Source organism: Papio anubis, chromosome 3, assembly GCF_008728515.1.
Source record: "Papio anubis isolate 15944 chromosome 3, Panubis1.0, whole genome shotgun sequence".
NCBI lineage: Eukaryota > Metazoa > Chordata > Mammalia > Primates > Cercopithecidae > Papio > Papio anubis.
Genome location: NC_044978.1, coordinates 94,533,637 through 94,605,725, shown reverse-complemented (window position 1 = coordinate 94,605,725; position 72,089 = coordinate 94,533,637). Strand labels below are relative to the sequence as shown.

Genomic DNA, 72,089 nt, shown 5'->3' with positions numbered 1-72,089 from the left:
TCTTCTGACACTCAGGACTCCTGCTAGAGATTAAACTAGACTGGGAATGGAGGCAGAAAGTGTGTCAGGAACTTCCATTCAGGAAGAAATCTCTCCAGAACTTAGTTTTTCTTTGTTGAAATGCCAAGCTTAGAAGTAAAGCCAGAGGGGCTTCTGTTCCACCTCTGGACACCGACTCAACACACCCCTGCCCTTCTCAGTGAACTTCCCCGTGATTTTGAGAGCTTTACTCTCTTTCCAGCTGACAGTTTCAGCCTAGAAAATTACAGCTTGATGAGAAGTTTCCTCCTGGCTGAAAAAATAAAGCACTTGATTATCAATTTATAACCACAAACACTAGCATATTGAGTATTTTCAGAGTGATGTGGTTGTTCATATTCCAAGAAGCATTACATTTATAGAAAGCCCCAATGTATGAAAATATTTTACATATATTAACTACTTTACAAAGAATCTTGAAAGACATAGAAAAATGTTCAGTAAGTAGTAACAAACAACTATTTTAGGAGCATCTTTGCAATAATAATGTAAGTAGCTCAGAAGTATACGTTGTGTATGAAATAATACTCATGTACGTGTGTGTGTAATATAATACTTATTGAGATGTTATATATAAGTGGATCTGAGACAGAGAAGGAGGAAGGGAAGTGATCAGTAGGATGCTGTCAGAAGGACCATGTAAACAACATTAGTCTCAAATTGCAGTCAGAACATTGATTAATACAATGGTGTAGTTATGTTGATTTATTTGTTTGAAAAAGTTGATTTGACCAGGTGTGGTGGCTCACGCCTGTAATCCCAGCACTTTGGGAGGCCGAGGTAGGAAAATCATGAGATCAGGAGTTCAAGACCAGCCTAGCTAACATGGTGAAACTCCGTCTCTACTAAAAATACAAAAAAATTAGCTGGGCATGGTGGCAGGCACCTGTAATCCCAGCCACTTGGGAGGCTGGGGCAGGAGAATTGTTTGAACCTGGGAGACGGAGGTTGCAGTGAGCCAAAATCACACCATTGCACTCCAGCCTGGGAGACAGGGTGGGACTGTCTCAAAAAAAAAAAAAAAAAGAAAAGAAAAAGTTGATTCATTTTTGAAACAGAGTCTTGCTCTATTGCCCAGACTGGAGTGCAGTGGCATAATTACAGCTCACTGCAGCCTTGACCTCCTGGGCTTAAGCAATCCGCCGAGCTCAGCCTCCTGAATAGCTGGGACTACAGTGATGTGCCACCATGACCAGCTAATTTTTAAAAATTTTTTCTAGAGATGGGGTCTCACTTTGTTGCCCTAGCCTCAAGCAGTCCTCCTGCCTTGGCCTCCCAAGGTGCTGGGATTACAGATGTGAGCCACTGTGTCAGGTGCGAAAGTTGATTTTGCCTACAACTTTACCCCATGTGCTTAGGGCATTAGAGTCAAAAGTGATTATGTTATATTTGAGAGACAAATTTCAGGATTCATGCACAGAAGCAGGTTCCTCAGAGAGCTCCACAATTTATTCCCAGAGTCTCAATGAGGACCCTCACTTGCACTTGTGCTGTCTTCTACTCTGTTTATTTTATTGAGGCTCTCTGTTTATAAGCCATGAAGAGGGGTATCTTTCCGCTGATCCTGCTGTTGGTGACACCTGTGAGAATGTGGCTACTATGAGTAGCTCTGTTTCCCACAGTTTTCAAAGATGCTGACAGTGCCATCTCTTCTTCCTCATGGACTCAGAGCCAAACCACACCCTTAAATGAAGTAGGAAAAAATGCTCCAATCCTTGGCTCCATGACCAGGGATATGGGGTCACTTATGGTGAATATCTTCCTTTAGAGTTGCTGACTCTTGAAAACTGTGCAAAGATCACAGGCTTTTAAAACTTTTTAAAATGTAAGAATATTCAGCAATCATTTTGCTATGAGTGAGAGGAACTTCCATACTCTTATTTTTCTGTTGACTGTGACTGAAAGCACAGCCTATACCCCAGGATCTTCAAAGTCCCTCATGAAAACATGCCTTTTGCTTTCTGACTGAAATCCTCCTTTCTATAACGGCTCAGATGTCATAGATACCCTGAACTGAGCTTGGGAGCCTGGTACTCTAGATGCCCCTTCTGCCAGCCCTTTCTTGACCTCACACATGTCAGGTCATCCAAATATGTCTCTAGGGTGGTCATGTCCTAGAGTACTTTCTGAGATGCTGAAAACGTTCTGTATCTGTGCTGCCCAATATAGCAGCCACTTCTGGCTATTGGGTACTTGAAAAGTGGCCAGCATGACTGAATAACTGAATTTAAACATTTATATCATCTTAAGGAATTTAAATTTAAATAGCCACATGTGGCCAGTGTTTGCAGGTCTAGCCATTTTATTTTTGCAGCATTCTCTAACATTTTCATACTCACGCCTCGCTCAACTGCCAATTATGCTGTGGTATGTCAGTGGAGATACCTTTCTCTTCCTTTTTGTGGAGAGCCAGCCTAGATTCAGGTCCCTGCCAGCAAGTTCCAGAGCTGGTCTCTGAGTGATCCTTAGCCCATTTATGCCACAGGTGGCAATTTTTTGAATTTTTGCATGAGTGAAAAATCAGACCTTGGCGATGATCTTGAGCAGTGGGATATAAATAACTCCCACGTGCTTAGCGTTCCAAAAATGAAACACTTGGCATAAGTGGGTTAAGCTAAGCTAACCACCCCCACTTCCCTTTTCCAGAAACCCAAAGGCCGCCCTACGTTTGCAGAGCTGCTGCGGGCTCTCACAGAGATTGCGGAAACCTGGTAACCCGAAACAGAATGCCAACTCAAAGAGTCATCTTGCAAAACTGTCACCTATTGTGAACATCTTCACCATATGGGGTCACTTATGTTGAATATCTTTCTTCATGGTTGCTGACTCTTGTAAACAGTGCAAAGATCACAGTTTTTAAAACTTTTAAAAATTTAAGAGTATGCAGACAATCGTTTTGCTATGTGTGAGAGGACTTGCACACTCTTATTTTTCTGTAAAATATTTCACATCCCGAATGTGAAGAAGTGAAAAAGGCTTCTCAGCAGTCTTCATAGTGGCTGCTCTTCATGATCATAGCCCCAGGAACCCTTGAGGTTACATGAAAACCTGACCCTTCACAAGGCTGAAAGTGTTTCCTTCTTGAAGAGGAGTGACATTCATCACTTCGGTGATCCATGCATAGAAGATGAAAATGAATTCTGCCAATTCATGGGATATAGGGCCTCCCTTGAATAATTTCATGTTTTGGGGCTGTGTAGATCTTTATAGTAAATGCACCTTTATAAACCGCATGAATGTTAGTGTTCTGGAAATGTCTTTTGTTAATATGATCTTCCTATGTTATTTAACAAATTGTTTTTCCACATATCTGATTATATTGAAAGCAGTTTTTTTGCATTTGAGTTTTAAACACTGTTATAAGATGTAGCCAAAGCTCACCTTTGAACAGATCCTGGTGACATCCTATTTCCAGGAAAATCCAGAACCTGATTTTAGTTCTGTGATTTTACACTTTTTACATGTGAGATTAGACAGTTTCAGAGGCCTTATTTTGTCATAGTAAGTGTCTCCTGTAATTTTCAGGAAGATGACTTGTTCTTTCTAGAAGAGGAGACAAAAGTAAGATAGCCAAATGGGACATCAAGCTCCATTGTTTCGGAAATTCAGGATTTTGAATTCAAGATGAAACAACCAGCAATCACAGTTAAATCTTAACTTTGCCTGCACTCTTTGTAGGAATGATCAGAAATTTATCTTTATCATTCTGAGTGCTTCAGGAGTACAATAGGAAGAAAGATACTGGAGAACGCACAAGTGTAATTACCATGAAGTCTAACAACAGGAGCCCATTATTTGTGTACTTTCCCACCCTGTATCATGGTTCTCTGGGAACAAGCTTTATTATTCTCATTAGTGTTTAAATTGTTGATTTTCAGTAGTTGTGACTTTTAAATTATATTTCCCCACTCAAAGAATGGTATCTTTATATATCAATGACACTCAATAAATGTGTATTATTTCTAATGAGAATCAGGTACAAGAAGATACTTGATAGTTCAAGTGGTGGTCTCAGAAATGTTTTGGCTGAATGTGGTGGCTCATGCTTATAATCCCAGCACCTTGGGAGGCTGAGGTGGGAAGATAGCTTGAGTCCAGTTTGAGACCAGCCTGGGCAACAAAGTGAGATCCCGTCTCTACCAAACAAAACAAAACAAAAACTAGGTGTAGTGATGTAGTCCCAGCTACTTGAGAGGCTGAGACAGAAGCCCAGGAGGTCCAGGGTGCAGTGAGCCATGACTGTGCCAGTGCACTCCAGCCTGGGTGATAGAGTGAGACCCTGCCTCAAAAACAGAAACAAGTTTGTATGAGATGCTAGTCTGTTTCTGAGACTATCACACCCCCTTTCCTATGACTCCTGTTATGGTGAGGAGAGATAGAAGGCTCCTATTAATGAGATCTCAATTCACATAATATGTGAATTTATATAAGATAGTCTAGCTCAAGAAGACATGAGACTACAAAACAGCAAAAGTGGACAGAAGGGAGGTTAATGTTATGACATAGGAAATAATGTAGCATCAATATACGGATGCAGTAAGTTACCCTTTCCATGTTTTACTCAGCTTGGAAGTGCCAATTTCTCTCAAAAAGAAAGAAAGAAAGAAAAAACCCAGCAAAGCCAAACTCTGAAAAGCCAGGACTGAGTATGGAGCATCTGCCATCACTATAGATGTACCAGGTACAGAGCAAAGAGTGACACCCAGAAGTAAATCATTCTAAGAAGGCAACAACTATGACAGCGCCTGGCACTTCTAAGAGGGTGCAGCACTTCTAAGGTACTGGGCAAGCTCTATTCCTTTTGTTTTAACACCTCAGGAAAATTTGAGATACTAAATTAGGAACAAGAATAACTGGGGGTATGTCTTAGGTAACTAAGAGTCCAGATAATGTGTGAATTTTGAATGTGCATGAAAAAAGATTTACCATTCTTTGTTTAACTAAACAAAAAAGTTTCTTTAAGAGGTTGTCAGCCAGGCACAATGGCTCACGCCTGTAATTCAGCACTTTGGGAGGCCAATGCAGGTGGATCATCTGAGGTCAGGAGTTAGAGATCAGCCTGGCCAACATGGTGAAACCCTGTCTCTACTAAAAATACGAAAAGTTAGCCAGGCGTGGTGGCATGTGCCTGTAATCCCAGCTACTCGGGAGGCTGAGGCAGAATTGCTTGAACCCAGGAGGTGGAGGTTGCAGTGAGCGGAGACTGTGCTACTGCCCTGTATCCTGGGCGACAGAGTGAGACTCTGTCAAAAAATAAAAAAGAAAAAAAAAAAAAGAAAAGAAAAGATACAACTTCTCCTGGAAGGGAACTATGTTTTGCAACCAATCTTAATATTAGTTACTGATATGAGGATTCTCTGGGTCATTTGAGGTGAAGATAGTGCAATATTTAAACAGCTCTGCATAATAATTGAATAGGAGGTTTAGGGGTTGATTGTAGAGTCCTAAAAAGGAGAATATAGGAGGTCAACAGACAGAGAGGAGGCTCAGAAAAATGGAATTAATTTGGAGGCCAAGAAGAATATACAATCAGTGAAAATAACCTTTTGGCAAGAATAGATAAAGGTATTTAGTAAACTTTTTATTGAAGTACAACACATGGTACCACCATGGTATTGGTAACATGGTTGAACTGGCAAGCAAACTGATGAGATCCAACAGCATTTAGCCTGGCACTAAATTTGCTTAACTTTATAGTAGGATACAGGACAGGAAATTAAGCATGCATGATGCCTGGGTCCCTCCTCACCTGCCTAAAGAGCGTGCATGATTGCTGGGGATGAGGTTGTGGTATGTGGGGTTCACCTTGATGCAAAGAAACTTCTACTTGAGTTTCCCACCAGTCATATAGGCCTACGATTCACAGGTCTCCCAGCCCCATGTACTGTCCCATAGATTGTAGGTTTCACAGTGCACAAAGTGGATTTCTGTCCCTGGTACCCAACATTCCAAATTTGTCTTAATTTGGGTCATTTACAAGAAACTTGTGCTGGGAGAAGACAAACCTACAATTTCCCAGGCAGGCTTAGTGCTGGGAGAAAAATGGTACAGACCCACTATTAACTCTTTGCTCACACATACATAAAGAAAAGTACACAAATCGTGAGTATATTCATATTGGCAAAGTGAATACATCTCTGTAATCAGGCTCAGATCAAGAAATGATGCAATCTGGCCAGGTGTGGTGGCTCACACCTGTAATCCCAGCACTTTAGCAGGCCAAGGTGGGCGGATTACTTGAGGCCAGGAGTTCGAGACCAGCGTGGCCAACATGGTGAAAACCCCACCTCTACTAAAGCACATGCACGCCTAGAGTGTGGTGCGGTGGTGTGGTAATGTAATCCCAACTACTTGGGAGACTAGGGGCGCTAGAAGCAAAGAATCAGCAACCTAGGGGCAGAGGTTTGCAGTGAGCCAGATGATGCCTGTACTCAGCTTGGGCAACAGAGTGAAGCTCTGTCAAAAAAAAAAAAAAAAAGAAAAAAAAAAAAGAAAGAAAGAAAGCATTCACAAATTTCAAAACCATTCTAACCTATTTGTCCACCTAACCGAGAGGTAATTAATAGCCTGAGTTCTAGCACCTTGGATTTGTATGGGCTATTTTTAAACGTTCTATAAATGGAATTTTATGGTATGTACTCTCTTGTACCTAGCTTCTTGCACTCAATAATATGTTTGTTTCATCCATCTTTGTTGTATGTAGTTGTACTTCATTTATTCTCATTTTTGCATTGTCTTGAATTGTACAATTATTTTACATATTTATCTATTCTAATTTCAATGAATATTTGAGTTATTTCCAATTTTTAACTTTTAAAAAAAATTATACATTAAGTTCAATAAACATACATATGCATGTATCTTTATAGTAAAATAATTTATAATCCTTTGGGTATATACCCAGTAATGGGATTGCTGGGTCAAATGGTATTTCTGATTCTAGATCTTTGAGGAATTGCCACACTGTCTTCCACAATGGTTGAACTAATTTACACTCCCACAACTGTGTAAAAGCGTTTCTATTTCTCCACATCCTTTCCAGCATCTGTTGTTTCCCTTGTAAGTTGTATTCCTAGGTATTTTGTTCTCTTTGTAGTAATTGTGAATGGGAGTTCACTCATGATTTGACTCTCTATTATTGTTGTGTAGGAATGCTTGTGATTTTTCCACGTTGATTTTGTATTTTGAGACTTTGCTAAAGTTGCTTATCAGCTTAAGGAGTTTTTGGGCTGGGATGATGGGGTTTTCTAAATATACAATCATGTCATCTGCAAACAGAGATAATTTGACTTCCTCTCTTCCTATTCGAATACCTTTATTTCCTTCTCAGTTTCCCTTGGCTAGGAAAAGGGATTCGCTTCCCCCTTGCGCTTCCCAGGTGAGGCAATGCCTCGCCCTGCTTCAGCTCTCGCTGGTCAGGCTGCACCAGCTGACCAGCACCAATTGTCCGGCACTCCCCAGTGAGATGAATCTGGTACCTCAGTTGAAAATGCAGAAATCACCTGTCTTCTGTGTCACTCACGCTGGGAGCTGGAGGTTGGAGCTGTTCCTATTCGGCCATCTTGGGCATGCCCTCTCTTTCTCTTTCCTGATTGCCCTGGCCAGAACTTCCAATACTGTATTGAATAGGAGTGGTGAGAGAGGGCATCCTTGTCTTGTGCCAGTTTTCAAAGGGAATGCTTCCAGCTTTTACCCATTCAGTTATACTGGCTGTGGGTTTGTCATAAATAGCTCTTAATGTTTTGAGATATGTTCCATCAATACCTAGTTTATTGAGTGTTTTTATCATGAACGGTGTTGAATTTTATTGAAGGCCTTTTCTGCATCTATTGAGATAATCATGTGGTTTTCGTCATTGGTTCTGTTTATATGATGGATTAAGTTTATTGGTTTGTGTGTGTTAAACCAGTCTTGCATCCCAGGGATGAAGCTGACTTGGTCATGGTGGATAAGCTTTTTAATGCGCTGCTGGATTCAGTTTGCCAGTATTTTTTGAGGACTTCCGCATGGATGTTCATCAGGCATACTGGCCTGAAATTTTCTTTTTTTGTTGTGTCTCTGCCAGGTTTTGGTATCAGGATGATGCTGGCCTCATAAAATGAGTTAGTGGGGAGTCCCTCTTTTTTTATTTTTTGGAATGGTTTTGGAAGGAATGGTACCAGCTCCTCTTTGTACCTGTGGTAGAATTCGGCTGTGAATCTGTCTGGTCCTGGGCTTTTTTTTTGGATGGTAGGCTATTAATTACTGCCTCAATTTCAGAACTTGTTATTGGTCTATTCAGGGATTCAACTTCTTCCTGGTTTAGTCTTGGGAGCATGTATGTGTCCAGGAATTTATCCATTTCTTCTAGATTTTCTAGTTTATTTGCGTAGAGGTGTTTATAGTATTTATTCTCTGATGGTAGTTTGTATTTCTGTGGGATTAGTGGTGATATCCGCCTTATCATTTTTTATTGTGTCTGTTTGATTCTTCTGTCTTTTCTTCTTTAGTAGTGGTCCATCTATTTTGTTAATCTTTTCAAAACACCAGCTCCTGGATTCATTGATTTTTTGAAGGGTTTTTCGTGTCTCTATCTCCTTCAGTTCTGCTCTGATCTTAGTTATTTCTTGTTTTCTGCTATCTTTTGAATTTGTTTGCTGTTGCTTCTCTAGTTTTTTAAATTATGATGTTAGGGTGTCAATTTTAGAACTTTCCCACTTTCTCCTGTGGGCATTTAGTTGTATAAATTTCCCTCTAAACACTGCTTTAGCTGTGTCCTGGAGATTCTGGTACATTGTGTCTTTGTTCTCATTGGTTCCAAAGGACTTATTTATTTCTGCCTTAATTTTGCTGTTTACCCAGTGGTCTTTCAGGAGCAGGTTGTTCAGTTTCCATGTAGTTGTCTGGTTTTGAGTGAGTTTCTTAATCCTGAGTTATAATTTGGTTGCACTGTGATCTGAGAGATAGTTTGTTGTGATTTCTGTTCTTTTGCATTTGCTGAGGAGTGTTTTACTTCCAATTATGTAGTGAATTTTGGAATAGGTGTGATGTGGTGCTGAGAAGAATGTGTACTCTGTTGATTTGGGGTGGAGAGTTCTGTAGATGTCTATTAGGTTCGCTTGGTCCAGAGCTGAGTTCAAGTCCTAGATATCCTTGTTAATTTTCTGTCTCATTGATATGTCTAATATTGGCAGTGGGATGTTAAATTTTCCTACTATTACTGTGTGGGAGTCTAGGTCTCTTTGTAGGTCTCTAAGACTTGCTTTATGAATCTGGGTGCTCCTGTATTGGGTGCATATATATTTAGGATAGTTAGCTCTTCTTATTGCATTGATCCCTTTACTATTATGTAATGCCCTTCTTTGTCTTTTTTGATCTTTGTTGGTTTAAAGTCTGTTTTTTCAGAGACTAGGATTGCAACTCCTGCTTTTTTTGCTTTCTGTTTGCTTGGTAAATCTTCCTCCATCCCTTTATTTTGAGCCTATGTGTGTCTTTGCACATGAGGTGCGTCTCCTGAATACAGCACACCATGAGTCTTGACTCTTTATCCAGTTTGCCACTCTGTGCCTTTTAGTTGCGGCATTTAGCTTGTTTACATTTAAGGTTAATATTGCTTTGTGTGAATTTGATCCTGTCATGATGCTAGCTGGTTGTTTTGCCCATTAGTTGATGCAGTTTCTTCATAGTGCCCTGTGAGTTCTATTGTTTTTTCCCTTTCAGGATGAGCTGCCCCTAGTCCTCTGCTTCTGTCGGGCATAGAGATCCCCCTCACAGAAGTCCTCCCTGCTCATTATGGGCTCAGTCCCCAGGGCCTAGCCACTGCTCTCTAGAAAGCCATATCCCTTAGTGCTCAGCCTCTCACACATTCTGGGACCACTTTGCCATTCTCAGTGCTGTAGAGCTTGGGCCTTGACCCTTAAAACAAAATTATTTTGACATTTGTTAAAATGATATGGGAGACTTTATTTGAGAATATTTCAAATAGTAGAGACACACTGAACTCAGCTCTGACTATAGCAAAGACAGCTGGGGTCAGTAGGGGATTTTTGCTAAACTGGCTTAACAAGATCCTAACTAAAGGCAGGTCAAGGACTAAGATATTAAGATACCAAGGATGAGGAATTTGATCAGATATCAAGGGTTGGGGACTTCTGGCTCAACTGAATTAGCAGGATTCTTGCTAAAGCCAGGCCAAGGATGGACCTAAGATAAGGCCTAGATAAGAAGAGGGCTTGTAGAAACGTTAATTAAAATTTGATCAAGAAGGGAATCTCTTACCACCCCTCATATTAACTGCCAGTCTGAGGAAAGCCAGCCTCTCACCTCCAGATCAGCACATTTCTGTTTCATCTTTAAGCACCACCCTCAACCCACTCTGGATGTCACAAAATGATATCCAGATTGTCTTCACTGGATCTAAGTCTGAAACACTATTTTCATTCTGGGAAACTTAGGTGTTGTAAGAAGCACAAACCTTGTGAATCACAATCCTGCCCTTTTCTCCTGGGATGAGAGCGGGGAAGGAGATGCTTTATTACTTCTTCCAAACTTTCAAAACCAAACAAAATGTCTTTTTATCAGTGAGTTGCTTTTCTCTTAAAAACATATGCAGTTCCTTTACCCACATTGTACTTGTGCCCTTTCCTGTGTCTTCCCTGAATTGTGTTACCATGGGAACATCTTCTAGACACTAGCAGCACTGAGGGTGCAAGTAGGAGCAATATGCTTTTCAGGCTTCCAAAGGACAAGGTGTGTGGTTTGTGCAAGGGGCAGTTTCTCAACTCTTTGGAGAATCTTCTTCGTTCAGACTCTAGTTTCTCCAGATCCAAGGGTTCTTGGACCTCAGCACAGTTCACATTTTGGGCTGGATAATTCTTTGTTGTGGGAGGATGTGCTGTGTATTGGAGGATATTTAGCAGCCTGTTTTGCCTTTACCCACTAGATGCCAATACCCTTCCCCCAGGAGAAACAACCAAAAATGTCCCTAGAACATTGCCAAATGTCTCCTGGGGGGTGAGAACCACTGATTTCATTACCAAAGGATCTTGACCTGGGTTTAAGGAGGTTCATGGACTTGAATAGAGAAAAAACTACATCTTTATTTTTATCAATCTCTAAGCTTTAGCATTTCTAAATGTGAATTCACATTTAGAATTATGGGATAAAACAAAACTCCAGTACTTTCTATGTGAAGTTTCTGGGACTTTGTCAAAATATGAAAAACTATTATTTTCATATCATGTGGGTGTTGTTTCAACTTTCTCAATTTACATTCATCACTACTTGAAAGTTGTGATAGTTTTTAGAACTGTCACTAGATCTTGTCATTTAACACATAAAAAGACATATTATGAAAGCACACATTTGTTTTATAAATATTTTGATAATTTCATGTCAATATAATTGATTTCCTTTTTAGTTCTATGTACTTCTATTTTATGTGTTTAAAAACATTATTCCAGTTAGGCATAGTGGTACACGTCTGTAGTCCCAGCTATTCAGGAGGCTGAGATAGGAGGATCACTTAAGCCCAGGAGGTCACGGCTGCAGTGAACTGTTTGTGCCATAGCACTCCAGCTGGGGCAACAGAGCAAGAACCTGTCTCAAAAAAAGGAAAGAAAAAACACAAAAATTATTCCAAGAAGGAGTATGAAGGCTTCTCCAGACTTCTAAAGAGATCTGTAGCATAAAAAATGTTCAAAACCCTTCTGTATCCAATACGATTTCTGAATCTGGAGGGAGGTTGGGCCACACACAACCAATCAGCCACTTACTGTTGACTACAAAGCAGGCCCATGAAGATTTAATTTTGGCCAGTCCTGCAAGCTGTTTCCCTGATGTGCGTATCCAGCGAAGCCTTTTTCACCCCAGATATTGTTGTGACTGGTCCTTGGTTCTGGTTTGCATGTCCCCTTTTCTCCTGGCCTTGAACCCTCTATGGTGGGATCCAAGATGTGATGAGCGAAGAGCCTCAACTGCCCCCATGTTTGACAGCAGAGAGAGAGAAGCTGGCTCCAACCACCCCCTCCAATTGGCCTTGGGTTCATCTTCAGATGAGCACTTGAGCCTCTCTTTTCCTCTGGAGCCACACCCAGCTAGTTGAAGGGAGATAAAGTGGGTGAATCATAACTCTCTGGAGGCGGGGTGGCTCCATGCCACTTTCAAAACAAAACAAAACAAAATCCAATTTGAACTGGCATGTTTGGTTGTTACCACCAGGCAGGGTGTGCTACTGGAATCTAGTGAGTAGAGACCAGTGATGTTGCGAAACATTCTACAAAGACCACACCCCCCCACAACAAATAATTATCCAGCTCAAAATGTTAACAGTGCTAAGGTTAAAAGGGGTATCATTAGACCCTGTGACTGTGAAGTCCAGGGGTGCAGACACTCACCCTGTTATCATCCTTCCAGCTCCATTTCTCATGTCTCAGGCTGCCTCCACTTCCACCCCTCCCAGATCAAAAGTGGATGTTGTGGTCACATACCTTACCTTGACATACTATACCATCCAGAGGGAGAGAACATCTCTGTCCCAGCATTTCCACCAGAGTCCTGAGGTTCTCTCTGACTGGATCAGATCCACACACCCTCCAGGAACAAATCTCTGTAGCTAGGGACATGGAATGCTTTGACTGGTTTGGACTTGGGCACATGTTTCCGCAAGACCCATGATCTTAACGATGATCTGAGGATCGATGATCCTGACGAGCGCCCGGATTTGATCCGATCGTGGCGGGTGCCTGGCGGGTTTCGCCCGCCCGCCCTACCGCCCGCCCGCCTGCCTGCCCTGCCGCGGCGGTAAGGCATCTTTCTTCTTCTTTCTCTTTCTTTTCTTTCTTTCTTTCTTTTCTTTCTTCTTTCTTTCTTTCTTTCTTTCTTTCTGGATTGCTGTCTCACCTATTCAGGGCTACAGTGCAGTGGTGTGATCTTGGCAACCTCTGCCTCCTGGGTTCAAGTGATTCTCCTGCCTCAGCCTCCAGAGTAGCTGGGATTACAGGCGTGCACCAGCACATCCAGCTAACTTTTGTGTTTTTTGGTAGAGATGGGGGTTTCACTGTGTTGGCCAGGCTGGTCTCAAACTCCTGGCCTCAAGTGATCTGCCTGCTTTGGCCTCCCAATGTGTGGGAATTGCAGGTGTGAGCCACTGCACCTGCCCCCACCATCTTCTCTAGTAACAAATTGGAAGGCTTCAGTTATGACCTTTGTTTTTCTAATGGAAATTAGCTCAAACATGATGAGTAAGTTGGGAGAATGTTGTCAATATTTAGTGCCGGTTGGCCAGGTTCAGTTTTCTCTAGTACTTTCACATTTTGAAGTGATCTGGGGGCAAATTTTCTCACAATTAGACAGCCTTAACAATATAAGAAGATCTTAAGAAAAAGCTGACAATCCTGTGCAGGTACCTTCCTTGAGTGCAAGTAGTGGTGGATTTGGTGGCTTCCACTGCATGGAGCTGTCTGGGAAAGCTGAAGATGCAGTTGAAGAATCTGCTTGGATTGGAGCAATGTGCTCGGCTTCCTTTCTGTACCTGGACCTACAACCTCACTGAGCTCACCTCCTGCTACTCTCCCATTCACCCGTGCAGCCCCTGGCCTCCCTGCTGCCCGCTGCCCATGCCAGGCCCTTCTCATCTCAGGGCCTTTGCACCTGCTACTGTTCCCTGCGCTGGCAATGTTTCTGGATCTCTACATGGCTCGCTTCCCCATCTCCTCCAGGTCGTTGCTCAACTGTCGTCCTCTCCTTGAAGCTTTCTTTGACCACCTCTGATTAAAATCGCAACCCCACCTGGACATTCCCTGTCTCCCTTCTCTATATCATTTTTCTCTATAGCTCTTAACATTATATCACAAATCATATACATTTTTAAAACCTATTTCTTTGGTCTACTGTCTGTCTTTTATCCCCACCATCTTTCAACTGTAACATTTGTGAGGGCAGGTATTTTTGTCTGTTGCATTCACTGTGGCATCTCTAGGTCCTAGAACAGGGCCTGGCATAGAGCTGAGCTAAGTGAGTATTCACGGCATGACCCAGTGAAATAAAAGTAGCGGGATCACCCAGAAGCTTCATTTCCCGGAGATGTGAGATCCAATCTGGTTGGTAGCCTCCTTTCAGGATTCTGGGCCAATCCATTGCATTTCTGTAGAGCAATGGGCTGTTTTTTCATCTGGTTCCACGTGACAACCTCAGGTGGTCATTGGCCCTTCTTCTTTTTGGTATAGATCTTACTTTTTCCAGAACAATTTGGGTTTACACACAACTTTCTGTATCTCCCTTTCTCTGTTTAAATAGACAAAGAAAAATACACTACGTTAGGGACTAACATCAGATTAATAGAAAAAAAAGACACCTGAATACATCTATGGAGAAATACAAATCCATATTTTATAAACAGATAAATACTTTGGGCCGGGCGCAGTGGCTCACACATGTAATCCTAGCACTTTGGGAGGCCAAGGGGGTGGATCACCTGAGGTTAGGAGTTTGAGACCATCCTGGTCAACATGGCAAAATGCCATCTCTACTAAAAATACAAAAATTAGTTGGGCGTGGTGGCAGGCACCTGTAATCCCAGCTACTTGAGAGGCTGAGGCAGAAGAATCACTTGAACCTGGGGGAAGGGGCTGCAGTGAACTGAGATCGTGCCACTTCACTCCAGCCTGGGCAAAAAAGCGAAACTCCATCGCTAAGAATAATAATAATAATACTTCATAGAAGAAGCTGATTATTCTTATGTCTGCAGCAGGAATGGAAATTTCCTCACACTGCTGTTAGATAGAGCTGTAGCTCTTTTATTTTGCCTGTAACTTCTGTAGATTTCCTCATGTGTCCCTACTGGCTGGGTAGGGCTGGGGAAACTTGATTGAGCTTAACCCTACAACTTTAGCTCAGTGCAATAATGAAAATATTCTCATTCAGTAAAATGGGTAGGCTCTCAGGTCTTGCTTTTCCTTTTCTGTTTCTGCCCAACATAGCATCTGGGTAGGGAAGGGAAAGGGGTAGCTTTATCTACGAGTGACATTCAACATAATTAACTGATTTGACACAATCCATTGGAGTGGATTCTAACAGCTAGCAATTAGCAGCCCTTCCAATGCAGACTGTGACTCTCAGCCCTGGCAAGGTGACCTCAGAGTGGTAAAGTGAAGTGGAAGGGCTGTTTGTGTTGGAGCCGTGTCCCTTGGCACCACTGGTCTCCTCAAAGTTTCTTATCATCCTAGTTGCTGCTTACCCTGCTAGCCTTCGTAGGTGGAGTTGGTGACTGGTGTGGACTGGTCTTTCCTGACTTGGCCAGGGCACAGAAGTTCTCCCTGGCTGACTTAACCTCATCCCAGCTCTTGCGGGCACGGCAGGCTTATGGCGTAAGTTTAGTCTCTGCCACAGCCTTCATTGGCCCCTCATCCTGGGCTGCAGGTCACCTTGCTCTTGAAGGGTGAGTGCCATGTCATTTCTCTGGGAAATGACCCAACTCAGCTGCTTCCAGAGGCCCATCTTGAGCACATGGGGGAACTTCTGGGTCCTGTCCATACCACACAGGGACTGAGAATAGCTCAAAAAGCTAAAACTTGACAATTTTGCACTCCTGTCTCTACCCTCACTCCCCTGCTGAATCAGGCTGTGCTGCAGAGTTTATCCATGGCTGCTTTCCAGACAGTTTGTGGGGCAATTCCCTCCAGGAATCCGAATATGAGGCACAATGCAAGCCTCCCTGCCCTTGCCAGTACCCTCTACCTGGCCCTCCTGCCCCTGCAGTATCTTTAATCCCTCTAACACCACTCTCCCTGTTCTGCCCGCAAACCACTGGGCTGGAGAATGTGGGTGTTTCACTTCCTCTTCCTGGTGCGGTTTTCACACACTAGAATGATCTGAAAGCTTTTCAAAAACATCATTGCCCATGTCTCACCTTCTCATCCCCCTCCATCCCCCCAGTTCTGATTTAAATGCTCTTAGGGGGACCCAGGCATTGGTAGTTTTAAAACCAAGCACCCTAAGTGATTCCAATGGGCAGCCAGGGTTGAGCGTCGCTGTTCTGGGGCAGTTGTTCTTAAACATCCCTGCTTATTAAAATCTTCTGGGAGCTTTAAAAAATCCTGATGCCCAGGCTGCACCCCAGGCCAATTAAATCAAAATATCTAGGGAAGTCATTGGTATTTTTAAAGACTCCCTGGGCTATTCCAATGGCAAATGTGCAAACTAGGGTTCTTCTAAGCCAGTTCTTCTCAAACTTCAATGCATTAATACATGCAGTCACCTGGGTACCTGGTTAAAACATAGATTCTGATTCAGGAGATCTGTGGTGGAGTTTCAGATTTTGAATTTCTAACAAGCTTTTGGGTAATGACACAGGTGCTGGTCCTTGGACCATATCATTCCTCCCAGGGCAGCATTTGTCCCCAACTCCCTTAACTGACGGGATTTCAGGAAGAGGAAAACTAGCTTGTGGGTAAATAGAAGTCTTCTAAAAGGATTATACTCATAATATATGGCAACAGACAGCTTCCCAGTGGACGCTGGGTTTATATTCCAAAAGTCACCCACAACTCTTTATTCTTCATGTTTTGGAAGGCTAAAATACTCAATTTTTTGGGCCCTCTCATAGCAAGCATACCACATGAGAAAGTTCTGTGTAGTGAGATATAGCCAGAAGTGCCTGGGTAGGGTTTCCTTTCCCAAATACAAAGCCCATATCTTAATAGAAGGAAAACAATGTTTGTGTCTTCCTGCTTGGAATATGGCTTTGGGACCTGGAAGTAGAGCACCCATCTGTGACTCTGAGGAAACAGGCATGAAGATGAAGCCCTGGAGACAGGATTGCCAAATAAAATATGAGACAACTGGTAAATACGAATTTCAGATAAAACATGAATCATTTTTTAGTGTAAGAGTTGTGGTCACCCTCCATATTGTCGTCAACCCCAGAAATGGATGAACCTCTTACCCCAAATTTGGTTCAAAGATTGGGATTATTGATGCCATACCCCAAGAGGATATGAAAAGGTTTATGACTCAAATAATGGGGCTATCTGAGGAGCACAGGGCAGGCTCCAAAGCAGGTCTGAAAATAGGTTGAGCGAGTGGGGAGGGCAGGCTGCCTTGCGGTTTTATGAAAGGGCTGAGGCCAGTGTGGTTTGAACTTCCAGTTGTCACGGAAGAAGGGAATGCTTTCACTTTCTTATCATCTTGACCAGGTGTAGGGCAGAAGGGGCAGGGGCATGTCGGGGCTTGCAAGTTGTCAGCAAATACAGAAAACAAAGTCAGACTCTTTATTGCCATAACTATGTTACAAATATTTTATGGGACATGCTTATACTAATTTTTTTTTCATTTTTTATCTGAAATTCAGGTTAAACTGGATGTCCTGACCTGTGTTTTTATTTGCTAAATCTGGCAGCTCCACCTATGAAGTAGAAAAATAAAAGAAACCTGGTCCCTCCTAGTGTTCTTGAGATGTTGCACTGATTCTGAGTTGCCCACTTCCAGACTTGTTATATGAGACAAGGCATTGGTGGTTTTAAAACCAAACACCCCAGAAATCAGAGTGCTTTATTTAAGTCTTAAGAAACAGGACTTAAGTCTTATTCCTAAGTGTTACATTTCTTTTGACTCTTCTGATGGCAGCTAGTGGGCTATCCACTTAGAAATCTTTATCAAGCCCTTAATTATATTGATGACTCTAATAGGAATGGCTATTGTGGATGCCAAGGACGGCCAGCATTCAAATGCAGCTTTGCTACTTCCTAGCTTCCTAAGTTCTTCACCAACTTGTCCCTCCTCTTCTGTAAAATGGGCATGATAACCCCTATTTCACAGAGTTGTTAGAATTAAATAAGATTGTGCATGAAATACTTAGAACAGTCTCAATACTTGATAAGTCTTAGCTAATATGTACTTATTTATTTGAATTAGTTGAATTGCTTGTAGTGAAAATATTATGGACTGAATATGTCCCCTGTCTCACCCAACCAAATTCATTATGTTGAGATCCTAAGCCCTAATGCAATGGTATTTAAGATGGGGTCTTTGGGAGGTGATTAGGCTCAGATGAGGTTCTGAGGGTAAAACCTTCATGATGGGATCAGTGCCCTGATAAGAAGAGATGTCAGAGGCCGGGTGTGGTGTCTAATACCTGTAACCCCAGTACTTTGGGAGGCTGAGGAGGGTGGATCAAGAGGTCAAGAGATTGAGACCAACCCTGCCAACATCTGGTGAAACCCCATCTCTACTAAATATACAAAAATTAGCTGGGTGTGATGGCACATACCTGTAGTTCCAGCTACTCAGGAGGCTGAGGCACGATAATTGCTTGAACCCAGGAGGCGGAGGTTGCAGTGAGCAGAGATCATGCTGTTGCACTCTGGCATGGCGACAGAGTGAGACTCTGTCTCAAAAAAACAAACAACAAAAGAAAAAAAAAAAAAAAAGAAGGTGCCAGAGAGCTTGCTCTAGTCTCCTTCCCAGCTCTCCCTCCCAGCTGGATGCACAGCAATAAGGAGGCTATCTGCAAGCCAGGAAGAGAGCCGCACCAGAATGGAACCTTGCTGGTGCCTAATCTTGGACTTCCAGCCTCCAGTGTTGTGGGAAATTTCTGTTGTTTAAGCTACCTAGTTTATGGTATTGTGTTAATGGCAGCTCAAGCTGACTAATGCAAAGATATGCTATGTCAATTTTCGTGTAAATACCTTAGATATGTTATTAATAGCATTGTTGAATTCCTTATGTTTTTCAAGAAAGTATAACTCTCATTGTTAGGGGAGGGTGGGAGCAAATTATGTACCTTATTTCAAAGATGGTCCAAATCTAAGAAACTGAGAACAACCACAACCACAGAATGTGTATATCATTATTTCAGCACTTTTCTAAAAGCAACTCTGAAATTGGGATGTGACTTCTAATAGGCAAGGTCTTGGATTAGATCTGTGGTTTTCAACCCTAGTTGCATATTCAAATCACCTGGGGAGATTTTAGCAAATATTGTTATCTTGATCCTATCCACCTTCAGATGTTCTATTTAATTGGTCTGAGGTGGGGCCCAGGCATGAATCAGACAGACCTAAGGAACAGGTAATTTAATTAATTAATTAATTAATTTGTTTGTTTGTTTGCTTGTTTGAGACAGAGTCTCACTCTGTCACCCAGGTTGGAGTGCAGTGGTGCAATCTTGGCTCACTGCAACCTCTCCTCCCAGGTTCAAGTGATTCTCCTGCCTCAGCCCCCCGAGTAGCTGGGATTAAGGGCGCCTGCCACTATGCCCAGCTAGTTTTTGTATTTTTAGTAGGGATGGGGTTTTGCCCTGTTGGCCAGGCTGGTCTCGAACTCCTGACCTCAGGTCATCTTCCTGTGTAGGCCTCCTAAAGTGCTGGGATTATAGGCATGAGCCACCGCCCCAACAGGAATAGGTAATTTTAAAGTAGATTTTAAAACCCTCGCAGGTGAAGGTAAATGTATAGCCAGGGCCAAAAACATTAGATTAAATACTTTATAAACAAATGTTTATTCTGGGTTGAGGCTTCTTGTGAGGTTTTTAAAAAAGTGGATCAGGATATCCACTTCTTGTGAGGTTTTTTAAAAAGGGAGAAGGATATCCCCTCAATGCTGATGACTAACAGCTTTTCAATAGGCTATCCCTGGTTAACTTCGCATGTTTTATCTAGTTTCCCTGCTAGTTCACTAATGGACAAGGGTTAAAAGCAGTTGTGTCAGCCACCAGAATAGCTACGAATCAAAACTAAGTAGAGCAGAGGGAATACAACGCTATGTAACAGAGAGCCAGAAACCCTATCAGGGAGTTTGTGGCTTCTCCTCACTTGATTTCAATAGTATCAGGACTCTGGAACAAAATACTAGAGATGCTGAGAAACTGGTGGAATTCTATACCATGTATCTCATCAGGAGGCTGTGCTATATGCAGAATTCCATGAAACCTTAGCAAAGAGCCAGAGATTCAAGTATTTTAAAAGGAGATTTTTTATTTTGTGGAGTCTGCTGGTTGATTCGAGAAATGACAATCAGGTGAGTATACTTCTGACTAAAGTCAGTGTTATCTGGTCTATTTGTTAATGAAATTGAGCATGTTTCTGCTTAGCTATGTATTTTGCATCTCACCCTTTATGTTCTCATTCATGATGGTGAAGTCACCTTTTAGAGACATCAGACACATACATGTATTTGATGGCAGTGTTTACTCTTCACTCTGTTGGACTGTGAATTGTTCAGATATTGTGAAAGTAGATCATGTATTTACATTGCAGGTATTTCCTTTCTCCAGCCCCTGCTATCCCACACTGAACAGCGAAACAAAGAGTGTAACACTTTATCTAGTTTGACCAGTTCCTCCACGCTTTTTACTTTTCCTTTTTGCTGCAGGTTAATCTTCAATCAGCAGGTCTCCCTGTAAGAAGTGGAACTGTTTTGTGTAACCTGAATTGCATTGAATCCCTTAGGTCTGTCTGATTCTCAACCAGTTTGGTTCTTACAGTGAGAAATCAACATGGCACTGATGCTGGTCCTTTTTGCCCAGGTAAACTTGATACAGTCTGTTTCAGTATTGGCTGAAAAGACCAAATCACCATTATTTAAATTCATTCCCTGAGATCCGGAAAGCAGAGACTCAAAACTGATAGAAAGCCTTGCCTTTTAAAAATGTGCATGCAAGACTACTCAGAAGGAATTAAGTTCGAGCAAGCTAACAATGGTAAACAAAGCCTCATTTCATTCTTCCCGTGAGAATTTGCTTTCTTTTTCTTCCAAGTCTTGCCCATTCTAACCCAGCTTTACAGTTCCATGGGTTAAGGAGAGGAGAGATTTCTTTTATTGAAATACATTTTTATTGAAAACTCTTGTTAATACAGTGAAACATTAGCAGTGAACACAAAGGCAAAAGTGAATTGAGCGACAAAGAGGCCTTTTGAGCTGAAGGGCTGAAACCGCCTTTGCAGAATATAACTAAGAGGACTGTTGCGGTGAAAGATGTCTGACCTAACTGACTCCATCTTGCTTCCAACCTCCAAGCTGTCCTTGTTCATTCCTGGGCATAGGCCGAACTAACTTTGGGAGGAACTTAGTTTACATTTTAACTTTGAAGCAAAAATGCTAACAGCCCTTTCCCAAAACAAACCCTTTCTTGCCTGTGGAATAGACTGCCTTTGTAGGACTAAAGAATTCACCACAAAATTATAAATTATGGTTTACGAGTCATGCAGCTGGATGCTACAAAATTCTGACCCTCCCCAAATTGCTCCTGGGGCTAACATCACTACTGTAAAACCTAAGATCAGTGCTTGAGAGATTTTGTAGACCCTGCACCTGGTGGATCAGCTGGCACCACCCAGATGGATACACTGGCTCATCGGGACTTGTGGCCCCAACCCAGGAACTGACTCGCCATGAGACAGCTTCTACTCCCTATGATTTCATCCCCAACCCAGCCAACCAACACTCCTGACTCACTGGCCCCCCACCCACCAAATTTTCCTTAAAAACTCTGATCCCCAAATACTCGGGGAGACTGATTTGAGTAATAAAAAAACTCCTGTCTCCGCACTAGCCAGCTCTGCTTGAATAACTTTCTCCATTGCAATTTCCCTGTCTTGATAAATTGGCTCTGTCTAGTCAGTGGGGCAAGGTTGAAACCACTGGGCAGTTACAAAGGTATTTTGCCCAGTCCTGAAACAATCTGTGTTATTGGCCTTGAGCTATGGGACATGTTTGAGTTTATTTTTTGGATGTTTGCGAGGCACAAATAACTCAGGGAGGAGCCATATGTCATTACCCAGGATCCATTCTAGAGGTAATGTAGAGATTTTCTTGTTGTTGTTGTTGTTGTTGTTGTTGTTTTTTGGAGAATGGAGCTTCACTCTTGTTGCCCAGGCTGGAGTACAATGGCATGATTTCGGCTCACCGCAACCTCCACTTCCCAGGTTCAAGCAATTCTCTTTCCTCAGCATCTCGAGGAATTACAGGCACATGCCACCAAGCCTGGCTAATTTTTGTATTTTTAGTAGAGATGAGGTTTTGTCATGTTGGCCATGATGAAACCTCCAGGCTGGATGAAACTCACCTGAGCTCCTGATCTCAGGTGATCTGCCAGCCTCATCCTCCCAAAGTGCTGGGATTACAGGTGTGAGCCACTGGACCCAGCCTCTTTTGGGGTCTTTAGACAGGGTTTTGCCCTGTCATCCAGGCTGGAGTGCAGTGGCGTGATTATAGCTCACGGTAGCCTACAATTCCTGGCCTCAAGGGAATCTCTTACTTCTGTCTCCTACCTAAGTAGTTGGAACTACAGGAACATGCCACCACAATTGGCTAATGTTTTTAAAAATTTTTGTAGAGACAGGGTCTAGTTTTATGGCCCAGGCTGGTCTCAAACTCCTGGCCTCTAGCAATCCTCCCACCTTGGCCTCCCAGTGCTGGGATTATAGGCTTGAGCCACTGTACCCAGCCCCTAGATAATTTAAGCAAAGCTGTAGTTCCACAGAGCTAGAAGAAAACTCACTGAGGGTTTATAAAGCATGGTGCTAAATACATTTATACTAGTTATTGTTCTGAGGGGAGATTTTATTATTAACAGCTTTGAGCTTTTGTTCAATTTGAAGGATTAGAGTTTCTTTTAAGGTGCTTTTGTTTAAGCTGTTACATGGGAGATGGTCTTGCAGAGAGGCTTTTAAAAACAAATTTCAATTTCAAGGGAAGTGAAATAGCAACATTAACATCAGTGCAGTTTTTTTGTTTGTTTGTTTTTTGAAACCCTGAAACGTTTTTTATTTTTTGAAATGAGTCAGAGTCTTGCTGTGTTGCTCAGGCTGGACTGCAGTGGCACAATCTCAGCTCACTGCAACCTCTGCCTCCCAGGTTCAAGCAATTATCCTGCCTCAGCATCCCAAGTAGCTGGGATTACAGGCGCGTGCCACCATACCTGGTTAGTTTTTTATATTTTTAGTAGAGACAGGGTTTCACCATGTTGGCCAGGCTGGTCTCGAACTCCTGACCTCAAGTGATCTGCCCTCGGCCTCCCAAAGTGCTGGGATTACAGGCATGAGCCACGGGCCCAGCCTGAAACTTTCCTTTTAATCTCAAAACAAAATGGCAATACTTTTCCCATTATATATGCTTAACATTTATAAACTAAAAACTGAACTCAAAAGCATAATTAAATCACATTTTATTGCAAATGAAAAATATACAAACATTTAAGATTTATAAACTTTCTAAAATGAACAGTATAAACACTTGCAAAATATAAGACTTCATGAACAGTTTATTCAAAATATTTGAGAATATTTCATATATTCATGTTTTTCTGCAAAGCTTTGTTGGAAGGGGAAAATAGCATTTAGTTCAGTTTTTCTGGTTTTATTAAGAAAAATATTTTTGTTGGAATACTTTTGTATTGGCGTTGAGATAGTACGATGAATTCACTTTCACTCGCATTATTTAAAATGAGATAATGTGGCAAATTGAGAAATGATGAATGTATAAAAATCAGCACTCAATGGTCCTTAAGTCTCTAGTGACAAGACTGTAAGAATTCAAATGCTGATTCAAAGAAAAGTAAATTTTACTAAGTGCCTATTATCAAGCATTATGCCAGATCCTTTCCATATATTTAATACTTTAAAATATGTGTTAATTTCATGTGCTAAATCTAAAGGGTCTTATGAAAATTGTGGAATCTGAACTTACAATAAATAACCATTGACCTAAGAATAAAATTGTAAAACAAAAGTATAATGAAACTTATATTTACAGAAGTAGGAAAATCTTTCCATTTGTCCTGTGTGAGCACAACTTTGTAATCCTTAACGACACACATGCAGATATTTGCATAAGAAATTTTAAGATATGTACATGATGACAAAGTATTAAATATATACATAAACTACCAGTTAAGACTAATAGTCTGAACATAGGGATCCAACATTTTATTCTTCCTTAGACAGTATCTTCCCATTTGGGATTTCCTTTTTTTTTTGAGATGGAGTCTTGCTGTCACCCAGGCTGGAGTGCGGTGGTGAAATATTGGCTCACTGCAACCTGCCCCTCCTGGGTTCAAGCAATTCTCTGTCTCAGCCTCCAGAGTAGCTGGGATTATAGGTACCTGGCACCATGCCTGGCTGACTTTTGTATTTTTGGTAGAAACAGGGTTTCACCATGTTGGCCAGGCTGGTCTTGAACTCCTGACCTGATGATCTACCCGCCTCAGCCTCGCAAAGTGCTGGGATTACAGGTGTGAGCCACTGCACCTAGCCAAAAATTTTTTAGTGTTAGATTTGCAATAATAGTTTGGTTTTTTTAATGCATTTTTTAAAATGCATCAGTAACTTTTATGTAGACAGTTTTCAAATATTTCATTGTTTCTCAGCATACTTCAACTCATTAAATATTTCCCAGTCTTCCTCCTGGGCATGCATACATGTCAACACCAGTTCAATTTCCTGTCCAGGGTACACAATGAACCTTGTGTTTGGGAACCTTTGACCTGCTCATAACGTACCAAGGGCAAACAGTTTGTAAAAGGTGACACAAAGAAATGTCTGAAACTTAAATTCACCAGAAGAGAGAATCACCAGAGTCCCAGGTTGGATGTCAAGAAAAATGCCATTGATTTCCTCACCAAGAAGGTGTCCTAGAGAGATCAATAACGTTCTTAATATTAAAAGAATATTAAAATTTCTGCAATTTTCAAATGCCACTTTATCAGAAGATACTATTCTGGGGCAGGGTCTCACTCTGTCACCTAGGCTAGAATGCAGCGGTGCAATCATAACTTACTGCAGCCTTGAACTCCTAAGCTCAAATGATCCTCCTGATTCAGCCTCCTGATATTTTTTACATTTTTTAGAGAGGTGGGGTCTAGCTTTGTTGCCCAGACTGGTCTCAAACTCCTGGCGATTAGAAATCCTCCCACCTGAGCCCCGCACAGTGTTGGAATTACAGGTGTGAGCCACTGCCTAGCCAGAAGATACTTTTCCTACAAACTTGTGTTCATAGCTTATATATCTGATATACAAGTAAAGTGAAACAGCAATCAACAGAGTAAACACGTATATGACCTGAGGTATCAACCCATGGACCTTCCATGGATTATTGATTTTCAAAAACGTAGAATGCATTAGAATTGCACTCAACACTAAACTATGCTGAAAAGACTATAATGGATAATGGAACATTAGGGCCTTGCAGCCATCTCAGGTAGGTTGTCATTGTGAACATCAGTCATTGTTTAACAGAACTGCGGAAATGCCGAAGTCAGTTTAATTGAATTCCGAATAATAAAGTTTACCATTATTACCTTGGGTAGTCTTGAACTAGCTTAGAAACAAAAACCAAACCTAATAACATTTAAGGTTAGAGCAGAAAAACATTCAGTCAACCTGCTTTTTTTTTTTTTTTTTTTTAACGACAACTTTTTGGTTAGGATTTTTGTTTTGAGAAAAATAAGATTAGTATAAAAATAAGATAGCCAATTTATTTTCCATAAAATCAATGTGACAGAAAATCTGTCCATTACATTAAAGACCACCAAAAATGTTATTCCTGCCATGCATTTGAAATGAGAGAGGAAAATTTTATAAACGTTTTAATGTGCAAAAAAGGTATTTTCCTGCAGTAACCCCTGAGATCTTAGTATTTTGTTTGCCAGGAAGTTAACTTTCTATCCTATTAGAATATACCTATTTTTAAAGGTTAGTAACTAATTATAATTTCCTTAATAAGGGTGAAAGTGCAAAATTTCAAGAGAGCCCTTGTGATAATTTGTTCAGATTTTTCACAAAGATTTTTCTAGTTGCTTCCAGTCTGTGGAAAACCCACTCTTTAGGGTTAAAACATTTGCGAGCAATTGAAGTGTAGGATACAATCCTGAATAATGTAGCAATCTTTTACAAAAATCTCTATATCAACAAGAAAAATAACCTTTAGGATAATACTAAAAGAAAGGAAAAAAAAAAAAAAGAACATAAGTGACTCCAAAGCTGAATTCACCCAGACTTCTTCAGAAACTCCATTTTGTCCTGTGTCTTCCAGACCTGAGTTAATTAATGGAACCTGTGAAAACAATCACGCGTCTGTGTTTTTGTGAGAAGAAAACGTTTTCCTTTATGTGAAGTACTTTTCTCTTCCTACGTTCTCCCTCTTTAACTGGTAGTAAATTCCTATGGTATGTTGGTGAGTCACAATTCATAAACTCTTTATGGGTGGCTGTGTCTTGTGTATTCTAGCCCACTAACAAATAAAGCAGGCTTTTTTTTTTTAATTTCTTTTTTCTTAAAATAACTAATTAATTATCTAGTTTAAGAAGGAAGGTGCAGAAGGAAGAACAAAGCACCTGTGATCTCACTTCTCAATTTAAAAAAAAGTTTTTTAAAGCAAAAGCCCCTTGCCCTTTTTCTTCTTTTTTGAGACAGGGTCTTACTTTGTCACCCAGGCTGGAGCGCAGTAGCGCAACCTGGGCTCATGGCAGCCCCAACCTTGCAGACTCAAGCGATCCTCCCACTTCAGCCTCAAGTGGTTGGGACTATAGGCATGTGCCACCATGCCTGACTAATTTTTGTATTTTTTGTAGAGACAGGGTCTCGCCTTGTGGCCCAGGGTGGTCTCAAACTCCTGAGCTCAAGTGATCTGCCCGCCTTGGCCTCCCAAAGTGCTAGGATTACAGGTGTGAACCACCATACCTGGCCTCTCTTCTCAGTTTTAATAATTTGAAATTATGACTCAACGGAGAATATGACTGATACTGTGTCTGTCAGAACACTGCTAACTTTATATTGGTGAATGACTGTGAGTCTAAAAATAGCCACCAAAGAAATGAAGAGCCACCTGGCAGAGACAAAGATATTGTGACCAGAAGAAGGAGATTATTCTGAGACACACATAGCACTTTGACTTCTTTGATCCTTAGAGAGTATTTCAAAGTTCGTAGAAATGAAAAGCAGCAGAAGTCTTCTGGAGGATAATCAATTTGATTTGCAAATTCGACTGCCAAAAAAAGGGCATTTTTACTTGGCCTCACATCTAAATTAGTTAGAGCTGTAAAAATGCTAACTTTCCTAGCATTTCTTCCAGGAAGCAGCCATTCATTTTCCTCTTCGTGTGTCTCATATTGGTTAAAACTCAGTGTTTCTAGAGACTTCAGTCATCAGTTCTACTAAACAAGGTAACGTCATCATTGTATCCCGGGGCTGAACACTCCAAGTTCTCTAGTAAAACATAATTGTTTTCATTGACATTCAGAGAGATGGCTTCTTTCTTAGCAGTGGATGTAAGCTCACTCCAAGTAATGTCAGTATTTTTAAAAGCATGTAGAAGGAAGATGCCAATGATAATAGTGAAGAATCCACTCAGGGTCCCAATGATGTCTCCAGCTGTCATGCCATACCACTCTTGGAATAAGACGGCAGAGCAAGCGACTACCATGGATGTGAAGAATACATAATAAATGGGTGTCACAAGAGAGGTATTAAAGGTGTCCAGTGCCTTGTTGAGATAGTTAATCTGTGTAGTTACTGAAAGCACAAGTACAGCCAGCAAAACAAAGACCAGAGGATGTTTGTAAACTGGCTTCCATTCTATCAGCTCCTTAATGGCAATTCCCAGGCCTTTGACAGAAGAAACTGAAAACGCTCCAATCAAGGAACAGATTGAAATATAAACCAATATATTGGTCTGTCCTTTCTTTGGAGCCACAATCAAAATCAGCACCAAGGAGATCACAGTTATGATCACAGCAAAAGAAATAAACCCTGTTAGGAGGAGAAAAGAATTTGACGTTAGAAAATGCTCACAGGATTATACCTTTCTGAAATCTTGTTAGTCATGAGTTTAAGAGCATAAGTATTTTAGAAATAGAAGTGAGATCAAATTAAAAACAACATTATATTGCATAGCTCTCAATATTTTATGAAGAATTTTCACAAACGTATCATTTAAATGTCACCAATACCACTATGAGCTAGGGCAAATATTATCAGAGTAATTTTTTATTTTCAGAGGAAGAAAGTGGCAAAGATTTGATTTTGAATATGTCTCTTGCCTCTACCATCCCCATCTCTCCCTTTCATTGTGTAAGACGGGAAGCATGAACACAAAAATAAGTTCTGCCATCTTTTCAGGAGAAATAATAATCAAACCTCACTGTGTCTCACAACCCACAATGCAGCCCACAATGTAGAAAGTTTATTACAATATTATTACAGATACTATTTGGTGAGGAGAGAAAGTGGAGCAGAATTTGAGTGGTTCTTTAGGGTGAATCACAGACCTGGGTCTCTCAATTTCATTTCCATTTCATGCAAAGATGTGACTTCCTCTTCTTGTGGGGCATGGATAACCATCACAGTTGACCCCAATATACTTAATATGCAGCCTATTTTCCCATGAATGTTCAAGTGTTCGTTTAAAAAGTAGGAAGATAATATTGCACTGTTGGGAGAGAAAAAATAAAAAATCACTATAGTTCAATTACCTTTTGATCCCATGGCAGCTCAGAAGTCACACTGTGGTACATGCCACCATATATCCCAATGAGCTGACTGGAATACGCTATATGACACTGAGAACCTGAGATTGGTTTGAAACTCAGAACTGATGGGCAAATATGCTTCATTGTTTTTATATCTAAAAAGCTATAATATTCTATATCTTATAATCTTCCAGTGATCTTACAAGAGGTTCTACTCAAGTCATTTTCAATTTACCCATCTTTTCCTGTAAAGCCAAGCAAAATAGAAAATCTTTTATTTCTTACTGGCATGATACATTTAGAATATGTATGCCCATGGATGTTTCAAAGAAAGATACATTCCTAAAGAAAAATTACTCTGCTCAGGGCTAATAATCAGCTAGTTCATACCACTACAATCAAACGGACCGGGGGTATTCAATCTTTTGGCTTCCCTAGGCCACACTGGAAGAATTGTCTTGGGCAACACATAATACATACTAACAGTAATGATAGCTAATGAGCAAAAGAAAAAAAATCACAAAAAAACTCATAATGTTTTAAGACAGTTTACAAATTTATGTTGGGCCGCGTTCAAAGCTGTCCTGGGCCACATGCAGCCCATGGGCCATGGGTTAGAGAAGCTTGACGCAGATTTTCAAAATATCAAAATACTTTACCACCTGCTACTGCTCTGATACTTAGACTTATCCGGTACTCCTAATGTTTCAGTTGCTGTGGTTTCTGCAAACCAGCCTCCTTCCTCTAATGCCCTGTATCCCCATGAAGGCAATTAAGTGCCCATCTGTCCTCAAGATTATGATTAATTACCAGGTACTTTCCTAAAGTTGCCCTCATGTGGCCACTTGTAGGACTGCAGCCTTAGTGAAGACTACTGTTACTACTACAACTAGCTATTCATTGCATAGACAAGTGTTCGAAGTGCTTTATGTGTATTAACTCACTTAATTCTCACAACAATCCCATAAAGAAGCTAAAAAGAATTTAGTAGGCTCAATCATAAGTTTTCTACTAGAGGTTGATAATGAATAGAAAAGAAAAAGACAAGAACAGATAAAAATGTATATGCTTATTAAACACATTCATTTGGGATCATAATAAACTCAGAAAAATTAGATCCACATTCCATGAAATAGGAAAATTATTCCTGTTTCCAGTACTAAAGATACCGGGTCTCCAAACAGAAGTATCCAGCAAACAATGCAAGAATTTTAGTGAGAGTTAAAATTTAACCAAAACACCATGCTTTTAAAAGTCCTCTGATAACTACAGTCATTAACCACTATGATGAGAAAAAGAATTGACAGGACTCTGGCAATTTGTTCTGATGAGAGATTTAAAAAATCTTCTATGCTTCATTGCATTGTTACAAATGTAAAACACATTTATGTTAGTAGGAAATCAAACTCACTGTGTCTTAGGTTTTTAAAATAATAATGTGACAGTCTATTTCCTATTTCTACGGTTATTGTCTTCTCAAGTTATTTTTGTGATTTCAGGCAAGAAAAAGTATTATTCTCACTTTATGAATGAGTAAACTGAGGCTGAGTGACTTGTCCAAAGCTTCCCAGGAGTCTCAGAAATAATTTGGGTTCATCTAGACTTTTAGAGCCCAGGTTGGTCTAGATTTGTGTGTTTGCTTTTAGATATCCATAGCCGTATGTTTCTTATGGTTTAAGTTTATCTTGGTCTTAAAATACCTACAGAAGCCAAGTTCCTTGTTGCTCACATACCTTATAAGAACACTCAGAGCACCCAGAGGGGTGACCAAGGTGGCAGGTGCAAAAGCATAAGCAGCAAAATTTGCAGCTTCTCCTGCTCCCACTAGAAAGCAAGCAGAGATATTGACATAAAAAATGGGCTTGCTTGTCAGAAGAGAAAAACAAACGAGTCATGCAAAGCAGTGGACTTTTAACCCAAAGACATGGGAAGATGTAGCTAAAAATAATGATGTAACGTGTTTTATAGCGGGTAGGAGATAATTAATATTAAGAGATGCAGACAAACTGTAATACCAGATGATACAAACTCAAAAGATGCAAAAAATGGTGACAGATGAGTACCCATTTTAAATGGCTTTCAATAGAAATTTTTAGCTACTGAAGACACATTTGGTGACTCTGATCAACTCTAGTAGAGGTAGCTTTGTAGTAAGCAGATAATTCTTTCACTTGCTCAAGAATACCTACAGTTTTGTAGGTTACCCACAACCACCAAAACCAGTTTGGAAAATTAGAATGGTTAAACCTGGTGTGTAGGTAGGGAATAGCCAGCAATACCCGCCACAGTCCCATGAAGTTAGATATGCCTCTATTGTAAGTGATCTACAAGCAAGTAAATGTATCTCAGTAGCTTAACAAGATCCAGGGAGCTGTTTTAAAGTCATGATATGCTCCTGAATGTAATCTTTTTCTTATCCGAGGAGCTCTAGACTTGCATGATATAGTGTGCTACAAATAACTTCTAGAGTGAGAGAAATCCCTTCAAGAGCTGGGCTCTTGTACTGGGGCCAAGTTATTCTCACAGAACACAGCTGGAAACTTGCCCACAGAATGTAGTATTTCATGCTGGCAACTACACCAAGCAAATGCTTATTGTAGAGAGAGAAAGGAACACTAGCATAATTTTTTTCTTTTTCCATTTGTCTGGCTGCTCTGCTACATCCCCCCAAATCTATAGGAGTACTCACCATTAGGAAAACATCATTAAACAAATCTAAACTTACAGAACAGAGTATTAAGACATTGCTCTCATCGAAGGAACCACGGCGAGGCCAGTGACTCATACCTGTAATCCTAGCACTTTGGGAGCTAGACGGGAGCAGATCACTTGAGGTCAGGAGTTCGAAATCAGGCTGGCCAACATGGTAAAACCCCATCTCTACTAAAAATACAAAAATTAGCCAGCTGTGGTGGCAAGCGCCTTTAATCCCAGCTACTCTAGAGGCTGAGGCAGGAGAATCACTTGAATCTGGGAGGTGGAGGTTGCAGTGAGCCACTGCACTCCAGCCTGGACAACAAGAGCGAGACTCTGTCTCAAAAAATAAAACAACTAAACAAATAAAAAGAAAAAAAAAAAAAAAAAGAACCGTGGCAGTTTTCTTGGAATATTAAGGTTTCCTTGGATATTTTATATTATTTATATTTTATCTTTATAAATAGCTTTCCAGGAAAACATTGACTTCATGATTAAAGTACTGTATGTATGTCACTTACTTAATCTCTAAGGTGTGCTTTTCTCTCTTCAATACTGACATAAACATTTTTACATGGTGAAAGCAAAATTGCAAATGTAGTCACATAATATTCTCCTTATAATTTCATTATAAAGTATGGGTAGAGGGTGGGGAGATGCAAGTAAAAGAGAAAAAGAGAATGATCCAAATACCTATCTGGAATCTTCCCAGACAGCCCTGGTCAATTTTTATTCAAATAGATAAAGTGGATGTAAAAGCACCCTAAAAACTGAAGGGGGTGGCCGGGCACGGTGGCTCATGCCTGTAATCACAGCACTTTGGAAGGCCGAGGTGGGTGTCCTGAGATCAGAAGTTCCAAGACCAGCCTGGCTAACATGGTGATACCTCGTCTCTACTAAAAATACAAAAATTAGCTGGGTGTGGTGATGTGCACCTGTAATCCTAGGTACTCGGGAGGCTGAGGCAGGAGAATCGCTTGAACCTGGGAGGTGGAGGCTGCAATGAGCCAAGATCGTGCCATTGCACTCCAGCCTGGGCCACAGAGCAAGACTCCACCTCAAAACAACAACAACAACAACAAAAAACTATAATAAACAAACACTAAAGGGGCTATACATATTTAAATTATTTTCATTAATCACACTTTTAGACTCCACCATTTATTAAAGAAAAGGTACCCAGTTCCTTCCCATAACAGGATCTTACAAATACTGAAATGTGTTGCTTGGTTTGGGGAAATTCAGGGAAGCTTTAAGACTCCTGGCTACAGAGGGAATTTATGATGCCCTTTTTGAGGGGAGCTTCCGTTTTGGGATTTAAGAAATTTCACTTAGTGGGGAGACTGAAGTCAGCAAAAGTGGCTAAGGGAGATGAACGCTGCCTTCTATTTGGATATCACATTAGCATTTAGAAAGTGCTTTCAGATCCTACAAAGTCTCGTTTAATCCTCACAGCAGGTCTGGGAGGAAAGAGAGTGCTGACACCCCTCATTTCTTCTCCATTTGTTCAGTACCAAGCAGCCACAGAAGCCTTTCACTTATCCATGTTGTTGTCCTGGCAAGGAAACTGTACTCGTTCTTGAGAAAATATGTAGTATATATAGTCACAGGTTCAAATTAGGAGGTGGGAAAACATGAAAGAAAAGTACTTTTCTCTATTGTTATGGTGAAGAAAATAGCAGAAGTCTGTGGTTCAAATACAATATTTGAAAGGTCAACGTTTTCCCTTGCATTCCAAGACAGTACTGAGGGCACAGGTGGTGGGAAATAAGAGTAAAAATTAATTTATTCATATATAATAGTATATATAGGACAATATATTATACCAACACAAAAATTTTTAGGCTTAAATTCCATCCTTGTTCCCTTCTTGACAGGAAGATTAACCAATTTTGAAAAATTTCATATAATCTATTTACTGTCTTACAAATGAACAGTATTCTCAGTATTAAAAACTTACTTGACAGCAATCCTACCCACCAGAGCCATTCCTTCAGGTAAGAATGTCCACCTTGTCCTAAAATACAAAAAATAAAAATTAACAAAAAATGGGTTCTACACTGGAGGAAGGTTTGAAGAATTGACTTCTAGGAGCGTACTGGATTATGGTTAGAAAAGTTAAGTCAGTAAACTAAAGTCTCTTGGCTTATTTACTTGGTCATTTCCAAAGCTCTTTTAAAGCTTTTCCCCCCTCAATTTACAATGATTTAACAAATCCCCTAATGGATTAATTGCATTTAGATTTTTTCCCACGTTTCTCTTATAATGCTCTCATGAACCTCCTTACACATACATCTTTGTAACACTGGAATGATTATTTCTCCAGGATAAATTCCTAGAAGTGTAATTGTTGAGTAGGAGGAAATGCATTTTTTAAAGAAATTGCCTGCCAGAAAAGTTATGTCAATTTTTTAAAAAACTTTGCAAATTTGATAGTCTTAAAATGGTATGTCATTTCAATCTGCATTTTTCTGTTTGCCACCCATTTTATTCTTTTATGAATCAGGAGTTCATTTTTGTTTTATTTTTCCTGATTTTTAAAAGAGATTCGGGGTACAAGTGTAGTTGTGTTACATCAATCTATTGTAAAGTCTGACCTTTAGTGTATCTATTACCTGAATAGTGAACATTGAACCCAATAGGTAGTATTTCATCCCTCACCTGCTTCTACCCTTTTACCCTCCCACCTTTTGGAATCTCTAGTGTCCATTATTCCACTTTAAATGTGCATGTGTACCCACGGTTTAACTCCCACTTACAAGTGAGAACACGCAGCTTTTGATTTTCTGTTTCTGAGTCACTGCACTTAGGATAATGGCCTCCAGTTCTGTCCATGTTGCTGCAAAAGATATGGTTTCATTTCTCTAACAGCTAAGTAGTATTCTATGGTGTCTGCATATAAATAAACCAGTCCTCTGTTGATGGGCACTTAGGTTGATTTCATGACTTTGCTGTTGTGAATAGCGGTGTGATAAACATTCGAGTGCAAGTGTCTTTTGATAAAATGATTTCTTTTCCTCAAGTAGCGGGACTGCTGGATTGAAGGGCAGTTCTATTTTTAGTTCTCTGAGAGATCGCCATATTGTTTTCCACAGTGGTTGTACTAATTTACATCCCCACCAACAGAGTAAAAGCATTCCCTTTTCTCTGCATTCTTGCCAACATCTGTTGTTTTTTGACTTATTAATAATAGCCATTCTGACTGGTGTAAGATGGTATCTCATTAGGTTTTAATTTTCCTTTCTCTGGTGATTAGTGACACTGAACATTTTTTCATATATTTGCTGGTTGCTTGCATGTCTTTTGAAAAACGTTTGTTCATATCCTTTACCCACTTTTTTATGAGTTTGTTTTTTTCTTGTTGAGTTGACTGAGTTCCTTGTAGATTCTGGGTATTAGACCTTTGTCAGATGCTTAGTTTGCAAGTATTTTCTCCTATTCTGCAGGCTTTTTACCCTGTTGATTATTTTTCTTGCTCTGTAGAAGCTTTTTACTTTAAGTCACATTTGTCTATTTTTGTTTTTGTTGCATTTCCTTTTGAGGACTTAGTCACAAATTCTTTGCCTAGGCCAATGTCCAGAAAAGTTTTTCCTAGGTTTTCTTCTAGGGCTTTTATAGTTTCAGGTTTTACATTTAAGTTTTTAATCCATCTTGAGTAGATTTTTGTATATGGTCAGATATAAGGTCCAGTTTTGTTCTTCTATATGGTTCTACAATTTTTCTTGCACCATTTATTGACTAGGGCAGCCTTTCCCTAGCATATATTATTTTCAACTTTGTCAAAGATCAGTTGGTTGTAGGTATGTGGCTTTATTTCTGGGTTCTCTATTCTGTTCCACTGATCTATGTGTGTATTTTTATACCAGTACCATGCTGTTTTGGTTATGATATCCTTACAGTATAATTTGAAGGTACTGTGATACCTCCAGCTTTGTTCTTTTTGCTTATGATTGCTTAAAACTTTCTGTATTATGTTTCTGTGTCACCTTTGCTTTTCCACAAATGATAAGTTTTTCTTAATTTGTAGGAAATTTTATTTAATCATCAGGTTCACCATATTTACGTCAGTCAGATGTGTGGACACAAATACTTCATTTCAGCTATGGTTAAAATTAAAAACAGAAAACATAAATAGTAAATTACATTGGTACTAATGAGGACTGTAAAGGGAAGAAGATGGTTGACATAAGAGCTTTTGAGAGTTTGGATTAGTCAATGAGAGAATAACAAGCATCAGGTAGATGCACTCTGCTTATTTTCTACCTTGTCATACTGAAATCAAGTTTCTGTTTCATCTACTGAAAAGGACAAAATGCTTTTAAGGTATTCAAAGGGTTATCTTCCTACTACTCTAATCTATAACTTTATGTCATTATATTTACTATAGAAAATGGAATTTTCTTATGAATTTTAATATACTTAGCCCTCTGCATTTGACCTAATTGATTTTGTTATAATTAAACAGGATATATATGCTATGAAGACTATTTTGCAAAGTAGTTAACTGTGCTTATTTAGGACTTTCTCCTTAAGAAATTGGCAAATAACTAACTTGGAATCATATTACAACCCTGGACCTGACTATTGTCTAGTTGGTATCTCTTTGGGTACTAGTGAAACAATATTTATTTATGTATGTTTATTGGTCATTACATTTGCAAATAACTAAGTTGGAATTATGTTACCACACTGAACCTATTGTCTAGTTGGTATCTCTTTGAGTACTAGTGAAACAATATTTATTTACATATGTTTATTGGTCATTTGCATTTCTTATTTTGTTTCTTGTTTATATGCTATGTCTATTTTCTGTTAGGGTACTAACCTTTTTACTTATTGACTGCAGTTACTTTTTATATATTATGAAACTATACTTTGTCACATATTTCATCATATTTTCCCCAATACATCATTTACTTTTTAGTTTCAGTTTTTAAATTTTTTCCATATAGGATTTTTTTCTCAATCTAGATAATCTCTTCCTTTATGTAAAATGAATTCTTTATCTTTATGCTTAGAAAAGGTTTTTTTTTTTTCCCGATTATTTCATTTTTTTGGCCAGGCGCAGTGGCTCACGCCTGCAATCCCAGCACTTTGGGAAGCCGAGGCGGATAGATCATCTGTCAGGAGCTCGAGACCAGCCTGGCCAACATGGTGAAACCCTGTCTCTACTAAAAATACAAAATTAGCTGGGCGTGGTGGCACATGCCTGTAATCCCGGCTACTTGGGAAGCTGAGGCAGGAAAATCACTTGAACCTGGGAGGTGGAGGTTGCAGCAAGCCACAGATCATGCCATTGCACTCCAGACTGGCCGATAGAGCAAACCTCTGTCTCAAAAAAAAAAAAATTTATTTTATAAATGCTCTATCTGGAATATATTTTGCTGGTCGTTCAGTGAAACTTCCTGTTTTCTCAAATTTTTAATTCATATAATACTTTGGAATGATTTGTGCTTTTCTCTAGTTTGAAGTACTTACTTTTTCAAACTAACAGGTTCAGAATTTGTTATATATACTTGGAATCTCTTATAGTTTTCAAGTACTCTTTACCAGGTGCATGCTTAGCTGTGCCAAAATTATCAATTGTTTTAACCATAGCATATCTTTCTGATAGTACAGAATCTCTCACCAAATAAATACTTTGTGAGCATAGTTTATAAATTATTTGGTTTTTCCATATAGGATGCTAGAACATCCTAGATCTTCAGAAATGCTCAACATGGGTAATCAGACAGAAAACTGTTAATGGAAAGGAATAGTCAAACGAACCATAAATGCTATGACCGCGTATTCTTATTGTATTTTATTGATTTTGTAAATATCTGGGTATAAACACTGCCGGGAAAGTTCCCGTTCCTTGAATCCTATCGAAGAGTAAACCTATCAACACTCGAAATAAAGACGTAATACAACTAAAGGTATCTTTTCGGTGAAATTTGGTAGAATCAACTCTCGAGGGGTGGGGTGGGGATACTATTAGAGATGGTCAGGGCCTTTATGGTGATGCTACTCACCGGTCAGAATCTCGTCGGCTAAGAGAGCGGATTGTGGGGCAGGGAGAAGAGTTCCAGGCAATGGGAAAGACCTGGGTGGGGGACTGAACAACCAGGAACCCCCTATTCCAGGAACAAGAAAAATGGTGGGAGAAAAAGCAGAAGTTGGAGAGGTGGCGGGAATCAGGAACACTGGAGACAGCAACTGGGCTCCCATCCCGAGAGACAGAGACTAGTCATCAAGCCGTGGTTGTTATTGCTGGTCTGGGATAATTTTTAGTTGTACGTGTATTCTTATTGCTGTGAGGTTGCTTACGCCCTGATAGTAGATTCTCAGGGGGCAAGGGCCTTTAAATTGTTTGGCCCCTAATAGATGTTGTTAGTCAATAAATGGATGCTTTCTTCAGAATTCAAAACACTGCTATTTACTTGAGTGACACTTAGGAATTGCTGGTGAGATGCAGAGATACATCACTGGTAAATGTGAGTTTTCTATTCATTTTAATCAAAGACCTAAGTATTTTTCTAACATCCATATGGAAAAAATCAATAACTATAAATTACACAAGCACGTTTATAAGAGTAGTGTTGAGATGTGGCCTTATAACAGGATCATTTCTGCAGTTAGAAACTTAAATTCATTGGTTGCATGTGTTTCTTACCAGCTCTAGTAACACCCTTGGTGGCCAGTTGCAAGAGGCCCTTCTTTTTCAGGATGAAGCTGGAGCCAATAAAAATACTTGAACTTACTGCCAGTGCCAAGCCCACATAAAGACTGTATTTGTTTTCTACATTTGCTGAAATGCTCAAGTTGTTTATGCTGGAATTCAGGTCCGTGTAGAGCACAGGAGAAGCCAGCAGCTGTGAAACATTTGTGATCTCACACCAAGCCTGGAAGGAGTTTGGACAGACCAGAGACAGCACATATCCTGGAAAAAAGGAAAGGAGAGAATGTCAGGAATGAAAGGGAGAGGTATTAAGGCTTACTGGCTTTCTGCAGGAAACAGAGCCTTGAGTGGATGGTACTGAAACATTTTACTACATGCAGGGAAGTCCTTAACAGGTGGCCCACAGGCCTACAGACATTGTCAAATTGGCTTACACAGATTTTTAAAAATGATTTTAAAGTGTTTAGCTGTCATCACTTAAAAATGAGCAATTTCACATGAAAGCCTAGATTCCCCCTATAAATTCGATCTGGCAACACTTGTGTCTTTGTTCTGGCGAATCAGCAACTTGATGGAGCAGTGAATAGCTGTTCAGACCTGGCTTGTGCTCAACAGTTCAACACAGCCTGTCACATCCCCTTCACTCTGCATTATCAGCCTGGCTACTGGAAAGCAGGGCTTGTGGGGCCTGAATGTAGGGAGGAAGCATAGCACCCTCAGTCTAGAAATCACATTGCAAGAAATCTATTCGCTGGGTGTGGTAGCTCACACCTGTAATACCAGCATTTTGGGAGGCCAAGGTAGGATGATTGCTTGATCCCAGGAGTTTGAGACCAGCCTGGGCAACATAGTGAAATTCCATCTACATAAAAAAAATTGAAAAATTAACCAGGCATGGTGGCGCATGTCTGTGGTCCTAGCTACTCGGGAGGCTGAGGTGGGAGGATTGCTTGAGCCCAGGAGGATGAGGTTGCAGTAAGCTGCGATTACACCACTGCACTCCAGCCTAGGTAACAGAGCAAGACCCTGTCTCAAAAAAGAAAAAAAGAAAAAAGAAATTGGCTGGGCATTATGGCTGTAATCCCAGCACTTTGGGAGGCCAAGGTGGGTGGATCACTTGAGATCAGGAGTTCGAGACCAGCCTGGCCAACATGGTGAAACCTCATCTCTACTAAAAATACAAAAATTAGAGGGGCATGGGCATGGTGGTATGTGCCTGTAGTCCCAGCTACTCTGGAGGTGGAGGCAGGAGAATCACTTGAACCTGGGAGGCGGTTGCAGTGAGCTGAGATCATGCCACTGCACTCCAGCCTGGGTGACAGAACGAGATTATCTCCAAAAAAAGAAGAAGAAGAAGAAGAAAGAAGAAGAAAGAAGAAGAAGGAGGAGGAGGAGGAGGAGGGAAGAAGGAGGAAGAAGAATTGTTAAAATTGTTAAATATCAAAATAAAACAAACAAACAAATACAACAAATAAACAAAATACGAACACAACAACAAATTGTTAATTTATTAAATGACAAATAAATGAGAAATAATGAGAACAATGACAATAAATGATAGCCAACATGGAAAATGATAAAATGACAATGATAATTTATTAAATTATTAAAATGAGAAATGAGGATAGCCTAAACAGCCAAATGAGCAACATAATGATAGCCATAGGTTTATAATGACAATGATACGATAAATGATAATGACAATGAGCAATGACAATGATAATGATAATGATAATGATAAATGAGCAATGAGCAATGAGAAGGAGAAAATGAGCAATGACAGAATGGATAAATAAATAAATAAAATAAATACATTGTTAAATAGCCAAATAACAAATAGTACTGAAATAACACAATAGCCAAATAAATAAATAAACAACAAATGAAGAAATAAATAGCCAATGATGATGATGATGATGATGATGATGAGATGATGATGATGATGACAACAGCTAAATAAATAAAGATGATGAAGAACCGTCCAACCATTCTGGTGGCAAGATCACCTGACGGCCACGAAGAATCATAATATTTCAGAAAATGTTTTAAAAGTGAATTTAGTTTTCTGTACCACTTTCACTGATTTTTCAGGTCTATTAATACACTGTCTCCTAAAGATAATAGAATCTAATAAAAAATGAATTAAGTATCATTAGGTTTTTTAAAAAATGAGATTCAAAGAAGTATGTAAATCCCCTGAACCAAGTCCACTATTATAAATGTCTTGGAATTTTGAGGCTAAACACTAAAACACAAAATGAAAACAAAATGAAATGAAGTTTTACACTATGTAAGACATTTTTGTAATCTGTTCTCCACTCGAAAAGACACCAACAAGGTGACATTGTGACAAGATGTTCTGTCTTCCCATCTTTTTTCCTTTAAAAATGGCAAATTCTCCCATTATGAATTACCCTAAACAAAAGAGGGTAAAGGAAAATTAATCAGATACAATTTTGTAATTCAATTTTTAGAAAAGTTTTACATTTCAAAAATCTTAAGGCATATAAGCAACAAAAGGCTGTTTGATCAAATGATGTCTTAGCAACAAGACTTCCATAAGTGGACCTATATACCTCTGGCAAAGCTTCATGAAGCCACCTGAATTTTACCACATGCAAAGTTAAGAAACACCCATGAAGTTCAGGTCTGGAAAATAATAAAATAATGGAATTCAAGGTTTTCATGACTATTATTTAATTTATTTCTGTAATTTGAAAATGACCCAACTTTGCTTCAGAAATCCAGAATAGTTGGACATGGTGTCCCACCCTTGTAATCCTAGCACTTAGGGAGGCAGAGGCTAGAGGTTTCCTTGAGCACCAGAGTTCAAGACCAGCCTGGGCAATATAGCAAGATCTCCACAAAAACAAACAAACGAACAAACAAAACAAAGAAACAGAAATCCAGAATAAACTCAAAGTCAAAACTAAATATTCTAACTGCTGCAAATTTTCATTTCTTTTTTTTCTGAGACAGGGTCTCACTCTGTTACCCAGGCTGTAGTGCAGTGGTGTCATCACGGCTCATTGCAACCTTGACCTCCTGGGTTTAAATGATCCTCCCACCTTAGCCTCCCAAGTAGCTGGAACCACAGGCATGCACCACCATGCCCAGCTAATTTTTAAATTTTTTTTGTAGAGATGGGATCTCACTACATTGGTCAGGATGATGCTGCAAATTTTCAAGCAAGTTAGCCCTTAGCAATCTTGTTCCACACCACGTTTATCTCATTTAAGCCCCAAGAAGGGAAAGTGATTAAGTATATTTTTGTAAGAATTTTGATTACACTCATTCCTGAGAAAATATCGGACCTGACTTACCAGTGAATTCCATGACTGCATTCATGTCATTTACTATGCAGTTAACATAACCATTCTAAAACTTTGTCTCTGAAATCAGTGTGGGTGGATCTCATTCCAGTGAAACAATATTCCTTCTAAGTTGTTGACATAGCAAAATGTTTCTGACATTGTAGGGGGTGTGGGAGCAGAGGGTTATAAGGGAGATCAAATGATCACTGTTGCATTTTGCAAGTTCTCATTGTAACTGGCAGGCATGAATGCTCCAAGTTTTATGGCAGGAAAAATAATAAAAATCTTGTCTGGTTACTGACCTTAGGACTTAAATTGTTTTATGCTTTGGGAACATGTTAGGGAGAGAGCCTACGGCAGATATGACTGAAAGAGGAAAGAAAGGATGGGTTAGTGGATGTGGAGTGGCCTATGGGAGAAGGGGAGAGATGGGTAATGGAGGTTGTGTGGGCAGGGAATTTGGAGTGTTTTAAAGGAATCAAAGACATCTCAAGTCACAATTGGCTTATCAAGATTCAAGTAAGCACAGTAATTTTCCAGGGAGTTTAATGTAGACTTTATTCCACAGAAAGAGAACATCTACTACATTCATTATTTTTCATTTTTAATAGACACCATCAATAGTCCTCTAAAGTGACTATACCAAGGTATACTCTTGCTAGCCAAGAACATGTATTTCTTCTTTGATGTTATTTTTCTAAATAGAGAGTAATGAATATTTAGGAAATATATGTTATAAATATATATATATACACCAATGTATCAAACAGCTAATTTAAGAAATAAAGCATCACCCCTCAGAGTTCATAACTATCCTGATTTTCTCTTTAACATTCTTTTGCTTATAAAAAAGATTTTCTCCATATATCTTGAAAATGTTTTTGCCTCTTTTTGCACCTAAGAAAATGTAATGATAAAGACATTGTTCTTTGGTGACTTGTTTTCGAGATTCATCAAGACATGATGCATGTGGCTGTAGGATTTGTTTTTCCCCCACTGTTCTAGAGAATTCCACTGTATATCACACAATTTTTCTATTTTGTAGTTGGTTGATAAGTAATTTACAGATCCTACAAACAGTACTCCTAATGTTCTCCTATTATGTTGAACTATATGAAATTGATAACTGAAAAATTTGAACCCTATGACAAGTAGTTTCATATAGATCAACCTAATATTTATCTTCTATGTACAGGTGTAATAGTTTACATACACACAACTTTAACATTTAAAAATGAAGATCTACCATCTATAATCATGGGCAAGTTGAGTAATGGCTCTTGGTTTCAGTTTCCCCATCTGTAAAATGAGGGACTTTGACTCAGTGATTCTAAAGTTTGATCATAATCTATGTTTGTTCTCAGAATTACTTACATACTGGTGCCTCATAAATGTTGCTGATGGACCAGTTCTAAACTCATAGACACTGACAGACGGGGGATAGTTTAAAGAAACTGATGCCAATATATTAAGTGACACTGGCCAAAGTTATGTAACTGCTAAAACCAGGGCCAAGTAACCCAAATCCCATCCAACATTCTATTTCAGAAAAATAAAAACATAAAGTACAAGAAAAAGCCAGTTGAAATTTATTATTCATTTATATGAGGATGAAATGCTTTAAATAATTTGTCAAATATTTGCCTATAGAGAATAATAATATAAATAATAATTTAAATGGTCCAGTTTATTACATGGAATAGAAATCTGGTTTTAAGAAAGTCAATGATTGTATAAAACTACCTTTTTAATCACTGCAAGATATTTCCTGTTGGGGGTCTCACCATCTATTCTACTGTGATAGTTTGGATTATTATTCATTCAATATTCCACCCCTTACCCTTCCCAATGTGGGCAAAGGTGCTTCACCTGATGTTGGGCTGAAAGTGATTTGGTGGCCAATGGGATGTCAGCAGAAGTGATATGAAGCTAGATTTCAAAAATGCTTATGTGGTTGGGTTTACTCATTTGCATCTCTGTAATTCCCTGAGGAGTTGCTCTACATTCAGCCTCAGCACTCAAATGAAGACACATGGAGCAGATCTGAGCTCATCCCACATGAAGGAGCCAAACCCAGGTGGACGTGTAGCCTGAAGCAGAGACACATAGGTGAGCCCCATCTAGGTCAGTCAACCTTCAGTTGACCTAGAAACCTAAGCAAGAATATGTGATATACCTGCCTATTCATATTAGCATAGGAATGACTGAATGAAATCTCTTTATGTCTGGTACAATTTATTCTCCAAACACTAATCAGTGGGAAGTAAGTTATATCACTCCCTGGCTTAATCCTCCCTGTCCCCTGTCACGGTTTTTCATCTTAACAAAATCTCAACTCCTCACTAACTTTGAACTTTAAAGCTTCTCATGCTCTGAAACTACCTCATCTCTGACATCATATTGCATTACTCTCCCTCTCACCCCTCTCTGAAACACTAATCTTCTTTTCCTTCATTCAACAAATATGTATGGTGTACTACCTGTTGGGCATTTTCTAGTATCTGGAGACACAAAAATGAATACGACAGTGTTCCCTCTCTCTTATATTCCAGTAGGAGGAGTTAAGATTAACAAACAAATAACTATATGTATGTTAAGAGTGCCATGGCAAGTAGTAAAAGCAGCATCAAGGAATATATTTTTTTAAAACAGGATTAAACAAAAGAGCCTCTCTGCTAAGTCTAAAAGCAGAAACCCTGAGGGGTTGAAGAAACTGCAGTCAGCCAGGTTACCTGGGGTGACAGAAAGGGAGATGGTATGAGATGTGGCTAAAGAGTAGGTGGGAGAAGGATCAGGTGAAATGAACCTTTAGACAAAGTAGGTCTGATCCTGTCATTCCTCCTTCCAAAACTCCACAAGGGCTTCCCTTCTCATTCAGAAAAAAATCCCAAATTCCTACTATAGTCTATAAGGCCCCGTGGAATCCTGTCTCCAGCTGTCTAATCTCATTCCCCACTATTGCCTTTTCTTCTGTTCCTTTCATAGAATAAGTTCCTTCTCAACTTAAACTTTTTAAAAAGCAGCCATTCCTGAGCCTGTTACGGAGTGCTGGCTGGCATACTAGCTTCTAAGTGAGAGGACTAAGCAACTCAGAGAGGCCTTCCCTGCCTTCAATCTAAAGAAACCTCTCACTTTCCATCATATGTTCCCAATCAAATAGACTTCCTCATACAGCTTAATTACAGTTTTATAACAACCTTCATACATGTTTGAATTTGTTTCTTTTAAAGATAATTTTGGATTAGAGACTCTTTTGAAGCATCTGTAGCTTTAAAAGTCAAAACCAATGTGGGGTGAGGGGTGACTCACACCTGTAAACCCAGCACTTTGGGATGCCAAGGTGGGAGGATCACTTGAAGTTAGGAGTTCAAGACCAGCCTGGTCAATACAGTGAAACCCTTATTAAAAATACAAAAATTAGCTGGGTGTGGTGACATGTGCTTGTAGCCCCAGCTACCTGAGAGGCTGAGGCAGGAGAATTGCTTGAACCCAGAAGGTGGAGGTTGCAGTGAGCCGAAATTGCACCACTGCATTCCATCCTGGGCGACACAGTGGGACGACTCCTCAGAAAAACAAAACAAAAACAAAAACAAAAAAACAAAAAAACACAAAAAAACAAAAAACAAAAAAACAAAAAAAGTCAAAACCAAAGTATGAAATTAACTTTTTCTTCATGGAAGTTCAACTGGAATGCTCTATCTTCAGATCTCACGACTGACACCTTGTCATTTGGGTCTCAGCTTGAATATCACTTTCTTAAGGGGCTTTCATTGAATACCCAATCTAAACATCCCAACACTCTTGATACATTACTGCTATTATAATGATCTTTTAAATTACTTTGTTTCTTGCATAGTAGCTGCCATCTGGACAGTAAGGTGCCTGAGAGCAGGAACCTAGTCCTAGAGTCTAGGACCAGACTTGCAGACCCCTTTATTCTAGCACCTATGCCACTGCTTGGCACATGGGACTCTTGTTATTTGAACGAACAAGTGAAATTTTGAGTCTTTGTTTACTCCATGTCAAGCTCTGAGTGGTATAGTTCATATGTAATCCCACCTGTACCTACTCTTCAGAACTGTAAACTGGAGGGATGATCCCCAATTTATAGACAATTTATAGACAGGCAAAAGGCTCAAGGAAGCTAAGTTACAGCTCAGACTGTCTGATGCCAAAGCCTAATCTCTTCCCACTACTAATAACGTGCATTCAGATTTCTAAGTCTTTCTCACCAGCTTTCCACACAATTAATTACTATGGTTAATCACAGGTATTAAGCCTGGAGCTTAAATGTTTCTTGTTGGAACTCAATGAACAAGCAAAGCAGGAAAAATATCCGGAAGCTCAAACACTTTAGTGGGTGTAATTCATATACCCTCCTTACTTACAGATCCTTGGGTAAACAAGGGTGGGTGTGGTAGTAACCGTCAGATTTGCTGGGTTAGAAATTATTTAGAAAAAGGGCACACAACCTGACTGTCTAGGAAATAATTCTAGATTCAGCTGCCTTAAAAATTTTGTTTTTTAAATAGTTTGTGAATTGTTCACACATTTTTTCTCTTTCTGAGAAAAAATGGGACTAGGGAATAATTCTAGATCCAGCTGCCTTTAAATTTTTGTTTTTTAATAGTTTGTGAGTTGTTCAGGCGTTTTTGCTCTTTTTGAGAAAAAAAGACTAGAAGATAATTCTAGATCCAGCGGCCTTAAAATTTTAGGTGTTTTTTTTTTTTTTTTAATAGTTTGTGAATCATTCAGGCATTTTTCTCTTTTTTTGATGTCTCTTTTCTTCCTTGCTGGCATGGTTTTGACGAGCTCACTTGTTAAAAAGGAATAAGCTGGAAAGTCAAGAGGAGAGGAAACCAGGGAAGTTGCAAGCACCTTTGCACAGGTGTATATGTATATACATACATACATATATATGTAAGGGAACTATAGATATGTGTGTGTATATATATAGTTCTTACCATGCCTTTCACTGCCTCCCTTCCCCTTTACTGCATTACCAGGTAAATTAAAAAGCTGCTTTCCCCTGGGTACGGTGAAAACCATCATTTCAATGTATCTACATCCTTCCAGTCGCTCCCCCTACCCCCTTCCTTACTTTTGTCGGGGCCTTCGGTATGGAGACTGCAGAAAGCCCACCAGTGTTGCGAACACCTGGCGAAGGGCAAGGAGCCTCGGCCAGAGATTTCACAGGGCTCGGGCGGGAAGCAGTGGGAAGAGCCTGCAAACGAGTGCTCCCGGTTCCCGGTTTCCTCTCCAGTACGGCTCTCGCCTTAAGCAGCCAAAGAGTGACTGCACAGCGAGTCAGACAGGCTCGTGGGTTTGGAGACTTTTTCATCTCCAAGGAAGAGGAGAGATGTGGACGGCCCAGACTTGCTCAGCGCCCACCCCCGCGGCCCCAGGCTCTCCTCTCGCGGTGCTAGATCCCCAGGAGTCAGAGGAGGGCGCAGCGCAGAACTCCCACGGGCCCCCCAGGCAGACACGCCCTCTGCCCACCGGGTGACGTCGGCCCCAGACTTTGGAAGCCAGCCTGAGTCAGAGGAAACGTCCTTCTCAGAGGGACTCGGGATTCTTCCCATAGCATTCTGAGTTTCCCAGTTCCACACGCAGCACGCGGTAATTTACACGGGTCGGCCTCGCGAATCGAGTGGGAATCTCATCTGCCTTATTCCACTCAGGTTCTCCAGCACAGCCCGAATCGCCTAGGCACCCCTAAGTAAGTGCTGAACGCCTGGCTGGACGGCCGACTGACCGAATGAATGAATGAGTGAACGACTACGTTAAGAGTCGGTACATCCCCCCTTCCCAGTCTCCGCCAAGTATCCGGGGACCGCCCACCCGGTCTCTTGGCCACCCAGCTGCTAGGTCCCTCGGCCCAGGGCAGACACAAACCTTCTTGGCAGGGCTCTCCAGGCGGCAGCCTCACCTGTGCCCCCATGGCCCCGGGAGGGGGCTTCCGGAACGCCGGCGCTGGCTCCTCACCTGGGCCTCTCTTCCACACGCACCCGCGGCGGACCCGGCTGCGGCGTCTAGGAATGGGGCGCCCTGACCCCGCCCCCAGAGCAGCCTCCGCCAATGGGCATGGCCAGGCGGGGCCTCAGCGCCAGCCGCGCCCCGGGGCCTGGGGCTTGCCGCGAATTCTCAGGGGCCCCACAGGCCTGGGGGCGGCCCGTGATAACTAGTGTATCTGGCAGGAGTAGCAGCTGCCCCTTGGCGCGGCTGCTGGAGCCGCGAACTAGAGAAACACAGACACGCCTCTTAGAGCAACTGCGTCTCTCGGAGCGTGGAGCCCGCCAAGGTAACTCCGGGATTTGAGTGGAGTGGAGGCTACGCTGAGGCCCCCTTCTGGCTCCTCTCTGGTCGAAAAGTCTCCCCGGCTAGACAGAGCTCTGCTGCTTTTGGAAGCCTTCAGATGTTAGTTGCTTTGCACCGAAGCTGCTGACCTCTGGGGTTCTGCGCGGATTGCCAGGCTCAAGTTTATTTTGGGGGCTGTAGAGCAGACTTTGCCCTTCTGTGCTGTTATCAGCTTCTGTCGCTGTCCGTCCACGCCCGCTATATCCATCCACTCCCCATTCCGTCTCCAGCAGGCAACTCCCGCTACCCTGCCCCATTTTCTGGGTCATAGAGATATTTGAAAGAAACCTTTAAGGGAAAAGCAATGCCCAAACTGGAAAGACCTATTCCCACAAATTATTAATAACTAATGTTTATGATATCCTTGTTATACCATACATATGTAGGCACATTATGTATTAAATCTCACAGCAATCTATTAACGCTCAGTTTACAGATGAGGGATTAGAGGCAAAGAGTGAGGTTAAGTAACCAAATCAAGGTTGGAAGACTTGACAGCAGGTATTTATGCAACAAAGAGTGAGCAGGGCTGCGGGGTAGCTCACGCCTGTAATCACAGCACTTTGGGAGGCCGAGGCGAGTGGCTCTCTTGAGTCCAGAAGTTCGAGACTAACCTGGGCATCATGGTGAAACCCTGTCTCTACAAAAATTAGCCAGGTGTGGTGGTGTACTTCTGTAGTACCAGCTACTCAGGAGGCTGAGGTGGGAGGACGGATGGCTTGAGCCCAGGAGGTGGAGGCTGCAGTGAGACATGATCGAACCACTGCACTCCAGTCTGGGCAACAGAGACCCTGTCTCAAGAAAAAAAAAGGCGGGGGGTGGGGTGGCGGTGAACAATTCGGGCTCAAACCCTCACCAGGGAGAACTGGGGTGCCTTTGTGCTCTGGCATTTTAACACCGAGGAAAATATTCTCATGTACTCAGGTAGCCTTTGTTCTAGGTAGGCATGAACAGTGCTATTAATTTTATTACCTAAGAGTTTCATAGCAGAGGCCTCAATCTTGTTTTTCTTGTTCTTAGGCTGATGAGAGAAGAGCTAAGAACAAATTAGTCAACATACCAATCCAAGGCATCCACTTTTATAATACATGTGGATGACTTTGCAGAGAAGGAACACCATGGAGAGTGGAATAGGTGAAAGTTGAAAGCGAGGGAGATTTATGTCAATTTTCCATAACAAGCCTTAAAACTTAGACTTCTATTTAAATGTTTTCTTTGGATTTCCAACTTAAAATTTTGTCTTTATCAAAGATTGGTAATGATGGTAAACGTGATCTAAGGTGCTTATTTTTTATTTAACAAACACTTGGATAGCATTTACTATGTGGCAAGCACTATTCTAAACTCTTTGTAAATATTTACTTTGTAAATCTTCATGAAAATCCTGTAAGGTCGATACTGTTACCCCCACTTTACAGCTGAGGAAATGGAGCCACACAAAGATTAAGTAACTGGCCTATGCACACATAGCCAGTAAGTGTGGAACTGAGATGCTAACCAAGAAAGTTGGGCTTCAAGTATGTGCTCTTAACCCATTTGGTAATTGGACATTAAAAAATAAAACTAAAACAGACTTTAAAAAATGTATCTTTATTTAATTCCAGTTGCATATTAAGGTCTATTTTAGGTAAGAGGTATTTTGTTGTAGTTCTTGCTTTCAATTCTGAAAATAAAGAGAAAAACATTCAGAAAAAAATATTTAAACTTATTTAAGACCACTGTTTTTCCAGTTTAAATGTTGCCTAGCAGAAATTTAAAATGTGTATTTTCCTTCATTGACAATTTCTAGATGACTTTGGAGATTACCGTTATAGTACCACACACTGTCTTTAATGACATAAATTTGGAGGATATTTATTCCCTCCCAAAAGCATGTTGTTTGTTTAACTAAAAGAAGAACATTAGAAAAATCTCCAACTAACCTATTCTTTGATTCTAGGAAAATTCCTCTTCTGACTCAAAAATTAGAATGCGATAATAAATGAGACCCTCTAAAATGCCAACTTCTGTTTTATTGGTCTTTGTGCTAGGACACTTAGACCCGGGGGTGATGGTCAAAATAAATAATGATCAGTAGAGCCTTAGGGCCTCAAGGGACAAGGCCACAGGTCTTTCGAGCTTGGGGAGGTCTGGGAGGGTTCCTGCTGTGTCAAGGTTAACCGCTGAGTTGCTACATTGTTGGGAGGTCTGTGGTTTCTGTGGCTAAGAATAAGATGACTAGGCGAGAGGGGTGGTAGCTGGGGAGTAGAAACCACCTTTGCAAAAATTGTATCACTGAGAAAATTTTAACAGTAAGCTGAGCTAATTCATCCTCCATCTTGCCTTTCCCTTAATTATTGCTGGGTTATTGGGCTGTGAAAGGAAAATAAATCTTAGAGCCCCCAAATCACTAAGCTAAAGGGAAAAGTGAAGCTTGAAACGGCTTAGGGCCAACCTGCCTCCCATTCTGTTCAAACTCACACCTCTGCTCACTGACATAAATGCATATCTGATTGCCTCCTTTAGGAGGCAACTCAACTAGCCTTAGTCAGAAACTCAAAAAAATGCAACCATTTGTCTCTTATCTACTTATGACCTGGAAAGCCCCATCCCTGGTTCCAGTATTCCTGCCTTTGCTTTGAGTTGTCCTGCCTTTCCAGACAGAACCAATGTTCATCTTGCATGTGTTGATTGATGTCTCGTATGTCCCTAGAATGTATAAAACCCAACTGTGCTCTAATCACCTTGGGCACATGTCGTCAGGACCTCCTGAGGCTGTGTCATGGGGTTGCATCCTCAACGTTGGCAAAATAAACTGTAAATTAACTGAGACCTGTCTCGAATTTTTGGGGTTCAAATTTTGGTAACCACAGAGGGATTCTGAGTGGAGATGTCCCTGACCTTTGACAAATCTCCTATCAGTGCTTGGTACCAGCATGAGCTAATTTTATGACTCAAACCAATAGGACAAGTTGCTGAAGTCTGAGAGCATCCCCTCCAGAGATTTCCCCGAATTTGGTCAAGATCTAAATTTTATTTTGCTGTACAACTCCTCTTTTTTGGAGTTTTACTTGCTTCCATCAAGAAAGACACATTTCCTGTTTCTATGACGTTGGAAGGCAGGTGACTCCTTTATGGAGTTTGGCTCACTTCCGACAGGGAAGAGGAGTAGTTTTTTTTTTTTTTTTGTATTTTATTTTTTATTTTGTTTTTGTTGTTGTTGTTGTTTTCCTGCTTCTTGAATGGTAGAGAGCAGTCTATAGCCTGAGACTTGTCCCTAGGTAAGTAACTGAATTGGGGTTTGTCTTGGTTAAAGTTAAGATTAACAACCAACTGGTCTTAATTTCTCGTTACCATTAGAGCACTCAGTGATCATATAAATTGTGCCATTGTTTGTTTTGCTTAATTGTTTTTTTGTTGTTGTTTATTTCTGTTTTTTATTGTTGTTTTGGTCTTTTTCCCATTGGGTTTGATCAACTCTATCCAACTTGATCAAATCCAAAGGAAAGTTCCAAATTGTGGGGAAGAAGGCCTGAGAAGTGGCTAAATTCTAAAAAAAAAAAAAAAAAAAAAGGTGGTGTGGAGGGGAGGAAAAAGGAAAAAAAAAAAGAGGAAAGATTTTTGATTTTGACTACTAAAGGGACTTTATTTACATAAAGCCACCTTTTTGTTAGCCAGGCCAAACTGAAAGCAATGGCTGTCCTCCCACACTGCTAAGGTCCCACCTGATAGCTAAGGTTGTGCCTTTTTTCTTTGTTTCCTACCAAAACAGCCCTGGGTTTGGTTCCTAAATCAAGCCCGTTCTGGTTTGATACTTGGTACTTCTGAAATAGCAGCAATTTGTCCTAGCTGAAATATAGTGAGGACTAAACTGATTTTTTTATCTTGCCCAAATTCCTGTTTAAAGTGTCTGCGGAGTCCTGTCCTACAAATCATAAATTCTCATCATAAGGGTTTTATTTAAGCCTATATATCGTGATTTATTTTCCAACCTGACTCTGACATAACATTTTGAGACAAGGAAGAAAAGCAAAATTATTTTACCCTAAAACACGTTTCTTTGCCATATCTTGAAATGGCCCTGCAAAGCGGTTCTTTGTAGGGGAGAATTTGCATCTTTAAAGAATCTCTGTTAACATAGCTAGATCTTTTTCTTCCAGATCCTCCCGATCCTAAAGCGATTAACTAAGATCTGAATAGGAAACATTTGTCATCTATTGTCTCTAAGGGCCGCCACTATTAAGACTTCAAAAGAACTTTGGTCTCCGCAATCTTTATCTTAATCCAAACATTCCCTTTCTATGAATCCCATGTCTTTAGGCAAACTCAACCAATTATCAACCAGAAAATGTTTAAATTGGCCTACAGCCTGTAAGCCCCCCCACACCCACCTAGTTTTGAGTTGTCCCACCTTTCTGGACCAAACCAATGTATTTCTTAAATGTATTTAATTGATGTCTCACGCTTCTCTAAAATGTGTAAAACCAAGCCGCGCCCTGACCACCTTGGGCACATGTTCTCAGGACCTCCTGTGGGCTGTGTCATGGGCCATAATCACTCATATTTGGCTCAGAATAAATCTCTTCAAATATTTTAGAGTTCAACTCTTTTCACTGACAATAGTAATGAGATTTAAAAAGATTTTTTTTTTTTTAAAAAGGAACTCAATGGTTAAAAGTCAGCTTAATCAAAAAGCTAACATCCAAGATGTGTGTGGGTGTATGTGTGCATGTGTGCATGTTTGCATTTAAAAGGCCTTCATGCTTTGTTTGTTTTTTCTTTCTTGTCCCAGGACCTTGTTTTTTTTTTTTTTTTTTAGTAAACTTTTTTTTTTTTCTTCTTAGTTGACTGAATTCTGTTTTTTTCACTAATAGCTATTGCAACCAAGGCTACTCTGGGGTTTCTAAGTAAGAGCGTAGTTTAGACACTTAGAAATGCCTTTGTTTTTAAAGTGCACTGTAAAAGCATCATGTGGTCTAACCTTAAAATAATTATCTTGTTGGAGACCCAGGATTCAGTGTGGGCTCTGCCCAGAGCTGAGAGATCCAGTTAAACAATAAATAATCCCTATTTAAATAAAATAGGTCTCCTTATACAATCCTATGATAGATTTCTGTAATTTTATGTTTGATTTGGCATGCATTGTCAATCTCTCTGTAGCATTGTAAAGGTAAACTGAGGCTGGAGCCGAACCAGGAACGAAGACACAAGGCAAATGGCAGTGAGAGTAGCCTTTATTAGGACTTGCGGGTGAGGTTCCTCAGTCCAAAGGTGTGGGCCGAGGAAGTTGTGCTGAGGGAGGAGGGTAGGGGCTTTTTATAGCCTGAGAGGTAGGGAAGCTGGTTGTACAAACAGGGCCTGGGGGTCTTGAAACTACTAGGGCAGGAGTCAAGTAAGGGTCATGAGGAAGGGGTCTTTGGAAACTGTTAACCGAAACTGCTGTTTACCAACTTCTGGAATGCAGGTGAGCTGCAGGTCATGGGGAAGTGTGGTTGCCCAGCCGGAACCTCTGACGTATGCAAGTCTGCGGCTGTATTCAAAGAGGAAGGGAAGTCTCGAACAAAGGACCTGCTATGCCGGGTGGCACGGCCATGTCGGGTCTAGATCCCTGCCTAACAAGCACCACCAGACTTTTTCTCTCTATACCTTAGGATGTAAATTTTGCTATTTGATTTTCACCTGCATTGTTTCATTTAATATTGAAATTTATGGCTATTTAGCTGACAACTGCCTAGTGTTGTGAAACAGGTTATCAAAAATCTGAAAGTCTAAGATAGAAAAAAAAAGGTCTTTATGAATCTATAAGATGTACTTCTATTGGCATGCCTACTATGTCTATGTATTTATGTGTTGAGTACACAATGTTTCACTACTGAAAATATATAAAAGAGCTCTAATTAATTGGCTTAAAGTAAAACAGAAGCACTTAAATCAATTACTTTATCAAAAAAAGGAAAGACTAGTAGAATGCTTTTTCTTTTTCTTTTTTTTTTTTTTTTTTGAGATGGAGTTTCACTCCTGCCACCCAGGCTAGAGTGCAATGGCATGATCTTGGCTCAATGCAACCTCTGTCTCTTGGGTTCAAGCAATTCTCCTGCCTCAGCCCCCCCATGTAGCTGGCATTACAGGCATACACCACCACACCTAGCTAATTTTTGTATTTTAGTAGAGATTGGGTTTTGTCATGTTGGTCAGGGTGGTCTTGAACCCCTGACCTCAGATGATCTGCCCACCTCGGCCTCCCAAAGTGCTGGGACTACAGCATGAGCCACTGTGTGTGACTGTCCAATGCTTTTTCAAGTTTACATGACTTAAGTAAAATCTTTTTTTTTTTTTTTGAGACAGAGTCTGGCTCTGTCACCCAGGCTGGAGTGCAGTGGCATGATACCAGCTCACTGCAACCTCTGCTTCCCGGGTTCAAGTGATTCACCTGCCTCAGCTTCTGAGTATCTGGGATTACAGGTGCACACCACCACACCCAGTTAATTTTTCATAGTTTTAATAGAGATGGGGTTTCACCATGTTAGCTAAGCTGTTCTTGATCTCCTAACCTCATGATCTGCCCACCTAGGCCTCCCAAAGTGCTGGGATTACAGGCATGAGCCACCACACCCAGCTGTAAAATCTTTAATAAATAAGCTAGCTTTAAAATTATTGATAAAGTAATATTAGAAATGTCTTAAGAATTGCCAGCATACATTTTTGTTTGCATTTATTAATCAAGCAATTTCATACTTATCGCTGCCAAATACTATAAGGTGTCAAAATTTGGCATAGGGGTTACAAACCTATAAACCCAGCCCAAGATTGCTTTCATAACCTTTAATACATAAGACATTGCTATTGGTTTAATGAAAATAGCCATATCTTGAATTATTTAGTAAAATTACCATAACTTCTAATATTGTGGCATTAGGCAGTCTAATCCACAGGCAGCAAGGAAATTTGTTTGGGGGAAAGGACTATTACTGTCTTTGTTTCAAAGTTAAACTATAAATTAAATTCCTTCTAAAGTTCGGGAATGAACGAGGACAGTTTGGAGGTTAGAAACAAGATGGAGTCAGTTAGGTCATGTCTTTTTCACTGTCTCAGAATTTTGCAAAGGTGAGTTTCATGACTTTAAATGATGACTATCACAGTTTTCATAAATAATATAGGTAAATGAATAAAATGAAATAGATAGATGTAATGGGATAAACACTTGTAGACAAACTTGTCATAATTTAGAATCTAAAGTTATACTAAACTATTCCATTATTTAGGCATTTTCCAATAAAAATATATTGAAGGAAAACATTCTTTATAAAAAAAGGTGTCCTTTTAAAAAAAGTGGACAATTTTTTTCTAATTCAAAGCTTCAAGGTTATGTATAAAATAAGGTAGAAGGAACCAGGAAATAAGAGAGATGTAAAGAAACTTATAAAAATGAAGAGGTATATTTTGGTAAGAAAGCTTAAAGAAAAATAATTTTATATGAGAAAGAATCCTACATGGTAAATTTAGACCTAGAATAAAATGACTGATTGTTTAAGAAAGAGAGATATTCAGGACAAACCGGAAAGTCCAACATGTCATGAATGGTCTGGGTAAGTCACAATGAAAGAATTTATTTAAAAAATCCAAAAACTTTTGTATGATCAAGTTGTCTGTAGTTAAAGGGAAATTATAATGGTCTTTCCAGAGACTGGGTTTGATGTAAAAAAAACCAAAAACATTTATATAGTAAAGAATTGATTAGAAAAATAAAAGTTCCTTAAGGTATTGATTTACTCTTAATAAATTAGAAGAGATTTTATTTATATCTTAACCTAAAGTTAAACTTTTATTGCATCTTGCCATTTTTGGTTTTCTCTCCCCTTTTAAAAGGAGTGAAATAATAATGCTGTATTTCAACTCATATAAGTTTTTGTTTCCTCAAGTTCTGTTTGTTGTGGCCTGATGCTGACAATATTTTCTTAAAGATCTAAAGGAAGTGTTTTCTTCCAACATAATGTTCTGTACACTGCAGAAGGTCTTTTCTTTTGCCTTTTGGTAACTGGCCTAACAGATTTTAGGTTTTATAAAAATAATTCCTATGGCATTATTATTAAGTTTTGGTTTGCTTAGGAAAAAAACTGAGATTAAAAAAATTTTTTAAAGTAAGGTTATTACATCCATGTATCTTTCTGTATGTGCTTTTAAAGTACTTGTGACATTAAGTTACAAGGCTTTGACTCCTGGGTCTAAAAAGGACACCAAGTCCTGCTAAATCTTAAAACACCAACAGCAATTAAAGCCTCATCTTCAGGCTCCCTTGATTGGCATCAGAATATGCCAATCAAAATAAACTGGATTCCTAAGACACAGGGTCAGGAATTAAAGCCATTCAACTCCTCAAAGTCCAGGGACTATTGTGGAAGAGGTGGGCATGTGAGATTGTAAGGGCCAATTTTAAGAGATAAAATAAGTTCAATTTCTCTCTAAATTAAACATTAATGTCAAAGACACACTTATTCAAGACCAGCATATGGGCCCCTGTGTCAAATTAACAAGACTTAGTTGAGGCATTAACCAACTCCTTAATAAAGGTTATGAAGGTTATAAAAGGCTTATGGAAGTTAAATTTTATAATCAATGTTAAAATTTTATAGATTGTTGGCCGGGCGCGGTGGCTCAAGCCTGTAATCCCAGCACTTTGGGAGGCCGAGACGGGCAGATCACAAGGTCAGGAGATCGAGACCATCCTGGCTAACCCGGTGAAACCCCGTCTCTACTAAAAAATACAAAAAACTAGCCGGGAGAGGTGGCGGGCGCCTGTAATCCCAGCTACTTGGGAGGCTGAGGCAGGAGAATGGCGTAAACCCGGGAGGCGGAGCTTGCAGTGAGTTGAGATCCGGCCACTGCACTCTAGCCTGGGCGACAGAGCGAGACTCCGTCTCAAAAAAAAAAAAAAAGAGTGAAAACTTTTTTTCTGTTGTTTATAAAATTTTGAAAAACAAATTTAATTGGCTTCATGCTGTTTTTATTAGAGCTAATTGTTTAGAAAATTGAGTGTCCTCTCTCAAAGAATGAAGGTTTTCACTTTTTTTTTTTCTTTTTGAGATGGAGTCTCGCTCTGTCGCCTAGGTTGGAGTGCAGTGACCGGATCTCAGCTCACTGCAAGCTCCGCCTCCCGGGTTTATGCCATTCTCTTGCCTCAGCCTCCCGAGTAGCTGGGACTACAGGTGCCCACCACCTCGCCCAGCTAGTTTTTTGTATTTTTTAGTAGAGATGGGGTTTCACCATGTAGGCCAGGATGGTCTTGATCTCCTGACCTCGTGATCCGCCCATCTCGGCCTCCCAAAGTGCTGGGATTACAGGCTTGAGCCACCGTGCCTGGCCCACTTTTTTTTTTAAACCCTTGAGTTATCACTCTGGTTAAATGAATGACTTATTTTATAATAACCTATAATCTTATTTTGTGATATCAAGTGTTTTAAACCTTTGATATTGGACAGACTTTCCAAAATCAAATTATAAATTATGTCTTTTTTTTGGCTGGGCATGGTGGCTCACACCCATAATTCAAGCATTTTGGGAGGCCAAGGAGGGAGGATCATTTGAGGTCAAGAGTTTGAGACCAGCCTGGCCAACATGGTGAAACTCTGTCTCTACCAAAAAATACAAAAATTAGCTGGGCATGGTGGCACATGCCTGTAATCACAACCACTGGGGAGGCTGAGGCAGGTGAATTACTTGAACCCAGGAGATGGAGGTTGCAGTGAGCTGAGATCATGCCACTGCACTCCAGCCTGGGTGACAGAGTGAGACTCTGTCTCAAAAAAAATTTATGTATTTTTTTGAACTAATTAATCCTTTAAGATATTATTAATAGGTTCCCTAAAGTCAAAAAATGAAATATTTGGTTATTTGGTATAAAAATTATAAAGGAAACATTGTCAAATAAGAAATGGTGTTTGGTTTTCTTTGGGCTGTATTTGTATAAAAATGTTATTGGTATGTATTCTAAAATTATAGAAAACTTCTATAATTCTGATATGACTTAGTGTATATTATCAGTAATAAATATAATTGTTATGTCAAATTATTGTGTGCAACAGAGGTAACAGATTTCCTTGTCAATTGTGTCTTTGACTATGGCTGCCCTAAATCTTTTTGTCATCCACGCACAATTATTGTCTTTTTTGTTTCTCTTTAGAAGGTGGTTTTATAAAACTCTAACAGGTGCTCTTGAATGCAGGTTTCTGATAACTTTGGAGATTGTGACATCAGAATAGATGAAAAACTTCCAGGACTCATGGAGAGATGAAATATTCATGAATATCAAGCAGAACAGGAATTAACTGCATGGACTAAACTAACAGAAGTCTGAAGTAATCTGTCTAACTTTTTGCTTAAAATAGTGCTGATCCTTTTGTTTTTCAAAGCCAAGAAAAAGTTTAAGCTATTTACAGCTTTTAGCAATTGAGTAAGTATACTCCTATGAATAAAATTTGGAGCATATTTCTCTCTTGGTACCTGATTTCTGCAGAATTTGGAAACTATTTGTGAGTATTCTTAACTTATAACAATATAGTTATTTGTGTAGATGCAATAAGAATCTGTTTTCATTTGTAACAGGACACAATTGGAGAAACTAGTTATTTTAACAAGGCTCTTTACAGGGATGGTGTGCTTTGCTTTAAGGAATCAAACTTGACTTATGGAATCAATACAAGCCCCTCGGGAAAACTGACCTCATATCTTTGTCTACACAGTCCCTGTACAGGGTTCCTGACCTATGGTGAGTAAAGAACGTCACTTTCTGACAGTTTCAGGAGCCCCAGGTTTATCTTGGAACCTCAAGAGGAAAAGAATTCACCCAACTCATAGGTATTTGATGGTACAAATCCATGACTGGGCTTGACTTTAAAAAAGTCTTCCTTGAGATTTCTTCTATGGAATAAATTTCCATCAAAGCCAATTTAAAAGCCTGTGGGGGAAAAAAAAAAAAAAACTATTCTTTTTGCACTGTAAACAAATAATCAGGCCAGGTATAATAAAGCAAGTCAGGGTGGGTGTTCTGGCTCACACCTGTAATCCCAACACTTTGGAAGGCTGAGGTGGATGCATCATGAGTTCAGGAGTTCGAGACCAGCCTGGCCAAGATGATGAAACCCTATCTCTACTAAAAATACAAAAATTAGCCAGGCTTGGTGGCATGTGCCTGTAATCCCAGCTACTTGGGAGGCTGAGGCAGGATAATTGCTTGAACCCGGGAGGCAGACATTGCAGTGAGCTGAGATCATACCACTGTACTCCATCCTGGCAACAAGAACAGGACTCCATCTCAGAAAATTAAATAAATAAATAAATAAATAAATAAATAAATAAATAAATAAATAAAAATAAAGCAAATCAGTCCTACAATGATTTGTCTTTAGTAAAAATGAGAAACTGGAGAGAAAAAATTATATTTCAAGAACTATAGTATACTTGTTCTTAGATTCCAGTCTTGCCTACTGTTTTTTCAATTTTTATTATTTTCTACAGTTTGTACCAAATTCTAATTTTTCTTTTTTTTTTTTTTAATATACTTTAAGTTCTAGGGTACATGTGCACAACGTGCAGGTTTGTTACATATGTATACTTGTGCCATAAGCTGTGCTGCACCTATCAACTGCTAGCACCCATCAACTCATCATTTACATCAAGTATAACTTCCCAATGCCATCCCTCCCGCACTCCTCCCCATAATAGGCCCTGGTGTGTGATGTTCCCTCCTGTGTCCGCAGCCATTGTTCAGTTCCCACCCATGAGGGAGAACATGTGTGTTTGGTTTCTGTTCTTACATAGTTTGCTGAGAATGATGGCCTGCTGCATCCATGTCCCTACAAAGGACACAAACTCATCCTTTTATGGCTGCATAGTATCTTATGGTGTACATGTACCATTTTTAATCCAGTCTGTCACCGATGGACATTTGAGAGTTGGGATTTCAAGTCTTTGCTATTAGAATAGTGTCATAATAAACATACGGTACATGTATTCTTATAGCAGCATGATTTATAATCCTTTGGGTACATACCCAGTAATGGGATGGTTGGGTCATATGGTACTTGCCCTAGATCCTTCAGGTATCGCTTCACTATTTTCGCATAGTGGTTGAACTAGTTTACAATCCCACCAACAATGTGCGTTCGTTTCTCCACATCCTCTCCTGCAGCACCTGTTGTTTCCTGACTTTTTAATGTCGATCGCCATTCTAACTGGTGTGAGATGGTATCTCATTGTGGTTTTGATTTGCATTTTCCTGATGGCCAGTGATGACTCCAGCATTTTTTCATGTGTCTGTTGGCTGTATGCATGTCTTCTTTGAGAAATATCTGTTCATATCCTTGCCTGATATAATGAGTTAGGGAGGTTTCTCTTTTTTCTTGTTGATTGAAATAGTTTCAGGCGGAATGGTACCTTCAGCTCCTCCTTGTACCTCTGTAGAATTCGGCTGTGAACTGGCCTTGGTCCTGGACTTTTGGTTGATAGGCTACACTATTGCCTCACCAGAGCCTGCTATTGGTCTATTCAGAGATTCAACTTCTTCCTAGTTTAGTCTTGTGGAGAGTGTATGTCCAGGAAATTATCCATTTCTTCTAGGGTTTTCTAGTTTATTTGCATAGAGGTGTTTATAGTATTTGATGATAGTTTGTATTTCTCTGTGGGTCGTAGTGATATCCCCTCCATCATTTTTTGCCGAGCCTATTTGATTCTTTCTCTTTCTTTATTAGTTTTGTTGGGCGGTCTATCAATTTTGTTGATCTTTTCAAAAAACCAGCCCTGGATCTTAACATTTCTTTTGGAGGGTTTTTTTGTGTTCTATATCCTTCAGTTCTGCTCTGATCTTAGCATTTTTGTCTTTTAATAGCTTTTGAATCGTGTTTGTTGTATTTCTCTAGTTCTTTTAATTGTATGCCAGGGGTGTCAATTTTAGATCTTTCCTGCTTTCTCTTGTGGGCATTAGTGCCATAAATTTCTACACACTGCTTAAATGTGTCCCAGAGATTCTGGCATGTTGTATCTTTATTCTCATTGGTTTCAAAGAACATCTTTTTATTTTGCCTTCATTTCGCTATGTACCCAGTAGTCATTCAGGAGCAGGTTGTTCGGGTTTCCATGTAGTTGAGTGATTTTGATTGAGTTTTCAGTCCTGAGTTCTAGTTTGATTGCACTGTGGTCTGAGAGACAGTTTGTTATAATTTCTGTTCTTGTACATTTTGCCGAGGAGTGCTTTACTCCAATTATGTGGTCAATTTTGGACAAGTGTGATGTGGTGCTGGAGAAGAATGTATATTCTGTTGATTTGGGGTGGAGAGTTCTGTAGATGTCTATTAGGTCTGTTTTGGTACAGAGTTGAGTTCAATTCCTGATATCCTGTTAACTTTCTCGTCTCGCTGATCGCCCACGTTGACAGTGGTGTTAAAGTCTCCCCATTATTATTGTATGGGGAGTCTATGTCTTTTGTAAGTCTCTAACGACTTGCTTTTATGAATCTGGGTGCTCTGTATTGGGTGCATATATATTTTAGGGATAGTTAGCTCTTCCTAAGCGAATTGATCCCTTTACCACTATGTAATGGCCTTTGTCTCTTTTTGATCTTTGGATGGTTTCAAAGTCTGTTTTATCAGAGACTAGGATTGCAACCCCTGTTTTTTTGTTCTCTTACTTTTGCTTGGTAGATCTTTCCTCCATCCCTTTATTTTGAGCCTATGTGGCCCCTGCATGTGAGATGGGTCTCCTGAATACAGCAAACTGATGGTCTTTGGACTCTTTATCCACTCTTAAGCCAGTTCAGGTCTTTTAATGGGACCATTTAGTCCATTTACATTTAAGGTTAATATTGTTGTGCAAACCTTGATCCCGTCATTGTGATATTGGCTGGTTATTTTGCGCCTGCTAGTTGATGCAGTTTCTTCCTGCTACTCAATGGTCTTTACATTTTAGCATGTTTTTGCAATGGCTGGTACCTCGGTTGTTCTTTTCCCATGTTTAGTGCTTCCTTCAGGATCTCTTGTAGGGCAGGCTCCAGTGACAAAAATCTCTAAGCATTTGTTTCTTATAAAGGCTTTGGCTTCTCCTTCATTTATGAAGTTTAGTTTGGCTGGATATGAAATTCTGGGTTGAAAATTTCTTTTCTTTTTAAGAATGTTGAATATTGGCCCACTCTCTTTCTGGTTATTTTAGAGTTTCTGCCTAGAGATCTGCTGTTAGTCTTGATGGGTTTCCTTTTAGCAAGTAACTCCACTTTCTCTCTGGCCCTTGGATTTTTCCTTTCATTTCAACTTTGGTGAATCTTGACACCATGTGTCTTGAGTTGCTCTCTCGCAGGAGTATCTTTGTATGCTCTCTGTATTTCCTGAATTTGAATGTTGTCCGCCTTGCTAGGTTGGGGAAGTTCTCCGATGATATCCTCTGTGAGTGTTTTTCCAACTTATTCCATTCTTCCCGCCACTTTCAGGCACCCTTAATCCAGACGTGATTTGCCTTTTCACATAATCCCATACTCTTGGAAGGCTTTGTTCATTTTTCCTCTTTTTCTTTTTAGACTTCTTCGCTTCATTTCATTCATTTGATCCTCAATCACTGATACTCTTTCTTCCAGTTGATCAAGTCGGTTACTGAAGCTTGTGCATTTGTCACGCATTTCGTCATGGTTTTATCTCTGTCGTCTTTCCGCTTATGGCCTTCTGTAATTAATTATTCTAGCATCCTTTTCCATTCTTTTTCCAATATTTTAGTTTCTTTGCACTCGGTGCATCGTGACTCTCTTTAGTCTCGAGAAGTTTGATGTGGATCAGTTTTCTCTCTAACTTGTCAAAGTCATTCTCCATCCAGCTTTGATCCATTGCTGGCAATGAGTCATGCCTTTGGAGGGTGAGATGTGCTCTGATTTTTGAATTTCCAGCTTTTCTGCCCTGCTTTTCCCCATCTTGTGGTTTATCTGCCTTTGGTCTTTGATGATGGTGGAGGTAGTGATGGGGTTTTGGTGTGGGTGTCCTTTCTGTTTGTTAGTATTCCTTCTAATTGTCAGGACCTCCACTGTAGGTCTGTTGAGATGAGGTCCACCCAGACCCTATTTTGTTTGGGTATCAGCAGCGAGGCTGCAGAAGATAGGAATATTGCTGAACAGCTTAGTGTTCCTGTCTGATTCTTGCTCTGGAAGCTTGCCTCAGGGTGTACCCCACTGTGTGAGGTGTGGGCTGTCGGTCTGCACCTAGCTGGAGGATGTCTCCCAGTTAGGGGTACCTTAGGGTCAGGGGACCCATTTGAGCAGGCAGTCTGTCCATTCCCCTCAGATCTCAACCTGTGTTGGGAGATCCAGTGCTCTCTTCAAAGCTGCTCGTGACAGGGTCATTTGCATCTGCAGAGGTTTCTGCTGCTTTTGTTTAGCTGTGCGCTGTCCCCAGAGGTGGGGTCTACAGACAGGCAGGCCTCCTTGAGCTGCCAGTGGGCTCCACCCAGTTCCTGAAAGCCTCCCAGAGGCTTTGTTTACCTACTTAAGCCTCAGCAATGGTGGGTGCCCCTCCCAGCTCCTGCTGCTGCCTTGCACTTAGATCGCAGACTGCTGTGCTAGCAATGAGGGAGGCTCCGTGGGCGTGGGACCCTCCTGGCCAGGTGTGGGATATAATCTCCTAGTGTGCTGTTTGCTAAGACCCTTGGTAAAGCACAGTATTAGGGTGGGAGTTACCCAATTTTCCAGGTGTTGTGTCTCAGTTCCCCTGGCTAGAAAAGGATTCCTTCCCCTTGCACTTCCCAGGTGAGGCTGCATGCCCCTCAGCCTCTGCTTCCAGCTCTCGCTGCTGGGCTGCACCAGCTGACCAGCACTGATTATCCGGCACTCCCCAGTGAAATGAACCCAGTACCTCAGTTGAAAATGCAGAAATCACCCATCTTCTGTGTCACTGGTGCTGGGAGCTGGAGACTGGAGTTGTTCCTTTTCGGCCATGTTGCTCCGGTCCCTTCTCTAATTTTTCTTGACTGCAAACCTTCAAAATAATGCTTTCAGTTTCTTTTCTTTCTTTTCCCCTCCTATTTATCCTAATTTGGAGTCACTGAAAGCTAAGCTGTGCATTCATAAAACCCTGTGAACAGAAGCTAGACAACTTAAACTTCAGAAGAGAATAACAACAACCTATTTACATACATAAGCCACTTTCTACCTATCTATTGATGTTGGTACTTCAGAGTAATGTGGCCTATGTGCATTTTCCAGGATTGTTTCTTTGTTCTTGTTTTTCTCCCTTCCTCCCCCTATTTTCTCTTTATAGGATACGAGACTTCACAACCTGCTAAAAATGAGCCTTCATAAATAACTCAGGACCTACTCATCTAGGAATAAACCATCCTAGCCATGAGAGATCAGACAAAACCTCAGACCGGAGACTCATTTTCTTCTAAAATGCTTTCTCCAAATGGTTTTTTAAAAGAAAATGTGGGAAAATGTGAAAGGAAAATAAATCTTGGGGCTCCCAAATCACTGAGCTAAAGAAAAAAGTTAAGTTGGTAACTGCTTAGGGCCAACCTGCCTCCCATTCTATTCAAAGTCACCCCTCTGCTTACTGGGATAAATGTATATCCGATTGCCTCTTTTGGAGAGGTTAATCAGAAACTCAAAAGACTGCAACCATTTGTCTCTTACCTACTTATGACCTGGAAGCCTCCTCCCTGCTTCCAGTCTTCCTGCTTTTGCTTTGAGTTGTCCTGCCTTTCCAGACAGATCCAGTGTTCATCTTGCATGTGTTGATTGATGTCTCATGTGTCCCTAGAATGTATAAAACCCAACTGTGCTCTGACCACCTTGGGCACATGTCATCAGGACCTCCTGAGGTTGTGTCATGGGGTTGTGTTCTCAACCTTGGCAAAATAAACTTTGTAAATTAACTGAGACATGTCTCAGATTTTCAGGACTCACAGGGCCAAGCTAACTTTGGAAGATATTTAGGCTATAGTTTAAATGATAATAAATCTTATCCTAAAATTCATTCACTTTTGTAAAGCTAATGGGAGGCCATCAGTCTGTGGGGACGAGGGGAGCCTGAGTCCTGCTAAGGTGCAGACATAAACCATTGCCAGCCATTATTCCAGAGGTTATAAGATATGCAGCTTCCCCAGTTACTCCTGCAAATAACATCAATATTGTAGAACCTAACACTGGCCTTTTGAGATATCTTTTTGGGATTTTAAAAAAAATTTTATTTATTTTTATTTTTATTTTTTTGCGTGTCTGACACCCACGGCTCCACCTGGACCAGCCAACCCAGCTCATGTGGTCCCACCCAGAAGCAATTCAGCCCACAGAAGGACAGCTTTGACTCCTTACTATTTCATCTCCACCCCAATCAATCAACAGCAAGCACCTATTACCTGGTCACCCCCTCCTTCCCCGCTTTGAAAAACCCCTCACCTAAGACCTTTGGAGGAGATCATTTGAGTACAAACTCCATTTCCCTTGTGGCATGACTAGCCTTGTGTCTATTAAACTTTCTCTACTACAATGTTGTGGTCTGTCTTTATGTAGCATGTAGGAAGAACTCCTCGGGCAGTTAAAAAGTGGGGCTTGAGGCAGTTTGCAGAAATGTTGCAGTCCAGCCTAGTACTGTACCTAGCCTACACTTGGTAATGTTTTTCTCAATCAGTCTGGTTAGGAGGTTATGAATCTTTACAAGAACTAGCTCTTACCTTTATTGATTTTCTTTATCCATTTTTCAATTTTCATTGATATCTACTTTTATTTTTATTACATCCTTCATTCTACTTGGAGTTTAATTTGCTATCCTTTTTCCAGTTTCCAAGGTGAAAGTTTAGACTTTGATTTTAAACCTTTATTCTCTTTCAATACAAATGTTTAAATCTAGCATTTGCCTCCAGATACTGCTTTAGCCCCATCCCACAACTTTTGATATATTGTGTTTTTATTATCATTTATTTCAAAATATTTTAAAGTTTTCTTTGTGTTTTCTTCTTTGACCCATGGGTTATAAAGGAATGTGTTGCTTTATTTCCAGATAACCGCAGCTTTTCTGGATATCCTTCTGTTATTGATTATCAGTTTAATCCTCTTTTGGACACAGAGCATGTTCTGTACAATAATAGTTATTTGAAATATATTGAGATTTGGTTTATGGCCCAGCATATGATCTGTCTTGGTGGATGTTCCAAGTTAAATTGAAAAGAATGTGTATTCTGCAGTTGCTGGGTGTAGTGTTTTAGGAATGTCAATTGGGTTAAGTTGCTTGCTCTAAATGTAGTTTATTGCCAATTTTTAAATTTGTTTAACCAATTAGTAAGAAAGGAGTGCTAAACTGTAATTGTGGATTGGTCTATAAATTTGTGCTGCCAGTTTTTGCTTCATGAATTTTACAAACTTGGTCATTAGATACAAACACAAGTAGGATTATTATGTCTCCTTAATTAATTGACAATTTTATCATGATTAAATGTCCCTGTTTATTCTGGCAATACTTTCTGATTTGAAATTTACTTTGTCTGATATTAATATAGCTAAATCAGCTGTGTTATTAGCATTTTTTTTTAAACAGAGCCTTGCTCTGTCACCCAGGCTGGAGTGCAGTGGTGCGATTTTGGCTCACTGCAACCTCCATCTCCCAGGGTCAAGTGATTCTCTTACCTCAGCCTCCCAAGTAGCTGGAATTACAGGTGCATGCCACCACACCTGGCTAATTTTTGTATGTTTAGTACAGATGGGGTTTCAATGTGTTGGTGAATAGGCTGGTCTTGAACTCCTGGTCTCAAGAAATCCACCTGCTTTGGCCTTTCAAAGTGCTGGGATTACAGGCCTGAGCCATCATGCCCAGCCTATTAGCATTTATTATGACATGCTTTTTTCCCCACTTTACATCTAACCTGTGTCTTTATATTTAAAGCTTATTTCTTATAAATTACATGTAGTTGCATTTTACTTTTGTAACCAATCTGAAAATCTTTGCTTTTAATTAGGTTTTTAGTCTGAGTACATGTTTTATAAAAATTGATGTGGTTGGATTCAAGGCTAAAGATTAGTTCCTTTAATATTTCTTATAATGTAGAATTGCTGGCAATAAGTTCTCCCAGTTTTTGTTTGTTTGAAAAAGATGTATTTTGCCTTTATTTTCAAAAGCTATTTTCCTAGGTACAAAAGTATAAGTTAACAGTATTTATCTACTTTCAGCACTTTAAAAATATTACTTTGTTATATTCTAAGCTTACATTGTTTCTCATTTACAAGTCTGTGATTATCCTTTCCACTCCTCCTCCCCCCACTGTATGTAATGTGCCTACTTTCTCCCTCTGGCAGCTTAATTTTTTTTAAAAATCACTTATTGTTGCCAGGTGCAGTGGCTCATGCCTGTAATCACAGCACTTTGGGAGGCTGAGGTGGGCAGGTCATCTGAGGTCAGGAGTTCAAGACCAGCCTGACCAACCTGGAGAAGCCCCATCTCTCCTGCAAATACAAAAATTAGCTGGGGTGGTGGCGCATGCCTGTAATCCCAGCTACTCGGGAGGCTGAGGCAGGAGAATCACTTGAACCTGGGAGGCGGAGGTTGCGGTGAGCCGAGATCATGGCATTGCACTCCAGCCTGGGCAACAAGAGTGAAACTCCATCTCAAAAAAAAAAAAAAAAAAAAAAAAAAAAAAAAAAAAAAAAAATCACTTATTGTTAGTAATGGGGCTTTTGTTTGCCTTGAAGTGATTTTCTTTGTTTTTTATTCTGCTTGGGGTTCATTGAAATTCTTGAATATGTCATTTTATACTTCTCATCAAATTTGGAAAATTATTGAACATTGTTTCTTCAAATATTTGTTTTTACCTCCTCTCTTCTAGGGTACCAATTACACATATTGATCTAATTAATATAGTTCCATGAGTTACTAAGATTCCAATGTTTTATCTGTTTTTGCTTTATTTTGGCAGCTTCAATTGCTATGTTTTCACATTCACTGATTTTATCATCTGCCTTTTCTATTCTACTGAACACCATCTAATAAATTTTTAATTTCAGATATTTTAATTTCTGGAAGTTCTTTTATTTTTTCCTATGTTTTAAATTTGTTGATTGTATACATGATTTATTTTGAATTCTTGAGCATATTTATAATACATATTTTAATGTCTTTGTTTGCTAATACCATTATTATTATTATTAGTTGTGAAATGAAGTCTCTCTCTGTTACCAGGCTGGAGAGTGCAGGAGCATGATCTTGGCTCACTACAACCTCTGCATCCTGGGTTCAAGCGATTCTCCTACCTCAGCCTCCTGGGTAGCTGGGACTACAGGAGAATGCCACCATGCCTGGCTAATTTTTGAAGTTTTAGTAGAGATGGGATTTCACCATGTTGGCCAGGCTGGTCTCAAACTCCTGACCTCAGGTGATCCACCTGCCTCGGCCTCCCAAAGTACTGGGATTACAGGTGTGAGCTACTATGCCCAGCCATATTCCATGATTTCTGTCACTTTTGGGTATGCAGCTATTGACTGATTTTTTTCCTGATTGTAGGTCACATTTTCCTGCTTCTTTATGTGTCTAGTAATTTCTGATTGAATGCCAGACATTATTAGTCCATATTGTGAAGTGTTTGGATTTTATTGCCTCCTTAGGAGATGGAATTTGAATTATTTGGAAATTAGCTTGATCCTTTATGAGCTTCTTTTAAGACTTATATGGCAGGTTGAGAGTATCATAGTTCTCTTTTATCTGCAGGGAATATGTTCCAAGACCCCCAGGGGGTGCCTGAAACCATGGACAGTACTAAATTTTATATATACTATGTATTTTTGCCTATGATAAAGTTAAAATTATAAATTAGGCATGGAAAGAGATTAACACCTGATAATAAAATTGAACAATTATAACAATATACTTTAATAAAAGTTATATGAATGTGGTCTCTCTCTTTCTCTCAAAATATCTTATTATACTATATTCACCTTTCTTGTGATGATGTGAGATGATATAATGCCTATGTGATGAGATGAAGGAGATGAATGACTTGGCATTGTGAGGTAGCATCAGGCTACTACTGACCTTCTGATAATACATCAAACTTATGAATTGTTTATTTTTGGAATTTTGCTTAAATATTTTCAGACTATGCTCAACCACAAGTAAATAAAATTGTTGAAAGTAAAACCACCAATAAGGGGGTACTGTATCCTTTAACCTAGAGTTAGGTTAGCCCTGCTATTAAAGTGTGGCTTTTCATGTGAGCATTTATATTATTTTATTTATTTATTTATTTTTGAGATAGAGTCTCACTCTGTTGCCCAACTGAAGTGCAGCGGTGTGATCTCTGCTCACTGCAACTTCCACCTCCGAGGTTCAAGCGATTCTCCTGCCTCAGCCTCCTGAGTAGCTGGGACTACAGGCATGTACCGCCTCGCCCAGCTAATTTTTTTTTCTTTTGTATTTTTAGTAGAGACGTGGTTTCACCTTTTTGGTCAGGCTGGTCTTGAACTCTTGACCTCAAATGATCTGCCCACCTCAGCCTCCCAAAGTGCTGGGATTACAGGCATGAGTCACCATGCCAAGTCCATGTAAGCATTATTAATGCCTGAGGTCTTCACTGAATCTCTCCAGTCTGCAGGTAGTAACTTGAATATCTCCAAGGTCTGTGTGAGTTTTGGGATTATTTAACTGTTAATACCTTGGCAGTTATTCTTTGTTCAGTCTGTGGAGTTTTCATTTATGCATGTCCAGATTAGCATTCCACAAAGATTGGAAAAGACCTCTCCACAGATTTCTGGCTCTTTCTCTACATTGCTTCCTCTTCTCTAGTACTTGGCTCTGAAAATTCTAGCTACTTCAATCTCCAAGGTCATATTTCTGATTCCTTAGCTAAACAAGACTGCTGGGCTGTGCTTGGTTTCCTTTTCTCATGTCACAGATTAAAAATGGTCTTTGGACAGGGTTCAACTCATTTTCCCCCCATTTCTCTAGTGTCATACTTCTGTTGTTGTTTTGTACATTTTGTCCAGTTTGAAGTCTAGCTACTTTTTCTTGAGCAAAAACTTAGACTACAGTATATAGATGTTCCTCTACTTATGCTGGTTCATTTTATGATTTTTCTACTTTATGGTGGGTGTATTGGGGTATTAAATGCATGTCCAACTTATGATATTTTCAGTTTATGATAGGTTTATTGGGACATATCATGGTCCTATCAATATGCGATGGAGGCCCCTGGAGGCCCCTGGATGGAGACCCCTGGAGGCCCAGCTGTAAAATTTCTCTCTTTGTACTGTTTCTCTTTATTTCTCAATTTAAGAAAATTGAAATTATATCAAGCACTCTCAGGCCACAGTGAAATAAAACCTGAAATCAACTCCAAAAGAAACCTTCAAAACCATGCAAATACATGGAAATTTACTTTAAAAAAAAAAAAAAAAAAAAAAGTATATGGGCAACAAGTAGTACAATGAGTGGAATGGTACCTCACATCTCAATACTAACATTGAATGTAAATGGCCAAAATGCTCCACTTAAACGATGAAGAATTACAGAATGGATAAGAATTCACCAACCAACTATCTGCTGCCTTCAGGAGACTCACCTAACACATAAGGACTCACATAAACTTAAGGTGAAGGGGTGGAAAAGGACATTTCATGCAAAAGGACACCAAAAGCAGGCAGAATTCTTATATCAGATAAAACAAACTTTAATGCAACAGCAGTTAAAAAGACATGATAGTACCCTGGTAAGTGTACAACTCCCAGAGGTAGGATTGTGTGTGATCAAAATTTTATTTTATTTACTTGTTCAGTGATTAGGGAATTCTGGGGACTGATTTCATATAAACTTAACTTTCAAGGGTCTGGTTTTACAGATTGGATGCTCATGTTCTGTAACTAGTAAGTTTCCCTGTAAACAAATCTACCTGAGAAGCTAAATTATAACCAAAGATAGTTTGCTCATTAGCAGGAATCTAACCATAGATGGAGCACTTCATTTTTGGCAGTTTACACATTAGATTGATCATTTAATTAAGAAATCACAAAGGACATAACTTGACCTAGGTAACACAGCTAAGCAAGTAGAAAATTTGAGATTTTAACCAAAGTTTGTCTAATGTCCCAAGGTGGTACTCTTGACTAGGCAAATTGCTTTTCACAGTAGGGGATCTAATGAATACTCCCTTGCCCAGTGTCTAGCATATAATATCCTTTTTTTAAAAAAAAAAAAAACAACTAAAAACAATAACATTTTCTTAATCCTGTACATTCTATTTAAAGTTGACCCTTGAACAACTTGGGCTTGAACTGCATGGGCCCACTTATATGTGGATTTTTTTCAACCAAACCAATCACCACGTATACCCAGGGATAACTACTGTGGATTCAAGGTCTCTAAATGAGGAAGAGTTAATAGGTACTAAATAAATGTACACTGAATGAATGAATATATTGACTCACATTAGCTATTTTGAGGAGGCAATTTGATGAATTGTCTCATAAAATAACACATTTGTATATATATACTAAATTATGATATTATACTAAATACAATATAATTGAGTCCTGGACCCCCAGACTCTGCCAATATAATCTGTATGAGAGCCTTTGCACTCAAAGGGCTATGGAAGGCAGTGTTGTTTATTTCATTATTATTATTTTTTTCCTCAACCCATTTAAGGTGGAGTTTATCTTACTATTAACGTTGCTACTCTGAGAGCTGTATAGCCTCCATTTCCTCTTGTTTGGAATCCTAAGTACAAAAAAATACAGAAGTGTTTCATTCATTCATTCCAATGAATATTACTGAGGCACTGACGTGTACAATGCCTTATTTTCCTTTTTCTTTCTTTTTTTTTTTTTTTGAGAGAAAAAAGCCTACAATGCCTTATTTTTCAAATAGAACTCCTAATTCCCCTCTACCCCAAGCTTGCTTTTCTTTGTGTCCTTCCTATATCATCAAATTGCAACCTCTTTTTTAGTAGCTTTAATTCAGAAAGTCCACAGTCATCCTTGACTTCACTCTTTCACACATACCCCACAGACAATCAATTACCAAATCTCTGTCCTTAAAATATATCTGGAATCTGACCTGTTGTCACCACTTCCACTTGTACCAACCTGGTCTGAACCATGCTCACCTCTCACTGAATGAATTACTACAGTTGCCTCCTGACTGTTCTCTACCTGATCTATCTTCTAAGACCTTAACTCTTTAAATCCCTCTTCCCCTTGCTTCCTCTAACTTAGCCACAGTGGCTTCCCTGCTTTTCGTTAAACACTCCACCACAGTCCTGTCTTTGCACATGTTGTTTTCTTGCTGGGCAAACTCTTCCCCTAGAAGTGGGCATGGTTACCTCTGTCTCTATATTCAAGTCTCTGCTAAATGAGGCCTTTCCTGAAAACCCCATCTAAGATAGTCCTGCCCCACCCCATATCATTTTCTATTTCTTTCCCTTGTTTTCTTCTTTATCATATCAACTTTGAGTGCTTATATGTTTATTACTTTATTTATTGTCTTTCCCACCTTATTAGAGTGTATGCTCCACAAGGGCAGAAATTAGTTTTGTTACCTATTGACTCTGCAATGCTTAGAAGAGAGCCTGTCACTTAATATTTACGTATTTGTTGAATAAATGACTATGC

At 39.9% G+C, this 72,089-nt stretch overlaps 2 protein-coding genes and 1 long non-coding RNA gene across 5 annotated transcripts in view; 2 read left to right on the top strand and 1 right to left on the bottom strand.

Annotated features, from left to right (window-relative positions):
* Nucleotides 1-5,112, top strand: part of TXK (TXK tyrosine kinase) — a 69,295-nt gene extending 64,183 nt beyond the window's left edge. Inside the window, exon 13 of one of the 3 annotated variants that reach the window (XR_001902491.3) lies at nucleotides 2,686-4,178. Coding sequence is in view for 2 of the 3 variants with exons in the window: in XM_017958685.3 (XP_017814174.1) it covers nucleotides 4,605-4,685 (81 nt within the window). In the remaining variant the exon portion in view is untranslated. Of the gene's footprint in view, nucleotides 1-2,685; nucleotides 4,179-4,604 lie in introns of those variants that run through there. The other 2 variants (XM_017958685.3, XM_003898654.4) reach the window with 2 other exon arrangements.
* A 21,515-nt stretch (nucleotides 5,113-26,627) lies between these two features.
* NIPAL1 (NIPA like domain containing 1) lies at nucleotides 26,628-47,201 on the bottom strand. The gene is made up of 6 exons (XM_003898653.5): nucleotides 47,042-47,201; nucleotides 37,827-38,093; nucleotides 33,132-33,188; nucleotides 30,211-30,301; nucleotides 28,277-28,437; nucleotides 26,628-27,758 (listed from the first exon to the last, which is right to left on the bottom strand). Exons 1-6 carry the CDS (start codon nucleotides 47,085-47,087, stop codon nucleotides 27,148-27,150), a joined length of 1,233 nt encoding a protein of 410 aa, XP_003898702.1. The 5' UTR covers nucleotides 47,088-47,201; the 3' UTR covers nucleotides 26,628-27,147.
* Nucleotides 47,202-69,804: 22,603 nt separating this feature from the next.
* The window catches only part of LOC108585912, a 9,455-nt gene continuing 7,170 nt past the window's right edge, over nucleotides 69,805-72,089 (top strand). The window contains exon 1 of the long non-coding RNA XR_002522121.2: nucleotides 69,805-72,089. This exon is cut by the window's right edge and continues 893 nt beyond it. This is a non-coding gene — a long non-coding RNA (uncharacterized LOC108585912).

Excerpts from the sequence above, each read along its gene's own strand:
- NIPAL1 (XM_003898653.5), bottom strand. The coding sequence starts at position 47,087 with ATGGGGGCACAGGTGAGGCTGCCGCCTGGAGAGCCCTGCCAAGAAG. Across the intron at positions 38,094-47,041 it reads TGGAGAGCCCTGCCAAGAAG|GATATGTGCTGTCTCTGGTC; the intron begins GTTTGTGTCTGC and ends CCTTTTTTCCAG. Across the intron at positions 28,438-30,210 it reads GCTCTGAGTGTTCTTATAAG|TGCAATATTATCTTCCTACT; the intron begins GTATGTGAGCAA and ends CTCTCCCAACAG.